We start from the raw sequence: 61,580 nt of genomic DNA, 5'->3' as shown, positions 1-61,580 counted from the left end.
CAAAAAAAAAAAACATTATTTAATATTTTGTCAGGGCTGTATGTTCTTAATTTCACCCCATTACTCAAAGCAATAAATGATGATCTTCAACGCTGGATGAATTTACCACTATCCACTATGGGTAGAATATCAGTAATTAAACTAAACTGTTTATTCTCAATGATCCCAACACAACCCACTGTCACCTGGTTTAAATCTTTAGATTCACTCTACTCTACAGAAACCACAAACACAAGGAGGATTGGAAGCACCACCTTTCTTCCTCTACTCTCTGGCTAATCAGCTTCAACAGATATATAAATGGATTCCCCCAAACCCATCAGAAAACATATGGCTAGATACTGAGCATACAGTTTGTAAGGATTTTTTAATTTTAGATTTACCATTCTATAGTAAGACAAAAAAAAAAAACCCTCCTGTTCTAAAGCACTAACTATAGCAGCAGCTCTGACAGTCTGGTGGAAATTTCACCAAATCACAAACTCCCCTCTTGCACCATCATAACCCAGATTATAGAGTTAATAAAACACCACTTAATTTACACACGTGCAGAAAAGGACATCACACAACTCCAACACAACTCTTTCATAGTAATAATCTGGCCTCATTTTCATACTTGGTCCAATACGGCATCAGGAGTAATGTTTTTATCAAATCATCTATCCATTAATCATCTATTAATCTAATTTAATTTAATTAATTTCTGTTTGGGAGGGGATGCATTTAATTACAGGTCAGGATTGTAGGAAAATAAATAATAGAATTAGTTTGAATGGATTCAGTTCAGATGCAGCTTTATCACAGGATTTTAATCATTTTTATATGAGATTTGATACGCATGATTTTGAATTGGAAATTGAGGATTTGAAAAATAAGTGTAGAATAAACAGAGATAATGGTGGTGTCCCTTTTTGTGTAGGAGATGTGATAACAGTTTTTAAACAAAGTAAAATCAGGAAGGCACCGGGGCCTGATAATATAGGGGGTTGTTTACTTAATTTTAGATTTCCTTGTGCAGAGAACACAGAGAGTCAAAGTAAACGACTGTTATTCTGAATGGTTTGGTGTCATCGACTGGGTCACCTCAAGGGTGTGTTCTCTCTCCCTTATTATTTATTTTGTACACTAATGTGTGTAAGAGTAGTTTTGAAAAATAGGCACATCTTAAAATATGCTGATGACTCTGTAATCGTTAGCTTATTGAGTGAGGAGGATTCTACGCATGGTCCTGTGGTTGAGGATTTTACTGTTTGGTGTCAGAATGCTTTTTTAAAACTTATTGTTCTGAAAACTAAAGAGATGACTGTTGATTATAGATTGAGGGGGAAATCAATTGATGATAAGCAAATAAGTATTAATGGAGCGGGTATATTTGGGTACTGTATTAGATTGTAAACTGACGTTTTCCACAAATACTGATGCTTTGTGTAAGAAGGGGCAGCAAAGATTGTATTGCTTAAGGAAATTGAGGTCATTTAATGTGGATAAAACATTGATGTTGCATGTTTTACAGATCCTATATTGAGTCGTTTTTTATCCTTTTCATTGTTGTGCTGGTTCAACTCTCTGAAAAAAAATAAAAACCGTATTGCGAGGATGGTAAATCAGGGATACAAAATAACAGGGAGGAAGCAGATGACTATGGCTCAGTTATACCATAGACAGGTGTTGGGTAAAGCCGAGAACATTTTGTTAGATGATTCTCGCCCCTTGTATTCCATCTTCTCCCGTCTGGTAGCCGGTATAGAACTCCGCTTAGTAAAACTAATCGGTTTAAAAATTCATTTGTCCCCTCAGCTGTAAAGTTTTTAAATTCTAGGTAATTTTTTTTTTTTGTATGTGGGTGTGACATTGTTTTATGTGTATGCCTGTTTGCTGCAACCAAATTGCCTTCAGGAAATGAATAAAGATGAACTGAACTGAACTGAACTGATCTAAAACTTTCACCTTCAGTCTCAGGTAAATTAAAATATCATCCTCAAACAGCTACTCTTCAAAATATACAGAATAATATTAAAATCAGACAACACATTAAGCTTACCACGTGCTAAATGGGAATCAGACCTATATCTATTGCTCCTGATGCCGATTTCTGGACACAAATCTGCAAAAACATCTACTTTATGACAAAAAAAACTTATACAGTATAAAGTACTTCACAGATTTCATTTAACTGGACAGAAATCGTTTAAAATGGGATTCACTTCAGAAACATGTTCACAATCCACCCAAAATAACCCAGACACATATGTGCATGTCCTTTGGTATTGTACCCCAATTAAAAGGTCATTGAATCACTATCCGTCACTATAGGATGTCACATCCCAATTTCTCCATCACTTTGTTTACTAGGCGATATATCCACAATCAATCTAGACAAAATAAACAGTCAGCTACTCCTAGTGGTGCTAGCATGAACTGGAAATCAAGAAATTCCATACATACTGCATCCTGGAAAAATCTGCTAACTGATTATATCTGATGGAAAGTCTATCCAGTTCATCTCATAGTAACACAGTAGAATTGCACCCCTTCTGGTCGTCTCTCATTACCTTCCGGCAGGCATAAATCTGTTGACATTCTTTGTCTGAGACCAATCACAACAACACATCTCCACCTAAACTACTTTTATATTATAATTTGTACTTAATTTGAATATTAATCTTTGAGAGTTTTGGGGAGGAGTGGAGGAAAACATTGATAAGAAAACACTGTTATGAAAGGGTTTAAGAAAAGGTTAACCTATTTATACTCTTATGTGCCTGTGTGTGTGTGTGTTATGTTTTAAATTAATATATGTGTGTATATATGCATGTCTGTTATGTTTGGATGCTGGGCAGGCAAAGAGCAGGCAAGGGAGCGGATCCAAATGCAGCAGTTTATTCAAAGGGTAATCCAAGAACACAAGCCAAAGCACAGGCAAGGGTCAAAACACAGGTAATCAGTCCAGTCAAAACCAAGCAGGGAAAACAAGGCACAAAGAAACCACAAAGGAAAATGGGGTAACACATCCACTATGACGGAGTGAGAGACACACAGCTTTATACACGGGGACAAACAAGATAACAAGGTGGGCGTGATTGATCATTGTCCATGGCAACTAACAAGATGGCAGCACGGCAGTGAAACATGAGGCACACAACTGAGCTGCATGATGACATCACTGAATTCAATGATGAACTGCCTTTAACTGTCATTTTGCATTATTGACACACTGTTTTCCTAATTGATGTTGTTCAGTTGCTTTGACACAATCTTTTTTGTTTAAATCACTATATAAATAAAGGTGACTTGACTTGACTAGGTAAAAAAAAACAGTTAACACAATAAAACACATATATATATATATTTACAGTATATGTGTGGTTTCTTCTTCTTCTTTTTCCTCTTTTTCTTTGGCCTCTGGTCCCCAGCAGGCTGTGACATCCAGGTATGTATGTGGTGTGGTGGAGGTGTAATACGTGTGGGTGGATGTAAGGAGGGGCTTGTGTCTCCCTGCCGTCTCCCTGAGTTATCTCTTCCAAGACCTCTTGCCCTGACTGGTAATGCTTTCATGCCTCGCTTTTTCAATGCATCACATATTACCTGAAATACATACTCACCTATTATAATTTGTGTGTGTGTGTATACATATATAAAGGAGGCAAAGGAGAGTCAATACACTGATGGAGGAAAACTACGATGAACCCAAGTTCACACCCAAAATCTTCCTCGTGTACCCGCATAAAGCACAAATCACTGAGATAAACACAGCCAATATTATCACATAGAGCCCATTATATGGGCTACACTGGATTTATGTGTCACTATATGAACTATGTACCAAACACATTTTAAAAAGGGTCTGTCTTTCAGGCTGAAGGTAGAAAGCACAGCAGAAGAGACGAGGACTTTTCCAGAGGCTCCTGAAACACAAAACACACACACCTGCTCTCTTTTTTTTCTCCAGTAGGTCCTTTTTGTGGGAATTGTTGTTTGTTAAAGCTCATCGTGACATACCTGAGAGCAGTTTTGTTGGTTAAACTGGAAAACGAGCCTGCCATGATCCGCTCTTCCCCTCTACATCTGAATATGCTTGTCGAACCGATCTTTGATCAGGAGTTCTTCAGGTGCGTCAGACAGTTGACTCGCTGTGAGAACATTCTTCACTGAGCTCCATTCAGACATCTGAGGACAGCTTCTGACAGCTCTGTGGTCACAGAGGATTTTGCTGAGGTCTGTCTTGATGATTGGTTTAAAATCACACGTGTGAATAAAGCAGTTCACTGTATGTTCTTCCTTGTGAGTTCAGCTCTGGTCCGAGTGTCTCAGGACTGGTCCTCAAATCCCTCATCTATTTCCATGCCACCCAGAACAACTGACATAACACGCTGGCCTTTTAAATCTTCCAGTAAAACAAACATATGTTTATGTTAAGCGTGTTGCGCAGTTAAACAGATGTGTTCAGTGAAGCACTCATAGCTGTGTTTAATAGTTAATAAAACACACCTACTGACCAATCAGCATCAAGGACCACAACTGACATAAGCGGGTCTCTCTAGTGAATTAACATTTTGAGCACGCATCTATCTTCTCCAGATATGAAGGGCATTTCTCAGTATCGTGAGGTCCAGTGAACGATGGAATCAGAGTTTGAAACCTGGGCAGAAATGTTTCTCGTACTGCAGGTATTTAGGACGGATGAGGAGCAAGCGTTGCTCATCCTCTGCTCTCTCTCCGTGTCGGTGTTTGTCTACCTCTTCCTCTCTTCTGGATCATGACCACTTCATCTGAATTTGGAGATGATTTGTCTTTGCTTAAAACCGTTTAATCCCAAATTTTTCCCAGATATAAATCAGTAATAATCAATAATTTTATTTATTTTTTTTTTTTTTTTTTTTTGGAAAAGTGTGTGAAAAATTGTGTTTTATGTTCACAATTGTGGGATAATGTGTGTACTGAAATAACATATTTCTGCAGTCATAAAAATTGTTATATATCTTAGCCCAGCTATTTTAAACAGTTTGATCACATTCTAGGGTTACTATTATGCATAAAAAACCTTATGCAACATTGATAGGAACACAGATAAAAAAATATAAAAAAAAATTCAACCATCAACGTATTTCAAAATTGTTACCTTTTTGTAAAATATAACATAACATTTTTATATTAATGCATTATTACAACATCATTATTATAATTTTTTTTGTAACATTTGAATTTTTAATTTAGTGCAATATTTTGTCATTGCAACATTTTATTGTTATTTTCACTAGCAACTGCAACTAGATTTATATTGTAGACCTAAGTTCACTGTTATCCCACCACTCACTATTGTGACCATCAACATTTTTACTCATTCTAAATATATGAGAATGCATATATTAATACCAGACATCCTAAAGATCATGTGTACCAAAAATATCTGTCATATATTTATGTTAAGACACTTTACTAGCCTTTAGTTTTGGAGCTTTGGTGCAGCATCATCTTCTGAAGGTGCAAACAGTAAATAAACAATTTGCACTACTCGTGTGAAACTGCACATGTTTAATTGAGACCCTTTATTTTTATCCATATTTGCAGGAAGTACACTAAAACATCCGTCAGTAAGGTTTTTAGAGCTTTATAAATGAAAGCCTTTTTTACGGTCACTATTGTGACCTGTGGGATTAAACGAGTAGATAATTTGCCAATTTAGAGGTTATTTTCAGGGTTGAGACATTAGAGTTTAATTCGGAGATCAAATTGTGTATTGATTGCTTCATCACGTGTGTCTCTCAGATCAGTTTCTTTCAGGCTGTAGCTGTAGTCAATCAGGAATTGTGTTTGATGGAGCGGTTGAAGAGCGAGTGTGTTTACAGGAGGGGATCTGGAGAGGTTTCCCTGGCCAGAAGTGTTTTATACTGGTCTGAATCTGGATCCAGCCACTGGACCTGCTTTTGTGGACCTCCAAAATGTAAAACATAAAAGCCTATTTGTAGTTTTTCTACACACATTTTTATCCCACTTTTTAAAATGTAATACTGATCCCCAAATTTTACATCCATATATGTTTTATTATTGAATTATATCCTTTTACCTAAGTTTTAAAAGGTAATTTTAAGTGAGCAGATTATGATTTCTCCTTGAGCTTCTGTGTATGAAAGCCTCATTGCTTCAGAAAGCTTTGTTTTGCCGCCACTACAGAGAGCCACACTAACAATCCCTTCAGGTTCATTTGTTACTGATGGACTCATGAAAGGTCCAGAGCACTGCGTTACTCAGATAGCAAGGAAGAAGGCTGAGCTGATATTTTTAAAATAGTATTATTTTATTTGTAGGATTTGAACTCTTTCAGATAATATTCCACTGAAGAAAAAAGATCTAAAAAACAAAGAAAAAAGAAAGACAAGGGGGAAAGGATTGCACAATGTGGCATTCAGAAATAAAGGGCAGGACTTTTCAGGCCAAATCAGATTTATTATAGAAATTCAGTTGCACTAAATCAGGTGATAAAAACGTGAAGTACACTGGGATTCCTGCAGGTTCCAGCACATATAGAGATACAGGGCTGATGAGACGACAAATAAATAAATAAATAAATAAACAGGCCGTACACAAGAATGAAGTGGAACTGAATGTAACGTATGGAAGAGATGAGTGCAAGAATATCATTTTGCCAAAAAAAAAAACAAACAAAAAAACCCCCCTAAATTATTAAAATGAGAAAGGGAAGAGGGGAACGAAGGCAGAGGTTATTTTTCACTACAGCCAGCATTAACCCCCACACATAAGCTGTGCACTGAATTATGGGATGGCACCGGTTGGCAAGCGTCCAGACTGTGAATCATGTTCTGATGGAACGCGTTATTCATCGCACTGCAACAGATCTCTTGTTTCCTGAGCTGATGGAATCTGGAGTTACAGATTCTAAGTTCTAAAGACTATGAAACGACAAAAGCTGTTATTAACGTTTTACAGCAAACCGGTCTTTACGTAAGAACGTTCTTCAAATGGACTGAGGAGGGCAGCAATGCGCCTCTGATGCGTCGAGTCTGCCGCAAAGCTCATAACAACAAGAAGAAGGAGAAACGCGTTGGTGTTCTCCTGCGGTGTTTGTGTCACCGGGGCTTCCGTAGACAGAAGGCGCGCGTTACGCTGATCTGATCAGAAGGCGAGCGCACTGTCACCGGCGTCTTTCCGCGGCTCACGCGTGTTTGTGAAGTCTGTGTGCTGTGCTGTGTGCAGGATGTGTTCTCTCGGTGTGTTCCCGGCGCCGGTAACGGCTGCACAGACGCTATTCGAGCGCAACAACGAGCTTCTGTCCGCGCTTCACCCCGGAGAACACTCACAGGTCTGAGAACGCTTCCTATAACCCTACAAACACGCGTTCACCAGCTCTGCCTGGCCCCGTGAAGAGAAAAACAAGTTTCTAAAGCCTAATATAATCTGTTCTGGACATGAAAATAGCCACAGAAGCCGGCACGGCACTGAACACAGATGTGATGTGATGTGATGTGATGTGATGTGATGTGTTTTCAGGCGTGTGATCTGCCCAGTCCTCAGTTCACCAGAGACACTCTGAAGGGTCACAGTCGCCCGGAGAGCAGCAGCAGGTCAGTGTTCCTGGACCAGAGGGACACGCTGTGGATGAGGAGCGCCGGAGCCTGGTGAGAGCAGCACACCCAGTCCGAGTCAGACACACTGAGGAATGAGCTGTTTCATCAGTTAAACTCACTCAGCAGTTGAGGTGTAATGATTCTGGAGTGAAAATGGTCATTTTTTTGTGATATGTTTTTAATTTATTTATGGTTTGTGTTTATAGTAGGGATATATGTTGTATATGTGATTTGTGTCATGACCTTAAAGGGATACTCTTGCTATACCAAACCCGTATAGCATTGTTCGTCTTCAGAACACAATTTAAGATATTTTGAATGAAAACCGGGAGGCTTGTGACTGTCCCATAGACTGTTCTTGATCAGTAGTTTTCTGTTACGTATTAATGTTGCTCGTTTCCAGTATAACACTTTCTGTTCTTTGGCATCACATGCAAAATGCGTGTCTTATATTCGTGAGTATTTGGAATGGTTTCACTTTATTTTGATGGTCCCTTTAACACATTCTGTTGACTATACTTGCATTCACATGTCTACTGACTCTCATTATGTGTTAGTGGATTTGGAATGGTTTCACTTTAGTTAGATTCACATGACATGTCTTGCCAAATTATGTTCAGAAGTGTTGCATTCACATAAGAGTTGACGGTTATTTTAATGAGAGTTGGAATGGTCGACTTTATTGTATGGGTGCTTTAAACATTGGAATGGTTTCACTTTATTTTGATGGTCCCTTTAACACATTCTGTTGACTATACTTGCATTCACATGTCTACTGACTCTCATTATGTGTTAGTGGAGCACTAGTAGATTTGTTGGGTTTGTGTTGGGACACCATCACAATAAAGAGTCAGCAGACGGTCTCTAATGAGAGTTAGTCGACATGTAGGTGCAAAGTTACTTATTATTGTCAACAGAATGCTTAAAAGCGGCCCTCAGAATAAAGTGTTACGTCTATAATATGATCATCTGAACTGAAACGGTGAGATGTTGGATTGAGAGCAGCTCTGTGTTCCAGGCGTGACGCGGGTCTGTACGGTCTGTTGGATGAGATCACTAACAGCGCAGAGGAAGGTATGTCTCTGACACACTGTAATCACGCAGCGTTCGCTGTCAGACGCTTCAGTCTGCTTGTGTTTCAGTGCCCAGGTTCCTGGCCGTCGGCTCCGCCTGCGTCTTGGCTCTGCTCAGATGGGCTTCTTCATTCCACGGCTCTCTGTTTCCACATCTGACTGTGAGTATGAGCTTGAATCGCGTCTAAGCTTGAGATCTGTGTCAGCGTCACGCTGCCGTTATAATGGACGGCCTTTCTTTCTGTTCGCTAGCTGAGCAGTGACGAGATGGTGGCAGAGTTTTCACAGATGCTGGATTGGTACTTCATTTATCAGCTCTTCTTTTCTACGTTTACACTGTTTTTGGTTCTGGGGCTGAACCTTTCTAAACTGGCTCGTGTCTGATTTCTGTGTTGTTTTCAGGTCTGACAGCGCTCTGAGGAGCTTCGCCTGGCATCCTCACACTGATAAGTTTGCTGTAGCTCTGCTGGACGACTCCATCAAGATTTACAAATCTAACAGGTATCCCAGTGGACATGAACACAAATCTTACATTACATATCAGAAAGTACAGGTTAGATTTTATACTGTAAATCAAAGTTACAATCATGGATCCTCGTACACCAGAAGTGCAGTTTGAGCGACAGCTCTGTGTATTCATTCAGCAGCAGAACCACTTAGACTTTGGTTTTGTGATGTACCTAAACATTTCAGTTAAATTGACTTAAACTGACATGAAATGTTGATAACATTTAAAGGATATTTCATGCATCAAACGGCAAATCTGTGTCTGAGAGCCTGGGTTAATGCATTTTGTTGAAAGGTGCATCAATATGGTGTTCAAACTGAAGAGGTCCAACCTACTTTTAGGATCCAAATTGAGTATAAAGTCTTGGCATTCAGACTGAACTCTTTAGTAGTCTCAATCTTGCATTCCAGTCACACTGGTGCTTTTAGGAAGAATAAAAGATTATTTTATGTAAACATCACAGAAGATAAAGCCATTAGCTTTCATTTTGATGGAAGGCTGCGATTTCAGTGTAATTACACATGCTTCTCAGTAAAATACTGTGATGATCTGTCCACGAAAGTGTTGGAAATTACGCAAATGTGAAAATTGCGATAATTTTTGCCAAATGTGAATCAACTAGGTACTGAGTTACTGAATATTTATGCAACGTTGATACTTTTAAAAAAAATGTGCAATGGTATCACAAATCCATTTTTGTTTGTTTTAGTTTTTTTGCTTGGCATGGAGTGTGTAGATCGATTGAAACAAATTAAAGCATTTTAAGCATAAGGCTGAAACAAAACCAAATGGATTTGAGTAGTTTCTGAATGCACCGCATGAACCGAATGAAATCAACATCACACATGCAGCTGTGCTGATATTCATGAAAACAGCGCTCCTGATCATGTGCTGCTGACAGCTTGGTTGCTGAGGAGTTTCTAGTTTTGTTGCATGACTTGCGATGTTTCTGATTTCCAGAAGTGTGATTAGATGTACTTCTGTTAACTGTAATGATTGATTGCAGTTTCAGTATGCGTTTGTGACTGTGTTGTGCTGCAGCTCTCCGACGCCGACGCTGAAGCACCGCTGCCAGAGGTCTGTGTGCGCTCTGCAGTGGAAGCCTCTGTGTGGCTCTGCTCTGGCCGTGGCCTGTCAGTCCTGTCTGCTCATCTGGCACGTGGACCCCGCCTCTCTCTCCACCAGGTACTGCTCAAACACCGCTTCCCTCCGTCACACTACTGTTTCTAAGCCCTGTAGAGAAGATCATCACGCCGCACAGATGGGGTTCGATGTGGTGTTTTTCCTGCAGCGAGTGAATACATCTGGTGCCGGATGTGTGTACGTTCAGAGCAGGCATATTCCAATGGTGGACCGCAACGCCAGCACCGTCTCACCATTTCTAAATAAAGCCTGCCGCATCAACACAACAGAGCGGTTCACACCACAAGCGCTCAGGGTCCTTTATTGTAATGATCCACTAAAATGTTTTTATTTTATTATTATTATTTTTTATCTAGAGCCAAATGTGCTTCATTCAAGCTTTTAATTAACTTCTTAAAAACGCTAAAGCATCAGTTAGAGCAGCTGATGGCGCGCTTATTTTATAAACAGTGAAAACAAAGCAAAATACAGGGCTTCTCCGGCACCGTGCAGGATCTCCGGCGTGCGCCGTTTGGCTGCAAAAAAAAAATTGTTTTTTTAAGAAAACCATGTACTTGGTTTTAATACTTTATTTGAGGCCAATTATTATTGCCTCATTACTTTATATATAAATATAGTCATATTAAAGCCTGTTTTTCACTTAGTTCTATTTGTATTACTAAAAAAAATATCAGATTACTCACTTGTCAAAATAATCAGATTACTTGATTAGCAAAATAATCATTAGTTTAACCCTAGATTAGATAAACATTTCAAATTACAACTGCGCTGTTTTACCTTTTGTGATTAAGACAAATTTATATAAAGGAATGACCATAAAAAGTTTTTTTTTCTTCTTTCAGATTGTAAAAAATTTGTTTGTTGCTCCCCCTTCCTCGTTTTGTTTGTTTGAATGGATTTTTTTTTTTTTTTTTTTTTTTTGAAGACAATACAAAAGTTGATGATAAAAAATAAGTTGGTATGTTTGACAACTCTACTTCAGATGCAAAATGTGTGCATATATAAGCGTCAGTCAGAAGGGCTCTCTCGCTCTCGCTCTCTCTCTCTCTCTCTCCCTCTCCCTCTCCCTCTCCCTCTCCCTCTCTCTCGCTCGCTCGCTCTCACAGACTGTCTCTCTCTCTCTCGCTCTCGCTCTCTCTCTCTGTCTCTCTCTCTCACACAAACTCTCTCTCTCTCTCTCAGGCCGTCGTCTGGCTGTGCGCAGGTCTTGTCTCATCCGGGTCATTCTCCCATCACCTCCATCGCTTGGTCCCCCACCGGCTCCCTGCTTGTGTCTGCGTCTCCTGTCGACACATCCATGATGGTAAGCGCCAAATCTCAAGCCTTCCTGCTCAGTTTAACAGATCTATGTGAAGCTGGTACTCATCCCCACTGTATATTTGTGTGTGACCCAGAGAAATTATGTAATTCTCTGTAGGAGCAGTGACAGCTGTCAACTTAATACAGTAACAGAGCAAGTGTTTGGGGTCATTTGGATATACGTCAGCCACATGTTAGGTATTTTTGATGGACCAATATTGATTTTTTAGATCTCAGTCTGTGCTGTTTTTTGTTGATGTGTGAACTAGTGTTCAGAGCCTATCCCCACTGTATGTTGTGACCTTTTGTTTGCTTAGAAGCGTCAGTAAGAGGGCTACACAGAACAAATGTTTTGGTCCCTCTCGTCTCTGAACAAATTCATTATGGGTCTCGTCGCTTATCTTGCAGATTATGCTGTTTTTTCAGAAACCCAGTAATCTCTGTCTACTTCTTTTATCAGAAACAAACTCTCTCGCTCTCTCTTTTGGTAAATATTTGTAACCTGCATCAAGCTGTTTATACAGTTGGGTCATTTTAGGAGCACTCCTTGCTTTCATGTTTCCGGCTGCTGTTCTAAGTTTGCGATAAATTTTCCACAGTGGGTGATATGGCGACCAATTTAGATATGTTGCTCAGGGACCATCCAAAAAGCACGAGTGGCTTGTATACAATGCTGTTATTTCCACCAGGGCAAATTGAAAAACATTCTCAGAGAAAAAAACAAATTGAGCAGTATAAGACATGTCCAGTTAGCCCACAAAAATGGGGTATTTTTGATTATTGTATTGTATTGGAATACGGCTGTAATTGCATTTTAGAGCAGTGATTTTGAGGACCAATATGTGCCTTTTTCTGGTGGACCAATATTGATTTTTTTGGACCAATGTGTGAACAAAATTTCACTAAACATTTTTATTTTTATTATTTGTTTTTTTTTAGAGCACCTACCATGCAGTAATTGCAATGCGCTTTGCTACTTTTTTATCAGAAACAAAGTCTTCGCTTTTAAATTTGGTCAATATTATAACTAAATGCAATCAATTTATACAGTTGGGTCGTAAGATTTGAGACCATGTGTGAAAATGCTTGTTTTTTGATGTGCTTGCAGGAAAAAAAAAAAAAAACTCCAAAAAAGCATCCATATTGCAGCTGTACAGGGCTGCTCTCACCAGGATGAATATTCAGTTGCGATAAACATTTCCATTTGAATGAATGGCTGTTATTGCAATCAATGCAGACATTTTTTTTTCCCCACATCACAGACTTCATGCTGAACTTTAGTTGGCGTGAATAGGCCTGAAGTCATTTTGTTTCTTCTGTTTATTTGCAGGATTAAATTAGACTTTGAGACTTCTCAGACTGCTCTACCTCACTGACTATATACAGCATTAGCTATGAAGGAAAACAGGGGTCTTATGGTGGAATTAAAATGTGAATTGTGGTGTATGCCATAACGGTGGTTAAGGAATGAAGCGCTGTATTGTTTGAGACGGTGTTATGTGTTTGAGTGTGTGTGTGTATTGTGCTGTAGGTGTGGGATGTGGCAGCAGAGAGCGCTGTGCCGCTGCAGCGGGTGGGTGGAGGTGGCGTCACCTATCTCTCATGGTCTCCAGACGGCAGTCGACTGCTGGCAGCTACTCCATCAGCTCTTTTTAGGTACAGTCACATGATCCATTTAAAACACGAGTGTGCAGACATGCGGCTCTCCACTTGTTCAGGCCACTAAATATAAAGTGGGACTGAATATTTCATTGTTCAGTGTAGCTTAAAGTTTAATATGCAGATACTGCTCATTAGGTTCTCTGTTTCAGACCTGTGTGTGTGTGTGTGTTGTAGGGTTTGGGAGACACGCATGTGGACGTGTGAGAGATGGCCGTGTCTGAAAGGCAGTTGTCAGGTAAGAAAACTCCTGAAACTGAGTGTAAGGGGCTGTTCACACCAATAACAATAACTGCAAAGTGTTAATAATCAGTCTTACACCATATCTGTAATGATAACGCCCCGGGGGAATGATTTTGTTGAAATCACTCCAGTTGATGAGCGAGAAAATATAACATACATGAAATAACCCCCATATAGCATACATGAATCACCTCGTAGCAGATCTACACAGGTGGAGCTGGGGAAGGCGGAGGGTTTTCTGAAGCAAGCTGCAAACTGCTACAGCAAGCACTAGTCATATATTTGAATGTTGAGCAGCGAGCTCATTGGCTACCAATACAGGAGAGAACTAGCGGTCAACCGATACTGTTTTTTTGACAGCCGATGCCGATATCTTGGAAAGCAGGCGATAGCACATTATATATATATATATATATATATATATATATATATATATATATATATATATATAACATTTAAGAAATTTGAAATCATTTTGACAATGGATTAAAAAAATAAATGTGTAAAATAAACATACTTATTCTTTAGATGACAAAGTATTTTTCACAAATAAATAAATATTTAATAAAAATATAATTAAAAAGGAAGTAACCAATAAGGCAGTCAGTATTCTGGGAAGTTTGTGTGCATTGGGAGTCCTATTTTTCAAAAAAAGCCAGGGTAACACTCATTTTACACACAGCACACAGAGAAAATGACATGAATATGACGGTGGGCAAATGTATAAAGCGCAGCATAATCTGAAATCATGAGTTTAAAGCATTCAATTCACACGCACCGACCGTCACACAGAGAACACGCAATTATGCTGGATAAACAGGCACACACAAGTTTGCAAGGTTTGTGAAATTAAATGTTCATCAGTCATTCAAAGATTTGTTTAAATCATATAAATGCGTATTTGCTTAATGCTGACGGCAAACGAGAAAGTATTATAATGTTTGCCTTTCTATTACTAATAAAAGCAATCGTTATAATACTTTTTGTATGCATTAATTCCTTTAACCGTTCTATTTGATTATTAGAAAGACTAGATAACGAGGGAGAATATGAGCACCGTGTGCTCACTGCCGTTCTCAGCGCCGTCAAAATAAAAGTCTTGCATCGAACACATCGGCCGAGCAGAAAAACTTATCGGCTAATGCCGATATTTAAAAAATGCCAAATATCAGCTAATATATCGGTCAACCACTAGAGAGAACCAATCAGCTGTGACGTGATGTCATTAGGTCAGATTGAGTTAGACCTATCGGACTGTGCCATCTAGAGTTTCATGCCACAGCTTTGGATTTAACACTGTCTTTATATGTTTTTAGTGTAAAATGACCTTCCTGTCCTGTGATTTAGAGCTGGAGCCTCGGTGCTTTCACTATTTGTAGCTTGTACTATTCTAAACAATATCTGAAACTTCATATTACGAGCACTTCCTGTGTTTATGTGCCTCTTTATGATGAATTGCTTGTTGTATTCCTCATTTGTAAGTCTCTTTGTATAAGTGTGAATGAAAGATTATCACACCTGCAAGCAATGGTTTTTAAAACGGTCCTTCATATAGTTGAAGGAAGTGATTCACAATGTGCACACTGCATTGCCCGTGTTTTTCCTGTGTTTGTGTCTGTGATGGTGTCAGTCGGCCTGCTGGAGTCCTGACGGTGGCTGTCTGCTGTTGAGTATGCAGGGAGAGAGGGTCATATATGCGCTCACCTTCTCCGATCTCACAGGTATCAACAACAACAATTCTCCGGTTACCTGTGTTTCCTGAAAACCATGTTTGTCAGTTATTATTGATTCTGAAGGGGTGAACCTTTGGCTAGATGACGATTCACTTTGACTCATAACTCATAGGTTCACTGTTCAGTTTAGAACCATTTGATTCACAATGAAATTTGATTAGAAGTTCTAGAACCAAAGCAAAACATCATGACAGTTAGATCGTATTTAGGAGTCGGACAAACGTGAACGCCATCACAAAGTCATAATAAGGAGCAGTTAACTCTGAATTTTCTTTAAGTTCTCATTAAGCCCTGAGTTTCCAAGTTGAGGGCGTGCAAGTAAACATGCTAAAATAAATGAAAAGATTATTACCTGTAAATATTACCCATAAAATCCATCTACAAATGCAATAGTGTTTTACAAGAATGCTAGAATATAGCAATTCAGTTTACAGCACTTTCGTAAATTATAATATATAACAATAATAATATCAATGACAATAATTCAGGGAATCCTGTTTTTTTAGAGAAAAGAATTATCTTTCCTATTTTTACCCAAAATAGGGTAAAAAAAAAAATCCTCTATTTCATGTCTGCCTTTCGCCATGTGACTCCGCACTGTCTCACACAGAAATGTCAACAACTAGACTTTATCATTATTATCGCAGGAAGACTAATTCTTAATGTGGGGAGAATTTTTACCGGTGTATATATAACCATAAGATATCACCCAACCCTCATTTGGTGGGAACCAGATGGCAGTTTACATTTTTCGACATAATAAAAAAAAAAAAATAATTCTGCATATAAAGAATGTGCATCATTGTGTTTTTGCTTTTTTTTTTAATTCAATTTATGAAGATGTAGTAAACTGAATCATTCAATGGTAATAATACAATAATAAAATATTTTGTATATGGAACTTGTATAGTTTTATTGTACATGACAAAAATATGTATGTAAAATATGTAAAAATAATAATTTCAACAAATTTACCATCAATACAGTCACTGCATATCTATAGTCCTTGGCTGCATCCATTGCATCTGACATGATTTCTCACTGACACGCCCCCAACTCTGAAACTCTGTGCTTAAAGAAAATTGAGTTTCTCATTTGTAATAACGACTTTGTGTTAACGTTCATGTGTGTTCAACTCGTAAATACGATATATTTATTGATTGATTAATGCAGGAGCCTGACTAAGTCCACATGCATTTAGTCACTGCCTTGATTTGCTGATGTAACATACCAATAAAGTAAATGAGGAACAGTATTCAGTTTATGGATGTGTGGCAGGCAGTTTTTCTGTACACAAAATGTATGTGCATGTCAATTCTAGAAATCTCAATTTATCAGTAAGAATAACAATTCTGTTTTTATCAGAATTATCAGTTCAAAATGAAGAATGCCGTGATAATAGTTAAAGGGTTCATTCACCCCAAAATGAAAGTGCTGTCATCTCATGCTGTTTCCAACCTGTTTGACTTTCTTCTGTGGAACATAAATGGAGAAATGTTGAAAATGTTGGTTACAAGATTGTTTTGGTGATGGTGACCATTGATTTCCATCATAATGACACAAAATAAACCCTTTTCTCAAAATGTCTTCTCTTGTGTTCCACAGACGATAGAGAGTCATAGAAGTTTGATGATGAAACAATCGCAAAATAAAGTTTTCCTGAGAAATCACAACAAATCACTGACACATACTCAAGGGTTTTGTTTAAGGAAATTAAATCCAATATCCTCGATAATTAAAAATAAATAAATAGAATCTGAATGATACAATGTGTTTTTGGTAGTGTACACATTTTCTGTTGTTTTGTTTTTTGTATGCTTTCTATATATTGATTGTGGAGCTGACTGATTTTCACTGTTAACCCTAACAAACGAAACAAGGGTTTTTCTGTCAGGTGGCTTTTGAGAATGTTCATCCTGCTTTCTTTTTTTAATACAAAATGAATGGTGAGCAGGCCCTGTTGTTTCATAAGTGTCATTAATAGTCTACATGACTCATGCACTGTGTTCCAAGTCCTCTGAAGTCACACTGTGTGTGAACATCAAGAGTTTTCTGAAAGTGTAAAGGCGTTGAACACATTGTGTCCTCGTACACAAACAGGCTGGTACAGTATGCAGTACAGTGTTGTCTGGTGTTGCAGGTGGACCTAAAGCCGCCAGCGTGGTGGCTGACCTCTCGGAGACCACCTTCCCTGGACCTGATGGAGACCTCACGTAAGACGCCCATTTCTTGTCTCATTAGCCTGTGTACGTAAAGAACACTCTACTCTTTAAGGCTGGAATACACTACAAGACTTAAATTTTAAACGCTAGAGGAAACCAGGCCATCATACACTCCGACTGAGGATCTCACACTATCAGACTTTAGAGCTGAAAACAGAAACCTGCTGAAGATATCAAACATCTCTGAGATCCTCCGACAGTCTGAAGCTAAAAAAAAAAAAAATCTGTGACTGGCTCTGACTTTCAGCGAGTCGGTTTCTCCAGACTGTAAATCTGGGCAGAAGTAGTGTGTGTGTTCCAGGTTTAAGGTGTATTACATGTTTATTCATGAGGAGAGCGTTTACAGAGTAATGTGGTGCGTAGGAAATAATTTACCCAATGAAATGTTTTTTACTGCTTGAGTTTCTCCTCTCTCTCTCTCTGCTCTCCTGAATATCAGTGTCGGGGGAGAGGTGTGCTCTCTTTCATGGGATCCTAGAGGCGAAAGACTCGCCGTGCTTCTGAAAGGTAGAGCAAAGCCCTCATGACCCACAGTAAACCACAAACGCTTACCATCAGCTGCCTGTGGAAGATGAAGCAGGCCGAGATCAGCACTCTTATCTTTAACCTCTTTACAGCTCCATAGTATGTTAAGCTGCAGCAAGGCAAACCTGAATGTTTTTAAAACTACTTTTCTTTCCCCTGGTGAGTGTGTCAAATGAAAATCTGGCAGCAGAACTTGTAGCTACAAAATGAATGAAATGCTCAACTTCTTGGCAAAGCATTTTTGAACAGAATCAATGCTTAAAACAGGAATACAGAAACACGGACATGTTGAAGATGCGCAGTGATATGATTATTATATTATGTACAGCACATTGGTCAACATCTGCTGGACTAAGTAATAGTAAAGAAAAGGTGCTTTAAGCTGACAGTAATCACATTTCCCATTTGAGTATATGGTAAATATAAATTATTTAAATGTACTTTTTACAAATATCATGAATTGAAAAATGCCACACGAAATTTTACAACCAGAGTTCATCTTGCCATGTCATCAAAGTTTTTCAGTCTTTTTATTTTCTGAAAATTTCTGCATGTTAACAGTCGAAGGTTTTTCAAATGTTTATAATATTGTAACAAAACCACTTAAGAGATGATGATAAATGATGCTAAACTGCTGTAAGGTTTTGTCGTGAAGAATCACTTAAAACAGGTCTTTTGTCCTCCTTTCTTCTCTGGCTCATCATTTGTTCTTCGCGCAGGTGATTCACAGGCGGATAACCACCCTTCAGTCATAGCCGTCTTCAAAACACGCTCCAGTCCTGTCTTTGAGTTGCTGCCGTGGTGCGTGTGATTCTGTGTGAACGGAGTAGTGTTACTGTTGTCGGAGCTTTCCAGAATCCATTTTTTTTTTAATGGTCTTCTTCACGTATCTTTCTCTTATGTAGTGGTTTTGTGATGGGAGAGGCTGGAGCAGAGCCTAGATTCATGCAGTTCCATCCGCACTTCCAGCACGGCGCTCTGCTGACTGTGGTGAGTCACATGATACGTGCTAGTCATGTAACGCTCTGCCTAGATGAGCGGCGCAGCTGTGGGTGGAGCAGGGCTTTGAGCACTGCGTGGCACAGCAGGAGCAGCAGACGTAAAGCTGAAGTGGCAGCGTAACTGTAAGATGTGTGCTAATAGTGTAGGTAGATGTGGGGTCAGCTGAGCTTGACCTGACCTGCGCTGGGTGTGATGTGTAGAGAGACAATGATTGCAGTGTGAACCGTGTAAGCTGATTGTTGAGTCTCTGTCTGTTGCAGTGCTGGTCTGACGGGCGCATCTCTCACGTGCCGTTTTACTTCAGCAGCGCTGGGCTTTTAGGAGGAGACTCGCCGCAGCAAGCCCTCGCCAGCAACACCACAAATCCTTCCTCAAACAAACTGTACACGGAACAAATTTCCTAAACACCTTCACTTCCCTCAACCACTGACATTAACTGTACAGAGCTTCACCTGTCAGCTCTCGTTCTGCTGTCATAAACCTTTTTTACAGCATAATGTGTGGCTTGTATACTTGAAGCTAAACAAAGTCTTTGCATTATTTGGATTTTCATATAGAGTGGAGTGATGTTTTGCAGTGATGCTTGCATTTTTCCAAAGCAGCACATGTGATGCTAATTTGAAACATTTAGGACTTTAGCGGTGATATTAAATAATTAATAAAGAGATATGAGGAGACATTTACAAGCAAAATTAATTTGAATACAAAAAGTACATTAGGTTTTTAAATGTTTCTACTTCAGGCAATATATTTTAAAAGCTGAATTAAATGCAAGATACAGTTTGAGTAACTGAAATACCAATAATAAATGTAAAAAATCAATAGTAGAAATGTTTGATATTTTTTTTTCTTTCTTTTTTTTTTTTTGACCAAGCACAGCAGGACTCTTATTTTAAAATTGCAGCTGCTCATTCAAGCAGAAAAGAGAGGAAAAAACTTATACACTCTAAAATGCATCTAACACATATAACAATATAAACACCATAAAGTAAACTGTCATAATTCATCTCAGTAGATCATAAGCAATCATTTAGTATAAATGTGTGGTATTCAATGTATTAACCACGCTTAAAGGAATATTTTTAAACCTAAATGCAGTCATTTTTAAATTTTCTGATATATTTTTGGATCTGAACTGTCGCACATTTGCTGCTGTTTGCAAATAAATAAATGAAATACGTTCACAAAAGTGGATTGTCACTTTGTGTCCCTGAATGACTAAACGTAAGGTTTGCTACATTTTGATTGGATCTTGGTGGACTAGCATAAGCAAACTGTCCAACACCATCAGATAGAGATGCCAGGACAACAGCCGGACACCTCTTAGAGGGCAAGAAGACATCTGGTACCAAGCTCGGGAAGGACAGGATTTCTCATGGGTCAGAATGCAGGTTTTGGCCTGTGACCACCATAAAAAAAAGTTCCATCCAAAATAGAGTTCTGTCCAAATCCACTCATAACTATGTTCTAAAACCTTAAACTGATGCAAACTGTTACACACATACATATACTTATTCAGAGAAAGGAGTATTCTCTGTCACAGCAATGTATAGTGCAACATCTTACACAAACTCAATGAATCCATGCATGTCAGTTCAATCTTCTTCCGTCATGAATGTATTCTGGTTGTGGTTTGGTAAGTGAATAATGCATTGGTAAAACTTATTGACACTTTTCGAAAAGCCTGTTTCCACCGCAGGAACTTTCCCCAGGAACTAGGGACTTTGGACCAGTACACAGCTTGTTTCCACCGCAGGAATCAGGATCTAAATAAAGTTCCGGGTAAAAATGTACCCCTCAGAAACTCCCTGCTCGTGAGGTAGTACTTTTTCAAAGGTCTGGAAGTTTCAGGGCAGGACTTGGGCGCTGAACATGCTGATTGGTTGAGTTTCTTGAGCATTGTATTTCAACCACCATTTATTCGCATAGTTTTTTAAATATTACTGTTATTGTGTCATGAAATTAGTTTTAAAATAAATGAGAATAGATTTAAAAGTATTTCAGGCGAGAATGTAGTTGTTTAAAACTAAAATCTGTGGTTTATTTATAAAGACAGCGCCTACTTGAAAATGTGCTTCGCTGATTTCTGAGATGTGAGCTCCACACGATCAGCGGGAGCTGGGGGTTCGGTTCCTTGCTCAAGTGCACCTCAGTCATGGTTTTGAGGGTGGAAAGAGCGCTGTACATTCACTCCCCCCACCTACAATCCCTGCCGGCCCGAGACTCGAACTCACAACCTTTGAATCACAAGTCTGACACAACTTTCTGGGTAAATCTAACAGGGTAAATCTTTATTCCATTATTCTATTAATCTATTAATAAATAAAAATGAGAAGAGGCAATACTGTTTGATATAATATTTAGTTTCATTGTAATGTATGTACGTTCTTTGAAATAAGTTTTTTGTTATATTAATATGTTTAAATGAAAACAAAAAGAGGTGTTTGATATCATATTTCATCATCAATACAGTGAGGAAAATTGCAGTTGCCAAGGCGAGCTGACTGACGTTATCAAGCACGCTGCTGTTCCATTGGCAGAATTACCGGACTTGCATCGCCCCTCCCTAGGAGTTCACACTCCTGAGTCGAACTCACGAAGTCCAAACTACGAAGGACGCAAGTCCAAAATTTGCGTACATGGTATTGAGAAATGCATGCAGACCTACGTCATCAGACTATTTGCCTATTATTCACGGTATTTTAGACCATGATTGAAATCCAGACAGCAACAGGTCTGGAGAAAAAAAAGTTCCTGGGACAAATTGTTCCAGGTAAGTTTGGTGGGAAAGTGGCTTAAATGTGTGTTTAGACTTTGCAAAAAAGTTCCCCAGAAGGAAAGAAGGGTGGGCCACACCGTGTCGCCCCACTCAGATGGAAACTGCCAATCACAGCCTATAAAAAAGTGATGTGACATACAGCCACACACCCGGAGCAGTGGGCAGCCATTTATCCTGCGGCGCCCGGGGAGCAGTTGGGGGTTCGGTGCCTTGCTCAAGGGCACCTCAGTCATTGTATTGCCGGCCAGAGACTCAAACCCACAACCTTAGGGTTAGGAGTCAAACTCTCTAACTATTAGGCCACGACTTCCCCCTTGATGGAGTGGAGAAGCGTTGAATTGTAATATTCTTCTGATAGGGATGGGGTTAATTTACCAAAAGACACTCCTTGTTCTGAGTCTCCAACCTATGAAAGTGAGACTGCAACAGATCATCAAGTTCTGAGTCTTCGGCCTGTTACAGGGAAGGCAGCAATAGACACATCCGTTCGGAGCCTGCGGCCCACTACAGGGGAGATGGCAACCAATAAACTTGTCCTGAGTCTGAGCCCTGCAAGGGTGAGACAATATAAGATCAACAACGGTCTCCCATCCAGAGAGACAATAGAAGATACACTTGTTCTGAGTCTGCCACCTGCAAGTACACCTACACTCGTTCTCCAATCCTGAGAGATAGAAACATCATCGTTCTGAGCCTCTGGCCCATGCAGTAAGAGGCAATAACAGATACCAAGTTCTAAGCCTCCAGCCTGTGAGGAGAGAGATATTCTACATTTAAAGTCTTCTTCCAGCGAGACAACAACAGATGCAGCATGTCCTGAGTCTCCATCCTAGAGAGACAAAGTGGATTGACCAGGTTCTGAGTCTCTAGTCCAGAGAGACAAAAGACATACTGACATCTGCAACAATGTTAAGCTCTGGCGAGCAAACCTTCACTTCAAGGTACTATAGCGAATCAGCTCAAAGGGGAAATATGAATAATCAATCATAACTAGTTATGATTAATTATAAATATTTAGATCATCTGTAAGTATTTACTTGACATCTCAGTGTCTGTCAATTCTAAGAACGTTAATTTCCTGGTTAAGGAAAATAACTTTCTTACTGCACAATACTACTCAGAGCATATAGCAAAAATCTGCATGATTAGGGACTCCAGTTATGAGCAAACAATGAACAACCTCAAGTGTGATACAAGTAAGACTTTATAAACAGTTAAACTAGTCTAACATACACACACACACACACATACAGTGGACATAGGAAAAAGGGTTCAAGCTTAAGCAGTAAAGAGAAGAGAAATAAAATAAACATGAAGCCTGGGGCGTAGCCATCTTTTCAGAAGTGAGGGGAACAGAAGTTTTTTATATATATATATATATATATATATATATATATATATATATATATATATATATATATATAAAACATTACTATATAACATTTCTGTAATCTATATCCACTACCAGTCAACAGTTTTTGAACTGTAAGATTTTTAATGTTTTTAAAGAAGTCTCTTCTGCTCATCAAGCCTGCATTTATTTGATCCAAAGTACAGCAAAAGCAGTAATATTGTGAAATATTTTTACTATTTAAAATAACTGTTTTCTATTTGAATATATTTTAAAATGTAATTTATTCCTGTGATCAAAGGTGAATTTTCAGCATCATTACACCAGTCTTCATGTCACATCCTTCAGAAATCATTCTAATATGCTGATTTGCTGATTATCAATATTTAAAACAGATGAGTACATTTTTTTTTTCAAGATTCTTTGATGAATAGAAGGATCCAAAGATCAGCATTTATGTGAAATAAAAAGCTTTTGCAACATTATACACTATATCATTCAAAAGCGTCAGTATAATTTGTATTTTTTGGAAAAGAAATTATAGAAATGAATACTTTTATTTAGCAAGGATTTAACTGAATTTAAATAAATGCTGTTCTTCTGAACTTTCTATCCATCAAAGAAACCTGAAAAAATTCTACTCTGCTGTTTTCAACATCATCATTATAAGTGTTTTTTGATCAGCAAATCAGAATATCAGAATTATTTCTGAAGGATCCTGTGACTGGAGTGATGATGATAAAAATTCAGCTTTGAAATCTCAATAAATGACACTTTTTGAAATGTATTCAAATAGAAAACAGTTATTTTAAATAGGCTAGTAAACTAGTTTACTGTTTTGCTGTACTTTGTATTAAATAATTGCAGGCTTGGAGAACAGAATGTTAAAAAACATTAACAATTTTACTGTTCTAAAACTTTTGACTGGTAGTGTATACTATATTCAAGTTTAATTTTTTTTTTTTTTTAATTTCTATCTTTTAATTGGCTTAGAAATCTATAACTGCTGGACAATAACTAATAATAATGATTTGTTTATATACTACAAACACTTTTTTTTATCACATTTTTTGTCAGATTAGTTTTTATGTTGTATTGTTTGTTTTGTGAATTAGATGCTAATTGTTCTTTTTATTTATTTATAAGGTGCTGGAGATGACTTGAAAAACACAAACCATATATTGTCGCAATCGTATGTTTAATGTGTTTGTGTTTCCAAAAGTTTCTGTTTTTCTGTGAAAACAACTGTTTTCATACCGCGATAGCTGGACGCTTTTGTCCATATTAGGAGTTTCCTGGAATGACTTTCTGCGCGAGAGCGGCCTCCAGCTTCAAGTATGAATAAAACATACACTGCATGAGCGTTAAGCGCTCCGTGATGTTAATCTCACCTTATTCTGGGTGACTGGGTCTGAATAAAATATCAGGTTATGCGCAGACTATCCTGTCTCTTTGAGTTTAACTCTAGATTTATTCACACCAGCTCTTGAAAACCTCTATGCGAACACACTTGCCCAAAAAAGTTTGGGTGTGAAGAATTTTGGTGATGTGTGGACGAATTTCCGTGATTTTAAAGGTTGGTCTACGCCCCTGCATGAAGCTATCATACAATTTGATATTCAGCAGATCTACTGAAGGAAACATCAGTTTCTTAGTTCAAACACACCTTTGTAAAATGTGCATATGATACTTAATGTATCAATTAATAAGACTAAGTTTGATACTTGCACGTCTCTGCTGTTTGAAAAAGAGTCCTGATGCACTTTGGGGCTCCAGTTGGTCTCTGCTGAAGTGAGTTGATGAGAAAGACCAGTTCAAATCAGAGGATCTTGATGAATGGAAAGTCAAGTCCAAAGGCCTGGCACAAGCTTAGGGTGGTTTTTAAGACTCTTAGCTCAGCATCTTCTCCTGGAATTCCTGAATCTAAAAGAACCGCCCTGATCTGGTTATCAGTGATCTATATAGGGTGACGTTGTCCCACCCTCAGGATTTGAGTGAGCCAATGAGGAATGGTACCTTTTGGAGGGAAGTTTTACAACTCTTTGTCACTAGTATGGTGTATGAAATTAGATTGGGGGTTCAAGAGAAGAATCTTTAAGATTCTTTTAAAACTAATGTGTGGCATAGGTATCAACATATAATATACACTCTCATTTAGAAAATTTGTGATCATAGATACCAAACATTTTATTGGTTAGGTTATATCAACTAGTGATCCATCATAAGCATGCATAAAACATATACAATACACAAAAGACAATATTCAAGAACAGTAACAGCATACACAATGCCCCAAAGTATATGTGAATTAATTCAAAGAAAGTTTATGCTATGAATTAATTAGAGAAGAGTCCCTGTCTTTATGTCTCTGTTTTTGAGAGACTTGAGTTAAAAGTTGCTCTGCCACATTCCTGGGAGCCATAAACCTAGTGTTATCAGTTAGTGTGCCTTTGGTTGCTATGGAACCAGAGGCCTGTTCTGCCTTTTCTGAGGTTATAGTTGCATTTTGGGGGAAGGGTCCATAGACCCTTTGGTTAGATGAGGGGGCGTTAGATTTTATTTGTTAAATATAACAAATAGTGGTGTGTCTGATTGGTCCAAATGCTACAGTACTTTTGTTTGTGTGTTCCAGGCAAGGACCTTCTGCCCCTACTCCAGGGCCACATCTGCGTGTTCCAGATTTTAGGACCCTTTGGTGCTCCAGGAGATCAGTATCTTCCAGCGCTTTGTGTTCAAAGCTGTTGAAACAGATTCCTGCTCCTTTCACTAAAATTCACTACAAATTCACTACATAGGCAACCACCGAATAAGCTGTCCTGTCAGTCTAATCAAGGATTATAGGGCAAGTGCATTAGTTTTTGGTTTTCTGTCAAGTAAATGGTCAAATTAGCAGAAACTAAAAAGAATGTACAAGCAGAGGGCGCTTCACTTTGATGATGGTGGTTCAAGTTTTAGGATGATTAGGGGACAGTTTGATACCTGCTGTCACTTCTGGGGTCTAGCATCACAAAAATTGCCAAACTACAGGGAGTCCATCGGTCAACTGGTCAGCCGAGGAGAGGATCTTTAATTACCACCTGTCTCGAGCCTAGAGTATGGTGGAGTGTGGCTTCAGTATCCTGACTTCACAGTGGCGACTGTACAGGTCAGTCCTTGGAGTGTCACCTGAAGTTGCTTAAGTCATGGTGAAAGCAAGAAGCATTTTGCATAACTTCATTTGCTGACACTGTGCTGACTAAGAGGACCCACGCTGTGAGAGACAGCCAACATATACAATAATATTAATTCTGAAATGAAAACTGTGCGCTAATTTTCTGCAAGTAACACAGATACCCCACAACAGGGTAAATTCAGAGCTAAGTCAGTTGATGAATGCCATGGGGGGAACATTAACTGTTTTTGACCACCATCCTGATGGGTTTTATGCTACAGTTTTGATTGACAGGTAATTTATTTCTTAATTAAAACAGGGGCTTTAATTATGGTAATACTTGATAATAATCATTCTGGTATTTCCTCTTGATATGCTGAGAAAAATGTCTCAGGTTACGCATGTAACCATGGTTCCCCAGGGGTGTCTGAAGCACGTGTGAAAACACTCCAAGCCCACTGGGCCACGCAGCCCATGACTTTATTAGCATGGCAACTGGAAGTATAAGAGAGTGCCAGTAATGTATTTCATCAACTTCTTTGTCTGAAGTAGATGTGACACGGGCAGGCCACAGGCAAGGAAAGGGGATGCAGTGTCTCATTCCCTCTCAGGCAGGGGCGTAGCAACCGGGGGGGACGGGGGGGACACGTCCCCCGCACTTTTAGAAACAGGTGATTCTGACCCCTGCTATTTTTTTATTTTGGATCCAGCGTGAATATTTCCAGCAGTGTTCTCTGATTTGTTACTTAGATTTGAGTGAACTAACATTCAGCCAATCACAGAGCAAATCATCTCTTGGGCGCGTCTGCTCTGAGCTTCAAATCTCTTGTTGCTGTTGTGAATTTTCGTTCGTTCATTCACTTTGCTATTAGGCCGTCTGGGATAAAATGCACCCCAGAAAAAAGCACAGGACGATTACATCCTTTTTTCAGACACACACTGTAAGTATGTTACAGTATGTCGCGATGACACGAATCACGCGATAAAGTTTTCATGTTATGATTTAACCTACAGTAACGTCAAAAGACAACAGAACCCGTATGGACCTCGTCACGTCGCGCCGGATTCAGTGTGTTAAATGCTCTCCTACGTACAGTATAGCGTCTGCTAAATGAGACGTAACAAATTATTGGTTTCTGCTGTCTTTTGTTGCCTACATGCTGCTCGCGGAGTAGAATTATCCTTCCACAATGAATCAAATTTGTTTTGCACCGAATATCTTAAAATACTTTATCAAATTGTATTCTTTTAATTCATTACTGCTTTTCTTTCTTTGATGAATAGAAAGTTCAGAAGAACAGCATTTATCTAAAATAGAAATCTTTTGTGAAATTATGTCTTTATCATCACTTTTGATCAATTTAAAGCATCCTTGCTAAATAAAAGTATTAATTTCTATAATTTCTTTTCCAAAAAATAAAAATTATACTTACTCTAAGCTTTTGAATGATATAGTGTATACAGTTGCAAAAGCTTTTTATTTCACATAAATGCTGATCTTTGGATCCTTCTATTCATCGAAGAATACTGAAAAAAAAATTACTCATCTGTTTTAAATATTGATAATCAGCAAATCAGCATATTAGAATGATTTCTGAAGGATGTGACATGAAGACTGGTGTAATGATGCTGAAAATTCACCTTTGATCACAGGAATAAATTACAGTTTAAAATATATTCAAATAGAAAACCGTTATTTTAAATAGTAATAATATTTCACAATATTACTGCTTTTGCTGTACTTTGGATCAAATAAATACAGGCTTGGTGAGCAGAAGACACTTCTTTAAAAACATTAAAAATCTTACAGTTCAAAAACTGTTGACTGGTAGGCTATACTTATATATATATATATAAATTTCTGTCCCCCTCACTTCTGAAAAGATGGCTACGCCCCTGGTCTAGGGGAGGGGTTGTTGTGTGTGTTTCCCGAGACATTCCCCTTTAAGGGAACAATGGTTTGATTTGTATAGGGGACACTTTGGGGAAGTCTTTGGGGAAGTCGTGGCCTAGTGGTTTGAGAGTTTGACTTTTAACCCTAAGGTTGTGGGTTCAAGTCTCGGGCCGGCAACACCATGACTGAGGTGCCCTTGAGCAAGGCACCGAACCCCCAACTGCTTCCCAGGCGCCGCAGCATAAATGGCTGCCCACTGCTCCGGGTGTGTGTGTTCATGGTGTGTGTGTGTTCACTGCTGTGTGTGTGCACATTGGATGGGCTAAATGCAGAGCATGAATTCTGAATATGGGTCACCATACAGTACTTGGCTGTATGTCACGTCACGTCACTTAAATTCTCCTGTAAGGTCTGTTTTGGGTTTTTTGTCATGTTCATGTTTTCATGTCTTTTATTTTGTTATTGTTTGATTGCTGTTTGTGTCATGCTTCCCTTGCCCTCTTGTCTTCATGCTATTGTTCATTGTGTCATGTTCTGATTGGTTCTCTTAGTCATGTGTCTTGTTCCCCATTGGTTTGTTCTTGTCATGTGACCTGTATTGTTTGTTATAAGTAGTCATGTTTTTGCCATTGTGCCTTGTTCGTGTATTAATGTTGTAAACTGCTGTCGGTGAGTCTAGTCCGTTCATGCCACGTCAAGTTTGTTCACGCCTTATCAAGTCTGTTCAAGTCAAGTCTAGTCAAGTCTTTGTTTATTGTTTGGATTGTGTTTGGATTTCTGGATCACTTGTAAATAAACTGCACTTGGGTTCTCACTACGCTCGCCTTCAGTGGACTCTTTACAGAATACACGAACCAGCAAAATGAATCCAGCAGATCGCCTAGTGAGCCTCCGTCAAGGTAATCGCTCTGTTGAGGAATTTGTGGAAGATTTTTGCGAACTGTGCTACCTAGTAGATTTAAATTATACTTTCCTCAAGGACATATTCCGTTTTGGTTTAAACAAAAACACTTCTCAGTTAATGCCACGCAATACTCCACACTGGTCACTTACAACAACAAGACATTGACTTTGCATTACAGAGTGGGCCTGCTCATCTCATGTCTGCTATGGCAAAGCCTACTCTCATCATGTCTGCCAAGCCACATCCTGCTCACTTCATGTTTACTACGCTAAAGCCTGCTAACGTCAAGCCTGCTACTCCAGGACCTGCTCACCATATGCCAGTTAAATCAAGTCAAGTCAAGTCACCTTTATTTATATAGTGCTTTAAACAAAAAAGATTGCATCAATGCAACTGTACAACATTAATTAGGAAAACAGTGTGTCAGTAATGCAAAATGACAGTTAAAGGCAGTTCATCATTGAATACAGTGATGTCATCATTTCAGTTCAGTTTAAATAGTATCTGTGCAATAATTTGCAATCAAGTCAACGATATCGCTGTAAATGAAGTGTCCCCAACTAAGCAAGCCAGAGGCGACAACGGCAAGGAACCAAAACTCCATCGTGACAGAATGGAGAAAAAACCTTGTGAGAAACCAGGCTCAGTCGGGGGGCCAGTTCTCCTCTGACCATACGAAATCAGCAGTTCAATTCCAGGCTGCAGCAAAGTCAGATTGTGCAGAAGAATCATCTGTTTCCTGTGGTCTTGTCCCGGTGGTCATCTGAGACAAGGTCTTTACAGGGGATCTGTCTCTGGGGCTCTAGTTGTCCTGGTCTCCGCTGTCTTTCTGGGCTGTAGAGGTCCTTTCTAGGTGCTGATCCACCATCTGGGCTGGATACATACTGGATCCGTGTGACTGCAGTGAGCCTCTGACTTGGATACAGACTGGATCTTGTGGCTAAGGTGATCTCGGAATAAGAGAGAAACAGACTAATATTAGCGTAGATTCCATTCTTCTAATGTTGTAGCAAGTACAGCAGTTGATTTTGATATTCTAGGTATTATCAAATTGCCTGCAGATGTGGAGGATTATAATGTAACAAGATCTCATTCAAATACTGAGGTGCTAAACCATTCAGGGCTTTATAAGTAATAAGCAAGATTTTAAAATCTATACGATGTTTGATAGGGAGCCAGTGCAGTGTTGACAGGACCGGGCTAATATGATAATACTTCCTGGTTCTAGTAAGAACTGTAGCTGCTGCGTTTTGGACTAACTGGAGTTTGTTTACTAAGCGTGCAGAACAACCACCCAATAAAGCATTACAATAATCTAACCTTGAGGTCATAAACGCATGGATTAACATTTCTGCATTTGACATTGAGAGCATAGGCTGTAATTTAGATATATTTTTGAGATGGAAAAAATGCAGTTTTACAAATGCTAGAAACGTGGCTTTCTAAGGAAAGATTGCTATCAAATAACAACCTAGGTTCCTAACTGATTACGAAGAATTGACAGAACAGCCATCAAGTCTTAGACAGCGTTCTAGGTTATTACATGCAGCGCTTTTAGGTCCTATAATTAACACCTGTTTTTTCAGAATTTAGCAGAATTTTCGTCATCCAGTTTTTTATATCGACTATGCATTCCGTTAGTTTTTCACATTGGTATGTTTCGCCAGGTAGCGAAGAAATATAGAGCTGAGTATCATCAGCGTAATGTTTAGAGTTGAAGCGATGTTTTGTGGTGATGTGTATCATGGGTAACATGTAATGTGCGTAAAATAGAAGGCCTAGTACTGAGCCTTGAGGTACTCCATACTGCACTTGTGATCGATATATGATACCTCTTCATTCACTTCTACGAACTGATGGAGGTCATATAAGTACAATTTAAACCATGCTAATGCACTTCCATTAATGCCAACAAAGTGTTCTAGTCTATGCAAAAGAATGGTGTGGTCAATAGTGTCGAACGCAGCACTAATAGAGAGATACAACCATGATCAGATGATAAGAGCAGGTCATTTGTATTTTTAAGGAGAGCAGTTTTAGTACTATGATACGGTCTAAATCCTGACTGGAAATCCTCACAGATACCATTTTTCTCTAAGAAGGAATATAACTGTGAGGATACTACATTTTCTAGTATATTGGACAGAAAAGGGAGATTCGAGATCGGTCTATAATTAACTAGTTCTTTGGGGTCAAGTTGTGGTTTTTTGATGAGAGGCTTAATAAACTGGCTTAATAACAGCCAGTTTGAAGGTTTTGGGGACATATCCTAATGACAATGAGAAATTAATAATAGTCAGAAGAGGATCTATGACTTCTGGAAGCACCTCTTTTAGGAGCTTAGATGGAATAGGGTCTAACATACATGTTGTTGGTTTAGATGATTTAACAAGTTTATACAATTCTTCCTCTCCTATAGTACAGAATGAGTGGATCTGTTCCTCAGGGATCTATAGTGCACTGTCTGATGCGATACTGTAGCTGATGGGTGCATGGTTACAATTTTATCTCTAATAGTATCGATTTTAGAAGTAAAGTAGTTCATAAAGTCATTGCTGCTGTGATGTTGGGAAATGTCAACACTTGTTGATGCTTTATTTTTCGTTAATTTAGCCACTGTATTGAATAAATACCTGGGGGTATGTTTGTTTGCTTCTAAAAGAGACGAAAAGTAATCAGATCTAGCAGTTTTTAATGCTTTTCTGTAGGACAGGTTACTTTCCCGCCAAGCAATACGAAATACCTCTAGTTTTGTTTTTCTCCAGCTGCGCTCCATTTTCCGGGCTGCTCTCTGTAGGGTGCGAGTATGCTCATTATACCACGGTGTCAGACTGTTTTACTTAACCTTCCTTAAGCGTAAAGGAGCAACTGTATTTAAAATGCTAGAAAAGAGAGAGTCCATAGTTTCTGTTACATCATCAAGTTGTTCTGAGGTTTTGGATATGCTAAGGAATTGGGATACATCAGGAAGACTACTTACAAAGCAGTCTTTTGTGGTAGAAGTGATGGTTCTACCATACTTGTAACAAGAAGTAGAATTTACAGTTTTAACTATATGAAGTTTGCACAAAACTAAATAATGATCTGAGATATCATCGCTTGGCTGCATAATTTCAACACCATCAACATCAATTCCATGTGACAGTATTAAATCTAGAGTAAAAGTCATTAAATATTAGTAAAACAAAAATGATATATTGATAATGTAAATATAGAAAGAGTATATGAAATTAAGTTTCTCTGTATAATGTTAAACCACAAGATATGTTGGAAACCACAAATAAAGTATATTAAAATAAAACTGGCAAAGACTATAGCAATTCTTAATAAATTAAGACATATTTTGGATAAGAAATCAATGCATATTCTTTACAATACATTTATATTACCGTATTTAAGTTATGGTGTGGAAAGCTGGGGAAATACCTACAAAACCAATTTAAAATCGATAAGTATATTACAAAAGAGAGCAATTAGAATTATTGATAACGTAGGATATCTGGAACAGACAAATGGATTATTTTTACAGTCTAATATACTGAAGTTCTTTTAGTTGGTTAAATTTAAAACTGCACAAATTATGTTTAAAGCAGGAAATAGGTTACTTCCGGGGAATTTGCAAAAAATATTCTTGGAAAGGCAGAGTGGGTAAAACTTGAGGGAAGAGTTAAATTTCAAAAAGATTAATATAAGGACATCTCTAAAAAGTATGTGTATTTCTGTTTGTGGGGTGCGGTTGTGGAATGGTTTGGAGCAGGGGTTAAAGCATTGTATAAATATGAAGCAATTTATACCAATGTATAAAAACACTTTATTAAAAGAATATGTGTATGGATAGGGTGATTGTTGTGAGGGTTAAAATGTTGACTGTGTTAGGTGATTATAAAAAGACTGGTGTGTTGGAGTAAATATTTTGGTTGGTGTTTGGTAATTATGAATTAGTAAATGGGTGGAAATATAGAAAGAAAAGGGATGGATGTGATATATTATAGCAAAAAAACGGGAATGTTTTAAAGTGCATAGGGGGTGGGAAAAAGAATAAGCTGTTGCTTCATCCCACTCCTTTTCGGACAATTTTGTATTGTATAACATCTTGGAAAGAGGTTTCATTGTGGATTAGCAACAATTTGTTGTTATATATTTTGTTATAAGTTGTGTTTTGTTCGAAATAAAAGAAAAAAAGAAAAAAATCTAGAGTATGATTTCGACAATAAGTAGGTTCTGAGACATGTTGTCTAACCCCAATAGAGTTCAGAATGTCTATAAATGCTGATCCCAATACATCTTTTTCATTATCAACATGGATATTAAAATCACCAACAATTAAAACTTTATCTGCAGCCAGCACTAACTTGGATGTAAAATCAGCAAACTGTATACAGTAGCCAGTACAAACATCACATGGGATTTATCATTAACATTTGTTTCTCTGGATAATGTTATATGAAGCACCATTACTTCAAACGAGTTATACTTGAAGCCTGCCCTCTGAGAAATCCTGAAATCATTGTTATAAACTGAAGCAACACCTCCCCCTTTACCTTTTGGACGTGGCTCATGTTTATAACAATAATCTTGGGGTGTAGACTCATTTAAAATAATATAATCATCAGGTTTTAGCCAGGTTTCTGTCAAACAGAGTGCATCTAGATTATGATCAGTGATCATATTATTTACAAAAAGTGCTTTCGTAGAAAGGGACCTGATATTCAATAAGCCAAGATTTATCATTTGTTTATCCGTATTGCATCTTTTTTTTTAATCACAGTTTACTCATATCATGTCTACCAAGTCAATGCCTGATCACATCAAGCCGGTCACTCAAGAGATTCTTTTTAACATGGCTGCCATTGAAGAGCTCCGTTGTAAGATGGCTGCCATACAAACGTCTCTCTATAAAATGGCCACCCTTCTGGAGTCTCGTCATGTCTCAACTGATCATCCAGAGTCTCACCATGTCGCAGCTGATCATCCAGAGCCTCGTCACGACATGGCCGCCATTCCAGAGTCTCGTCAGGACATGGCCACAATTCCGGAGCTTCGTCACGACATGGCTGCCATTTCTGAGTCTGATTACGTCATGCCTGTCAAGCCAGTGCCTTCACACAAGATGTCCACCATGCCTGAGTCCCCGAACCAAGATGTCCGCCATGCCTGAGTCCCCGGCCAAGATGGCCGCCATGCCTAAGTCCCCGGCCAAGCCTGAGTCTCGCCATGTCATGGCTGTGACAAAGACTGTTTCTGTGACCTCAGTGCTTCCAGTAATGGCAGTCGCCATTTTGAGCATGTGGGCTGCACACTGTGTTCCAGAGATCTCTCATGTCCACGAGTCTGCTCCTGAGGCTGCTCCTGACCGTGAATACACTCCAGTGCCCCCACAGGCAGCGGTGTCCACTGCAGAACCTCCAGAGGAGGAGGCTTCCGCTGCAGAACCTCCCGAGGTTGTGGCGCCCACCTTTGAACTCTCTGCCTGCCCTGTCACAGCCAAGGAGGTCGTCCACAAACTCTTTGCCTGTCCTGTCTCGGCCAAGGAGGACATCCAAGAGCTCTCTGCCTATCCTGTGATGGCCAAGGAGGCCGTTCACAAACTCACTGTCTATCCTGAGAGTTCACAAACTCAATGTCTGTCCTGTCATGGCCACAGAGGCCGTTCATGAACTAACTGTCTGTCCTGTCATGACCAAGTGGTCTGTCCATGTCTCTGCTCCACCATGGCTTCCTGCTCTGCGGGCCCCTGCCTAGCCACCCTGCTCTGCTTGCTCTGCCATGGCTCCATACTGCTCTGGATCTGCTCCACGGCCCAGGTCCCCCTCTGTTCCATTGTCTGTCACTGCTACACGGCCCATGTCCCCCTCTGCTCCATTGTCTGTCATTGCCTCATGATTCTGATCGACTACTGCTCCTAGCTCCAGGCCCGCCTTTGCTCCAAACTCCAGGTCCTGCTCCTCTTCACGGGCCTGGCCCTCCATCCCATCCACTGGACTACTTCTGCTCCACCACCCTCCTGGACTTTTGTTGTTTTGGGTGGTTTAGGTGTCTGGAGCCGCCTTTTTTTTGGGGGGGGGGGGGGGGTGGCGGGGGTATATGTAAGGTCTGTTTTGGGTTTTGTCATTTTCATGTTTTCATGTCTTTTATTTTGTTATTGTTTGATTGCTGTTTCTGTCATGCTTCCCTTGCCCTCTTGTCTTCATGCTACTGGTTCCTCTTGTTCATTGTGTCATGTTGTTCCTTTTGTTCCCCATTGGTTTGTTCTTGTCATGTGACCTGTATTGTTTGTTATAAGTAGTCATGTTTTTGCCATTGTGCCTTGTTTGTGTATTAATGTTGTAAAATGCTGTCGGTGAGTCTAGTCTGTTCATGCCACGTCAAGTTTGTTCACGCCAAGTCTGTTCATGCCTCATCAAGTCTGTTCAAGTCAAGTCTAGTCAAGACTTTGTTTATTGTTTGGATTATGTTTGGATTTCTGGATCACTTGTAAATAAACTGCACTTGGGTTCTCACTATGCTCGTCTTCGGTGGACTCTTTACAACTCCCTAAACCATGCCCTGGTGCATGCCAGACCACCTAGTGAGAGTGCACCAAGAATATAAGATACACCAATTGATGGAGCATGGCCAGTGACACCCAGGCAATGGGCCACCTACTTGAATCCCTAACAGGTGAGAAAGCCCACTGTGCTAGGCCAAAAAGTGAACCTCAGGGGGGCCGTCTACTTAAACTCCTAAAAAGAGGGGAGTGTAAGAATCCACCCGATGGCCCAAAAAGCAGAGTCCAGCGACCTGATCGAAGGTTTAATGTGTATTCGGTCTTTTACTTATCTGGATTGAGTTTAAATTTTAGTCTAGCTCCATGTTCAATCTGACTCAAATTTTAAGTGATCATTAAATTTAGGCAGTGTTTCTAGTAAAAAAAAAAAAAAAACCTGATCGCAATTGTTGATTACGTATTACTTTACATTTACATTTACATTTAAACATTTAGCAGACGCTTTTATCCAAACAACTTACAAATGAGAACAATAGAAGCAATCAGATTAACAAGAGAACAACAACAGTATACAAGTGCCATGACAAGTCTCAGTTAGTCTAGTACAGAACACGTAGCCAGGTTTTTTTTTTTTTTTGTTTTTTTTTTAAGAATATGCTAGACAAGAAAAGAAAAGGTAAGTACTAGTATTAGTTGGTTAAGTGCTAGCAAAAAAGATGAGTCTTTAGATGTTTTTTGAAAATGAGTAAAAACTCAGCTGTTCAAATTGAGATCGGGAGGTCATTCCACCAGCTGGGCGCAGTCCAGGAAAAGGTCCGTGAGAGTGATTTTGAAACTCTTTGGAATGGCACCACAAGGCGTCGTTCACTTGCAGAGCACAAACTTCTGGAGGGCGCATAAGACTGAACTAATGAGTTTAGGTATGCTGGTGCCGTGCCAGTGGTCGTCTTGTAGGCAAGCATCAGTACCTTGAATTTGATGCGTAGTTTACAAACTCGGCAGCTCTGATTTTACTCCGATGATACATGGTGATTATAATACCTTTAAATAGGCTGCACCCTGCTTGCACATAACAAAAAGTGTATTTTTTTTCTATAATCACAAAAACTGTAACTTTTTAAGTCAGTGACAGACAGAAATCAGAAGATCCCTAATGATGAGCCCTCGCTTCACTCATTGGTACTTTAGTATGCTCTATCCTGGATGCAGATTTGTGGAAACACATGAGCTGTGTCCCAAACTTAAGTGCACGGACTCCGGAGTGCGCATTTGAAGTGCGAATGCGTCACAGTGGCGCGACGAAAGGTGTCCCAAACTGAAGTGTGTAGACTCCGAAGTGCGGATGTGAAGTGCGATTGCGTCACAGCGTCACGACATAAGCTGTCCCAAAGTCAGAATGCGCACTTCGAAGACCGCATTTGAAGTGCGAATGCGTCACCGCGGCGCGACGAAGGCTGACGAGTTTCGAAAGCGACTTCAAATGCGCCCTTCATTTCCCAGGAAAATGAAGTGTACATCTTATGGACACTTTGCACTCTTCCATATCCCAGAATCACTTGCGTGCATATGACGAAGGTTTTTATATTCAGAGGCAGGTGAGAGTTCTGTGGAGGACTTCACATTGAAATGTAAGTATTGTGTTTTCATTTACTCAAATGCCTAGCAAAAGTCTTTAAAGCCTTTTTTTTTTTTTTTTTTTTTTTTTAACATAAAGCCCACAAACAATAAGACAGCCACTATATAAGGCAATGGTCTTTCCCTTTGTTGTGTTTCTGTAGTGCAGTCATGCAAGAGATGTCTACAAATGTTTTTAACCAAACTTAAGCACTTCAGTATTTTGTATAATGTCCTGCTGTGTCATATTTTCTAATGTTAAGATTGGCAAACCTGTCTTTTTTTCATAAGTGTTTCCATTTTCCCTTTTGTTTTATACTATTCTGGAGAAAGTGAGCCTGTGTTTTTGTTGTTAACGCAGGCATGGTTTATTTGTGAAGTGTCCTGAGACAGGCGAGGGAGTGAGTGGACAGGGAGGACATCAAACTCAAACAAATACATTCTTCATTAGCCAAGAGAAAACAGTGGGGGAAAAAATGAGTACATTACAGTTTTTTTCCAATACATTTTTTTTAAATGTCATATTGTCAATGAAACAACCTAATTTCTGTAGTTTATTTTTGTGACGCAAGTTAAAAATGAAATGCATGAAATTGTATACATTATTCATTTTTTGTAATTTATTTGTAAATAAGCCTGAGTACTTTCTGTACATTTTGTATTTGTTTTGCATATTCACATGTGTAAATAAAAGAAAAGTGCTTATGTACATTCATTTTTTTTTTTAATGTAGCTTATAATTTTTTTCACAAAAAATTATTTTATTTGTTTGTCCTGTAAATACTTTTTTACACATTAAAACAAATTGTTCTATACATAATAGAAAGTACTTTTTACAACCATTTGCAAACATAGCTTAGGTTTAAACATCAGAAAAACAGCATCAGTTTGAGCCTGGCCCTGCCTCCATGTGTTCTGGGGTCTTCAGGAGGTCAATCTCTTGGTGAATGGACAGCACCTCCTCAGAGACTCGGAGGACAGTGTGGTGACAGTGGAACGAGGCACATGTCAAACACTCTGGAGACCATCTGTATGATGTACCGCTGGCAGACAGAAGAGAAACACCAGGGTCTGGATCGTGGCACCCCATCACTGTTGCCGTTCACTTCCCAGTAGATCCAGGAGCACAGTAAGGGTCTCCCTGCTCAGAACAAAACTATAAAACACCTGTTCAGTGCTGGCACATTCAGCTTTATCCTGCAGTACAGGGGTCTGGTCTGATTTAGGGAAAGAAGGAAAAGAGAAATTGTTTAGAGCTATGACAACGTAATTAGTACAAGAAATATTGACATACTTTAGTAAACTACTTTTAGTAACTACCAATACCATATTGGGGAAAAACCACTACTCATATTTAAAACCTTTTAAACCCAAAAATATAAATTACAAACCTGGAGCAACTGAAGGGTGAGTAAATGATTACAGGATTTTCATTTTTGGCTGAACTATCCTTTAAGTAAAAGTATTATCTTACATACTCTAATATACTTAAGGTATTGAGAGAAAGTAAAGGTATGTGAGGTATTGTCTTGAATAAAAGAATTTGTCAGGATGGTTTTGCATTAATAATATTGCTGCACTTCTGTGTATGTTGCAGTTTACTTCTAAATATGTTCAAGGTTATTAAATTTAAAGTTGCGGGACATTAAGCTGTACTATGCTCTATTTTTTTTTTAAATACAGTTTTATTTTTATGGTTAACTGCCTAAAAAAATATGGATTTCAAACCTGTCTACATATTATGGTCAAGACAATAAACTACATAAAATTGCACCTTTGTAAGATATCAGTCAGCATTTGAACTGCTATGTGTGTATTTTGTAGTTTTTCATATGTATCATTACATTATTCAAGTAAGCTCCAAGCCAAGTACCTGCATTTAAAGTTGTAATCCGACAAAGATCGCTGCAAACCAGTGCAGTTTACCTGGCCTCGGTCTTGGCTAAGCCTGAGGTTCATCACTGAATTTGGGATTTTCCTTAGTTGTCAGTTATAAACATCAAAATTAAAAGAAATAAACATTTGAAATATATCAGTCTGTGTGTAATGAATGAATATAATATACAAGTTTCCCTTTTTGAATGGAATTAGTGAAATAAATCAACTTTTTTATGATATTCTAATTATATGACCAGCACCTGTAAATCGGGCCACCTCATACCATACTGCTAGTCTCGTTCTCTCGAACCCACCCTTCCCTCCCTTTCTCATGCATTTAGCCAACCTTATCCCACATTATCTTTCTATCAGGTTGTATCAGGGGGTCCTAACTGTCTGGCCTAAATATATGCTAGAGACGGTACCCCCACCCTGAGTCTCGCTGAGCCATCAATTCTAGATGCCCTGATCAACCTGACCATCATCCCATTCCCTCAACCCCTTCATCCTCTTTCTGCTCTTCCCCAACTCCCTGTTCAACTTACAGTTTCATAGCTTGTTTGTGGCATGGTCCTAGCTAGTGAACAGACTACGATTTTAATCTACTAGAAATAATCATGATTTCAGAAGAGATCAGGATAAATTTAATATAGCCATTTGTTATTAGTTGGGTAAAATTGTATCATGCCAGTTACATAATGAAACAATTAGAAGCCAATTTAGAAAGTATAATGCAAGTGTGAATCACATTGTAGCCGCGTGGCAACCCTGCTCCTGTACATAGATACTGTATATGGGCTAAATACATACCTGACAGCAAAGAGACACACAGCAGTATGTGAGATCTAGTACAGATCTCCAGAGTCTCACATGTGCAGTGCAACTTTCCCTTAAATACTACCAGAACAAAAGGGCCATAAACATTTATTCTCGGCCCAAAACAGATTACGCCACCATGGCTATTCTGTTTTTCTATAGTTAATGTGGAAATAAAAGACATTTTAAAATCTGTCATATATCAAAATATTCAACAGTAAGTAGAAACCAGGTATGAAGATACAATACAGATATACACAGATGCATCCAAAGATGCAATAACTGGCAAAACAGGTTCAGCTGTATTCATCCCAAAATACAATATTAACATCCAAAAAAGAATTTCAGATCACCTATCAGTCTTCTCAGCTGAAATAATGGCTATTATTCTAGCACTACAATGGGTAGAGGAAGTTAAGACACATAAGATAGTCATCTGCTCAGATTCCATGTCCTCTGTAAATATTCAGAGTGGAAGATCTGTGTGTAGGCAAGATCTTTTAGATGAAATAAATCAAAAAAATTTAGACTAACTAAAAAAAAAAAATGTAAAAAAAAACAAATTATACCAATTTTACGTGGGTTCCAGCACATGTGGGTATCGAGGGAAATGAAAAGGTGGATAAATTGGCAAAAGAAGCCCTAAAGACAGAAAATATATAAAAATACCACTTAGTAAATCAGAAATTAAAGTTAGCGTTAAATATAATATTAATAAGAAGTGGCAGGATACATGGGATCAGGAGGAGAAAGGTAGACATTTATTCAGCATTCAGAAAGAAGGGATTGTTAAAAGTGCAGTAATCTGAGGCGGCAGGAGGAAGGCTGAGAATAGAGCACACAAGGTTAAATAGTTTCTTAAGATTAATAGGAAAACACCGGACCGGATTATGAATACATTGTGGAGAAGTGGAAAGTGTAAAACTAACATGCACTCTTAATATGTAGGAAATACACTGAAAAAAGGAAAGAACTGCAGACACACACACACACACACAATTTTAAAATTTGATATCCTAATGAGTTCACACTTCAGTCCTGCAGATGGCGGTAATGTACTTCGTTTGCAAACCGCCAAATAAAAACCACAGAAGAAGAAGAAGAAGAAGAAGCAGCAGCAGCAGCAGTAGTTTCTTCTCACTGTTATCTAAGTTAGTGTCTGTGATGCAGCAAAGGTCTGTCAGCCGCAGGTAAACATCAGAAGACAATGAAGACATCTGTTTCTAGAGGTTCAGTGGCGTTTTGTCGCTTGTTTTTCTTCATTTGTGCTGTAAACGTGTCGCGGGCTCAAATCTACTCTGCGCTCTACGATGAGAAAACATCCCGTCTGTTCCTGAGAGAGGGGCTTCAGCCGGGCTCTGTCGCTGTCGCCAACTTCACAGACCACATCAGTAACACGGGGTAAGAGAGAGAGAGAGAGAGTGTGTGTGTGTGTGTGTGTGTGTGTGTGTGGTGTGTGTGTGTGTGTGTGTGTGTGTGTGTGTGTGTGTGTGTGTGTGTGTGTGTGTGTGTGTGTGTGTGTGTGTGTGTGAGAGAGAGAGAGAGAGAGAGAGAGAGAGAGAGAGAGAGAGAGGGTCTTCAGCCGGACTCTGTCGCTGTCGCCAACTTTACAGACCACATCAGTAACACGGGGTAAGTGTGTGTGTGTGTGTGTGTGTGTGTGTGTGTGTGTGTGTGTGTGTGTGTGTGTGTGTGTGAGAGAGAGATGCTGAGGTCGGTCTGGTTGTTTGAGGCTGCTTTACTCTGTCTGAGTGATTCTAGGTCACTGCAGTGTAGAGTTGTTGATATTGGAGATGGAAACTCAATACATAAATATCATATCGTGGAGTCGCTGTGTGTTTCATTGTGAAAGCGAAGCTACTTTGTTCTTCAAAAAGAGGACACAACTAGAAATCAGTGGTTAAGCTGTATTTCAACACTGTTCTAAAACAGTCCAACCCAAATATACAGACGTGTGCAATGCATTTTATGGAGGACGAGGACCGTTTCCTGTGAGAGTATCCTACAATGCGTCTGTGGCACAAAGGCTGTTTCTATAAAGTGAGGCAGTTCAAACTTTGCAAGGACAGTCTGGCGCTTCTGACACACAGCCTGTCGGTGCGTTTCAATATTTAAATAATTTGCCACTGATGATTCAAATGTGAGTTTTGAGCATTTGTTGTTTCTCAGATCACAAATGCAGACATGGTTTTATGTTTACACAGCGCGATACGCAACGTGTAAAAAGACGGTATAAGTCATTATAATCAGTAATTATGTCCCCACTGAATGCTTACTCCTAACAGCACATTGACTGAACTGCTAAAAGAGAACCGATGATGCTCTGCACAGAGCAGCTGGACTGAGTCTCGTCGTGCCGGGAGACAGCAGCACAGTATGTTAAGAGGCGTAACATTTCTGTCACACGCTTGAGGCATTTAGCCAATCACAACGCACTGGATAGCTGGCCAATCAGAGAACACCTCGCTTTTCACACCGATGAGCTTTGTAAAAATCAACACGTTTCAGAAGGCGGGGCATAGAGGAGAAACAATAATGTACAGTATGTGGAAAATGTTTTTTTAACCTTAAACCACATAAACACAATTCATTACACCAAATACACAAAATAATGTTCTTTTTAGCAACATCATATCAGACAATGATAATTCTAAAAGAAAACGTCACAAGCATAGATCAGTGGCTGAGAGCGCATCTGATTGAAAGATAAACCACAAGCTCTATCAGTTATTAATGTTCTGGTTATTTTGTTTCAGTGTACAGTTTGTTAATATTGTGCAGCATACAGCCAAAGTAAACTTCATCATTCAGCTGAACTGTGCACGTTTATTTTAGACACTTCATGTCTTTAATTCATGTGATAAACGCATGTCCCTGAGCTGTGGGCTATGACTAATTTCACCGAAAATAAATAAAGCTTCATATTATGAAAAGGATACATTCTACAACCTATCCTGCAGTCATCATGGTGAGATTAGGGTCCTTCAATCTAAAAAAAAAACAAGAATCGTAAAGAGTCTTAAACAACAGTGAACCAGGAATCGGACTCGATTCCAAAATCTTTGTAATCGAACAGCCCTAGCTCCAGCAAGTTAAAGGTTTGATGTCATTCATGTCCCTCCTGTAGGCTCTTTTCTCTTTAAGAGAAAATAGAGGATATATTTCAGTTATCAATTGTTTCAGATCTCTCACACATTTAAATGGTTAGGCTGCATCTAATATTAATAATAATAATAATCTGGAAAGGAAATGTGAAAGTACACTGAGAAAAAGAAAGAAAATACAACGTATGTGTTCATACTTTAACAAAGTTTGCTATCAAAGCTCTCCTCTTTCTTACACTGACGGTGCATTGGCTAAACTGCTCCGTACAGAAGGTCAGTGAGACTCTTGACAGGATCGTGTGTAGCTGAAGTTGCATTTTAGATCATAAAAAGGAAATAACTCGTAACCGAAGACTTGGTGCATGACACTTCCCTAAAATACAACCATGGTTTCTTTTCTTATTTTTTTCTCTTGGTAGTTGAGAATGAGACATTAACATGCTTTTTTAAGTACTAATAAATAGCCAATATATTAGTAAAATGCATGCTAGTTAATAGTAAGAATTTTCCTTAAAAATTCTGTGCAGGCCCAGTTAACTTTTGCAGCCCTAAAATACTAAAACTGTAAACTGTAATGAAAAAATGTGAACAAAACTGAACCTAGAAAATAAGGCCGTGTAGGGTGTGTTCTTTTTTTCTCTGTTATGGAAATAGCCACAGAAGCTGGCATGGTGTTAAACACAGACAAGCAAACTGAGTTCTGGAGTGATCCATGACAAGGAATGATCTGAGGGGACAGTTCTAGTCTTTAATGGGGCAAGTTCCTCCAAGGCATTGGATATATACGTAGTGTTGTTATATAGCGAATGAATCTCTGGAGAGACTGGGGGAGAATGGCAGTAAAGAAATTATCAATGTTTATAGATTTCAAATTTACATTTACATTTAGTCATTTAGCAGACACTTTTATCTAAAGCAACTTACAAACTGGCTGGAAGACCTGCCAAGAGAGCATTACAATAGTCCAGCCTGGACAGAACAAGAGCTTGAACAAGGAGTTGTGCAGCATGTTATGGTAGGGTATAGTAGTTCTGATTTTAGGTTCGGGTCAGAAATGTACCTTTGCCAGTCAAGGAACGTGTGATCAAAGGGTTAGTCAGTGGCCTACCACCAGTGTTAAAACAGAGGTGAGCTCACATAGACCTAGTCCTCATAGAAAGCAGCACCTGCACACAAGACCTGAAGACATGTCAACATTCACTCACGGTGGACTTTATGTGATGTAAGGACAAGACGTAGGATCAGAAAGAGCTTCTGAAATGTATGAAACATTACCAAAAATCCTCAGCAGCTTCTACAGATGCACCAGTGAGAGCATCGTGTGGATTACGCAGTGCTGCTGTCTCTGTGTAAAGAGTGCATCATAATCTGATGTGTGTGTGTGTGACAGGTGGGCGTATCTGGAGGTCAGCACCAGCGGTGGTTATAATGACACGCTGCAGGCGTACGCTGCTGGAGTCGTGGAGGCTGCCGTCACCTCACAGGTATCACAGCAGTCCCAGTCAGAGCAACATCTTTACACTCATCTGTTCTGTTTTATCTCAGTTTTGATTCAAACAGGCTGCCACAAAATGTTTTTGAAATAATGCTCATCAAGCTAGTTCCATAAATAAAATAATTAAAAATTCAGATTGAATTTGAAAGCCATTCTTTTAAATACTGTACTGCATGAAATAAAATTTATAATAGAATTAATAATAATAATAATAAAAAGTGCTTCTTTATGTAAAGTGGACCGGCAGCTGCGTGTATGTAATGTAATGTGGTTGTGGTGTATGTCACGTGGTGCTCTTTGATACACAGCTCATCTACAAGCACTGGATGAACACACTGATGGGTTACTGCGGCCCGTTCTCTCACGATGTCAGCTACTGCCAGCGGCTCAAAGACTACATCACCAGCAACCTGCAGTGGCTCACGCAGCAGATGGACGCGCACGCAGACGCCCCGTACTGGCATCAGGTAGAGGAGAGAAAAACATTTATTCAGACTGAACAGCTTCATCTACAGGCCTTTGTCTATCATTGTTTCTTGTTTTGACCTTTAGGTGTGTATATCTGTGTAAATAATACACACTTTATGAAGTCTATCGACCTTGTTCACCTAGTGACAGCAGTGCCATCATCTTAAAGGGGTCACTGCATGCGACATGAACTTACATGTTGTTTAAACTGAAATATGTGTTGGCAGTTTTGTAAGCAAAATCCACTCATTCCAGTAGAAGTCTGCACGATTGGCAGTTTCTTGTGAGGGTGAAACACTTCCCCATATGAGTTTCTCTCTTTTTTTTAAGCTGGTCACATGAATTTGCCGAATTGACCAACAGAAAGCTGCTTGGTTTTGACTTCTCTATAAGCGGCGCTTCGTATGGCTGTTTTTGCTTCTGACATTTTGCTTCAGTTTCACTATGTGAGCACTCCTTAATGCAGAACCAAAGTCTGCCCTGCAAGCTCTACTTAAATATTATCAAAATCAAATTGTATTTGAATTTAAAGTGCTTAATTTCAGTAAGGGTGTAGAAAAGCTTTTGGCTTCTCTCCTGCGGCCACAAGTTGGCGCATCAAGCAAAATATTACTAATGCACGTTTATTCAAATCATAAGATAACATGAATATCTGTGGAAAAAAGAGCATAATGTAAAAAGGGTTGAAAACCAATCACACAGAGTACTTTTTTCATTTAAAAACATGATTTGAGGTGGTATGGGGGTACTTTTTTTATTTTCTTGAGAGAATTCATAATTTTGTTTTTTTTTTTTTTTTTTTTTCAAAGTTAAACTTGCACTTAATTTTGCATGACTTTCTAAACATGTGGCTCTTTTGTGCGAGACGCGAGTTCAACAGTGATAGATGTCCTTCTAGAAAATGCACAAAATATGCATTCTGTATGAATGGCTTGGCATCAGTTTTGATGTAAACACGATCTTCTCCGCATTGATCGCTTTTTTTTTTTTCCGCAATATTTTTAATGAACAACACAGCACCGCATCTAGTGGCTTCAGCTGGACAGGATAACAAATTATAATGCAACAACACTTTCATCGTCATCACATTTTGTGCACCACTGATAAGGCTGCCTCCTTAACGCACACCTAAAATTTGAATGCAAAGCTTTTGCATTCGAATGTGGATTTTTATTTGAAATTCGACGAATATTCAAAATTCTTATTTTCTTTTTTTGGACAGCCCTAGTGTTCATAGAGCTCTGTGCGATGTTCCTCTGCAGGTGCGTTTGTCTTTGCTGCAGCTGCGAGGTCTGGAGGACGGCTACAATGGCCAGATTGAGTTTCCGACTGGAAGCCTTTCCATCAACCCCTTTGGCTTCCTGTGAGTACAGACACATTTTTCTTTTCTTATTCCATGTGCAGTATTATTGCATGTGCATTCTTCCTCTCTGTGCAGCCTTTTCCAGATGGGTGGAGACCTGGAGGACCTGGAGGCGGCGCTGAACAAGTCCAGCCAGTCTCGCACCGTAGGCTCCGGCTCCTGCTCGGCTCTGATCAAGTTCCTCCCGGGCCTCAAGGACCTGCTGGTGTCACATGACACCTGGAACAACTACCAGTCAATGCTGAGGATACTGAAGAGATACAGCTTTACTTACCGCACGTCTCCCACAGGTATAAATATCACCACACTGCGTCTGTTTGAGATTAAAAGTGTGCTCACTTCTTTTCAGATATACTCATTAGAATCTGGTTATTGGGGAATTCAGATTTCTGAAAACTGAAATTTTGTTGTGGGCTGCCAGTGCAAACAAACTGTGATTTTTGCCAAGAAAGATATGTTCCTGGATCAACATTGTCAAAAAATATAGTCAGTTCAAGTCACCTTTATTTATATAGCGCTTTAAACAAAACCGATTGTCTCAAAGCAACTGAACAACATTAATTAGGAAAACAGTGTGTCAATAATGCAAAATGACAGTTAAAGGCAGTTCATCATTGAATTCAGTTGATGTCATCATGCAGCTCAGTTCAGTTTAAATAGTATCTGTGCAATAATTTGCAATCAAGTCAACGATATCGCTGTAAATGAAGTGTCCCCAGCTCAGCAAGCCAGAGGCGACAGCGGCAAGGAACCAAAACTCCAATTTGACATTGAGAGCATAGGTCGTAATTTAGATATATTTTTTGAGATGAAAAAATGCAGTTTTACAAATGCTAGAAACGTGGCTATCTAAAAAGGTTGCTATCAAATAGCATCCCGCGCCATTTCCCGCGTGATTGAGAATTGGTTGATAAATGATGAAGTATTATTGAGAGAGCTAGGTCATTACATGCAGAGTTTTTAGGCCCTATAATTAACACCTCTGTTTTTTTCAGAATTTAGCAGTAAGAAATTACTCGTCATCCAGTTTTTTATATCGACTATGCATTCCGTTAGTTTTACAAATTGGTATGTTTCGCTGGCCGCGAAGAGAAATAAAGATCTGAGTATCATCAGCATAACAGTGAAAGCTAACACAGTGTTTCCTGATGATATCTCCCAAGGGTAACATGTAAAGTGTGAAAAGTAACGGCCCTAGTACTGAGCCTTGATGTAATCCATACTGCAATTGTGATCTATAAGATACCTCTTCATTCACTGTTATGAATTGATGGCGGTCAGATAAGTATGATTTAAACCATGGTAATGCACTTCCATTAATGCCAACAAAGTGTTCTAGTTTATGCAAAAGAATGTTGTGGTCAATAGTGTCGAACACCGCGCTAATAGAGAGATACAACTACGATCAGATGATAAGAGCAGGTCATTTGTAACTCTAAGGAGAGCAGTCTCAGTACTATGATACGGTCTTAATCCTGACTGGAAAATCCTCACAGATACCATTTTTCTCTAAGAAGGAATATAATTGTGAGGATAGCACCTTTTCTAGTATCTTGGACAGAAAAGGGAGATTCGAGATCGGTCTGTAATTAACTAGTTCTTTGGGGTCAAGTTGTGATTTTTTGATGAGAGGCTTAATAACATGCAGTTTGAAGGTTTTGGGGACATATCCTAATAACAATGAGGAATTAATAATAGTCAGAATAGGATCTATGACTTCTGGAAGCGCCTCTTTTAGGAGCTTAGATGGTAGGCCCCACCCTATCCCTAAACCTAACCCTACCCATAATATATCCCTGAAATCAACATGTTGCACTTGGTGAAATAACATTTACCAACAAAGACATAACCCAGAAATGGGTTATGAGTAGATGGATGAGATACTGAGAGACGGCTATAACATGTGCATTTTAATGACTTCAGATGCTTAAGAGCTATACTGTTATAGTTGTACTCTTGTATGACTTCTTTGCTAGATTGTACTGTATAACATTTAATCACTGTTTCTGCAGAAAAGGAGATTATTCCTGGCAGAATCCAGGTGTTTTCCTCCTATCCGGGCAGTATTTTCTCAGGAGACGACTTTTATTTGCTCAGCACTGGTCTGGTAAGACTCTTCCTGTGGTTGCAACCCTTTTAATCGAGAGATTCTCTCGGTGGATCTCTCCTGGCATTTCTGGCATATGTGTTTGTTTTCATGGATTTATCTTCAGGTAACTTTGGAAACCACCATAGGCAACAGTAACGCTGAGCTGTGGAGATTCGTTCGGCCCCGTGGTGCTGTCATGGAGTGGCTGAGGAACATCGTAGCCAATCGACTTGCTCAAAGCGGTCAAGCATGGACTGACATCTTCAGCAAGTACAACAGCGGAACGTAAATAACTTCTAATCTAGCGTACATGCAAACTTTATAACACAAACACTGTGATAAAAGCAGATGATTTTGATCGCTTGCTTGGCTAGGTACAACAATCAGTGGATGGTGATCGACTACAAGGCCTTCGTCCCGGGCCAGGGATACACAAAACAAGGGCTTTTCACAGTTTTGGAGCAAATACCGTAAGTGTCTCATTAAGGCAAGATGTGTCAAATTGACTTTTTTTATTATCCATTATATGATTAAGACAGAACATCTCAAGATGCTTGTCCCAATGCCAGGCTACATAATTAAGACAGAACATCTCAAGATGCTTGTCCCAATGCCAGGCATTCAGAAATTTTTAAATATCATATGTAATTTTCTTCTCAAGTAAAAAATATCTTGATTTAAGAATGTTTAGTTATCTGTACTAGAAAACAAGACAACATACTAAGAAAATAATGTTTTACAATGAAGACTGTAGAAAGGTTGATTCATCTGTGCTGTATTACAGTACAGTATTAACAGTGCAAAAACAACAAAAGAGCTGTCTTCTGTCTGTGTTTCCTGCAGTGGAATGATCGTGACAGCAGACAAAACTGAAGAGCTGTTTCAGACTGGCTACTGGGCCAGCTACAATATCCCGTGAGTCTAGACCATCAGATCAGACTAGCCTTTCTACCCATGTGTGTTTGGTGCTGTGCTGGAATATTAGCTGTTGTCAGTACTAGCATCATGTCCAGCTGGATGTGCGTTAGGTGGACAGATTTGATCAAAGGATTTGTTTATATAGTGGCAGTAATATAGTGTATGGTGCTAAATATTATCTAGTTATATAGCATGTGTAATTACTGCTGCGGGACACTAAACACCGCCGAGCCGCTCTTGTCAGTCGCGACAGCACGGTCTCGTGTTGTTTCCACCAGCTCAGTTAGTGATGAAAAAATTAATCACTAACTGATGGATGTCTAAAATATAAAAATGAGAAACCTAAAACAGGCCCGAGGCCCGGCCGCGTCTGAACTATGACATTAAAATTGGCCCTAGGGGCGTAAAAAAAAGTCGGGGCCCGTTGGGCCTGGGCTGAAATGCAGGGTCTAATATTCAGCCAAATATGAAAATTTGCTGTTAATTTTCTCATCCTCAGGCCATCTACGATGCAGGCGACTGTTTTTCTTCAGTAGAAAAGTAAAGAAGATTTTTAGCTGAAACTGTACTCCTTGGTGATTCATAAAATGCAAGATTGATAAAATGCAAGTGACTGCCCTTTTTCTTTTTCTTTTTTTTTAAAAAAAAAAAGCATATCAAGGAACACAAAATTAATAACTGTGGCTCCTGACAAAATATTGAGGATTTATGAAGTGAAATGATCGGTCTGTGTGAGAACACTTTATCACTTTGTCATAAGTCGTCTGCTAAATGCATCAAAGTAGAATGTAGGTACAGAGCAAGCTAAACACTGTCTGCAGACGATCATTCGAGGAGAAGCTGATGTAGCACGAGTTTGTGTTCTGCTGCTGTAGGTACTTTGAGAAGGTGTTCAATGCGAGCGGAGGGCAGGAGCTGGTTCAGAAATACGGGTCCTGGTTCTCCTTCAGTGACAATCCGAGAGCGCAGATTTTCCGCAGAAACCAGTCTCTCGTTACGGACATCGAGTCCATGGTGCGTCTGATGAGGTATTACCCATACTCCTAATCCATGTGAAGAGAGCATCTCCCTTTGCTGAAGTTGTCTTGTTGATTTAGTCTCTGCCTGTGTGTGTGCTCTGCAGGTATAATAACTACGAGGAGGACCCTCTGTCGCGCTGTGACGGCTGTGACCCCGCTCAGAACGGGGAGAACTCCATCTCGGCCCGCTCGGACCTGAATCCTGGGAACGGCTCGTATCCGTTCGGGGCTCTGAAGCAGCGGCCTCATGGTGGCACAGACATGAAGGTGAGCAGCGGGTGAGTGCAGCTGCTGTCTGAGCTCGGCTGTCTCTGACGCTCCTCTTGTCCTGCAGGTGACCAGCGCTGACATGTTCAGCCGGCTGGAGCTGGTGGCGGTCAGCGGCCCCACGTGGGATCAGGTGCCCGTCTTCCAGTGGAGCAGCTCGCCCTACAGCACACTCCTGCACATGGGCCATCCGGACCGCTGGGCCTTCCAGCCCGTCCACGTCAGATGGTCCACCTGAACACCTCCATCACCTGTCCAGTCCCTGATCATCCACGTGATGACCACAGTCTCAAGAAGAGAAGAGCCTAGGAAACCAATGTTTTGATTAAGAGAAGCGTTATGTGACTGCTGTGTTCTGGAAGAGTGTAATGTTCCTCTGAAATGTTCTGTGTCTGTGGAATGAGAATCAGTCGAGACGTCGTGATTGTTCTGCTGCTGCTTTGAATTTCTCAACTAAGCCTTGCACATGAAAAATATGGAAATTGTGTAATAATTGTGTATTCAGACTATGGCCATTATTCTGTTTTCTAAAATGTAAAATTGAGAATAAAAATAAAATAAAATGTATCATAAGTATGAAAGCATATCAAACATAATTCTGTATTTTCAGCTGAACACAAATCTGTTTATAATCAGGTGTCACCGTTGTCCTGTGCTTAAGTAATCAATAATAATTAATTTATTGTAACAATTAATTGTGCTCATGTTGAATTGCTGAGCACTTTTGCTGCTGTTGAGGTGGGTTATGGGTTAAGTTCAAGCAGGTCTGGTGGACTAAAAGGACAGTATTTTAAATATGAGTACAATGTAAAAACGTGCACTGTACCAAATTATTAATTTAAATGCAAGTGCACGGTAGTTAAGGACACTTAAAGTGGGTCCCTAATATGTACGTCGCATTATTAATTAAAACAAACACTCAAACTGATCTTCATTCAGGCTTGTTCATTTATTACCAAGGCAGTGCAGAATGTTAAATAACTAATAATAGCATTCATTCTTCAGCTGTGTGTATTTGTGTGAGTGCTCTGTGAGGATGTGTCTTCAGAGCGTTGAGCATTGTAGCCAATCACAGACACAGACATGATTGTGGAGCATGTGAACACAGTGGCCAGTCAGAGTAGGTGTTTTTCATTCAGTGCTTTAGAGTTGAGTACGGTTGCAAATCCTATCATTATAATCAACAAAATGAAAACGAGTGAATAAGAGCGTCATTGTGCAGTGTGGACATCTTTAAGTCAAGTCAAGTCAAGTCATCTTTATTTATATAGCTTTAAACAAAACAGATTGCAACATTAATTAGGAAAACAGTGTGTCAGTAATGCAAAATGACAGTTAAAGGCAGTTCATCATTGAATTCAGTGATGTCATCATGCAGCTCAGTTCAGTTTAAATAGTATCTGTGCAATAATTTGCAATCAAGTCAACAATATCGCTGTAAAATTTATTGATTATAACAGGAGTTTTCCCAAGAGTGCGAGATCTTTAAATGCAGTACTGAATCCAAAATTGTGATGATCGTCACAGTAATAACCATAGCAACGGATGGGACAAAAAAATCTGATATGTCAAAGTTGATCTTGGAGTGTAAATGAAGAATAAATAGACCTTGGCACTTGTTCTATATACTGACTTAATTTATTCTTCATTTTATTACTTTTATAACTTTTTACTTGACTTTTTTAAAGCAATATTTACTTAATTGGAAAATATTTGAAGGCTACATTTTAAAGTATTATTGTTGTTATTATTATTATTATAAGCATTAATAAACTATTTAGTTTTTTTTATTATTATTAAATATTTCAAGTCGTTTTTACTATGGTACAGAGAACCATGAAGGTTTACTGGTATTGGTAGACGTACTGACATTCTGGTACTGTGACAACACTGTTTGTAGTATTGTGAGTATCACATGATGAATTTAATATTGTACATTTGAACAAGTAATCGTTAGCTACACACTAAATCATTTACTTTTTACTATGAAATATGGTCTGAAAAATCCAGAGAAGTCTGGAAAAGTCTGGATTTTGTAATGGACGTGTGTAGGAGCCCAGAGCATCACCATTGATCAGGATTGACTAGAATCTTTATTAGCACAGATCCAGTTCAGTTTGATCAAACCATTCTTTCAGTTTTTGACTGAAACACCAGTGTTTCAATCACTGTGGTCATGGTGTTACAAAAGACTTTCCTCAAACTACCACTAAGGACATTTTCCAAATGAACTCTGAAAGCTGTAAAGCACTCAGATTATATGAAGGGAACCCATCAGACGTAAGCGTCCACGGCGTGAGACCCTTTGGGAGGTTTGCTGGTCTTCTGGTTTGCTCTGTCAGGGATGGGCGACAGCGGAGGACTGGATGTCTTCTGGTTCGCTTCAGAGAGATTGGAGGAAGGAGTGTGGTAAGACATCTCTTGGGTCTTGGAGCTGAAATCAGAAACATCTAATCGTGATTACATTCAGTGGCAGGACATCTCACCAACACAATTCCTGTTCCTCAATTCAGTGTGAAAATGTGCATTTGTGCTCAATTTATCTTTGCACAACACATTAAATACTAATTATATATCTAGCATTCCCAGTGGAACACAAGATGCCAAGTTTGATCCGATTAAGCACACTTTTTTTGATTCTCTGTCAACAGGCTGAATCTCAAGGAACATGCTTGTTCATTCTTTTCTTTTAATGCTAAAGATTTTGTGGTTGAAATGAGATTTCTTTGTGGTTTAGTCCAGCGATGACGTGCACTGATACCTGGATTGGAGGCCCTCCTTCCCTGCAGTGACGCTGTACACAAATCCTCCCACCACGAGGAGAGCCGAGCCGCCCCATCCCACAAACAGAGCTGATCCCAGCTCAAACCTGCTCACCACACAGAGCCAATTTCAAACCTCCAGCAGATAACGAGTACATATTTCAACTGATTTCAGATACTCACTTTTTTGCTTTGTAATTCGGATCCATGAACTCAGAAATAACCTTGTGGGCATACCAGCTGTAAGCAAACATACCGCAGAGACCTAAAACAGAGACACAAATCAAGCTTACATGCACATACTGGAACATACCGGACTAGTGCAAGTGTTTACCTGATAGAAGGTAATTCATCCCTGCAGCAAAGGTAACTCTCGCGTTCATGATTTCAGAGCCTCCGAGTTTTGTGCACTTCATCCCCACCAAAGCAAGAATGGACCCGAAGAATCCCAGAATTATGGAGATGATGACGAGAGATCGGCACAGATGAATGTATGCTGGTGAATGATGGACACAACAATAGACACACTTAGTTGTAAATACAATACAAAATGTTTCAAAGCAGCTTCACGTGAAGTCATGTGGTTATCGGTAACACTTCGTAATAATGATCCATCATTTATAGATAAGTATGCACAAAGTAACACAGGACCAATGATTACAGTACTACAGTAACACTTTAACTACTTTTACAGTAAGTAATAGCAAATATAGGAATAAGATAGTTCCTCAGTAGCTAATCAGTAGATAATTTGTCTCATTAAGAGCTGTTAAATAACTATAGAAACTCTAATGAATTACTAATTACACATTAATGTGTCTGAGACTTGAGCAATTGTTGGTTTTTCTGTGAACATGATCGTAAAATGCGTCACTAGTCGCTCCAGTGTTTCTCAGCAGGAGCGAGGTGTTCTGTCTGTAATGAAGTATGCACTCGCTTGAGCAGCCGAACGCACAACATCAGCCAGTTTCTAAGTCAAATAGAAGCCGTTCTCAAGAATTCATGTCAAATAGGGTAATAAAGTTCAGTGAATTTATCCTGTGCAGCGCACATAATCAGACATTACAGCAAACCCTGAATCAGGTGTGTTTTCAATTAGGTCCTGTCCTGAGGTACAGCATAGGGCTAAACATAGTCAGTGTGGTTTCTTATGTTTCCAGAATGTAATAATGAATATTACTCATTTATACATTTATTGTGGTTTTTTATTTTATTAGAATGTAACAGTGGTTTGATATTTTTGTTTTATAATTACTTGTTATTGGTACAAAATTTCAACATATGTTTCATGTCCTCCCTGCAGGCACTAATAATGCAGACGTCCAGTAGCTTTTGTACTTTGTAGCAAAGCATTAAGGTTTGTTTATACAGAACTTTCCTTTCAAAAATGAATCCACTCTGAGACATTACTGACCGGACTAAGGTGACTTTCTAATACTCACTCTGCAGAGCCAGCAGGGTGGGAAACTCTTTGCAGTCAGAAACGCCCGTGGAGTCAGTCAGACAGTCTTTCCAGAGGTTGGAGAAGTAGTGGCCAGATGTCAGAACTAAACTCTCCACTTCAGAATAAGTCCAATAATTTGTCGGCATTGTGGAACAAACCAAGATCCACCCGCAAACGCACGCTACGAAGCACCCTATTTCAGTGTACATCATGAGCGTTCGGTAATGCATGCTGGGATGAGCCTGGTGCAGTTCTTCAGGTGTGCTGGACACATCTAGTGCTTTCACTGGCTCTTTGGGAGGAGGACACTGTTTGTGGTGTCATCAGTGACATACTGTGTTTATTATATACATAAAGCTCAGAACAACCCGTATTACATGCTTTTATATTTACAAATGTCACCTTGTACACAAAACTGGTAACAGAAGAAGAAAAAAAAACTTTATTTTTTCATGAGCTGGACAAGTAGCCTTATTTGTTTGTACAGTGCTTTTCACAACACGCATGGTTTCAGAGCAGCTTTAGAGAAGCTTCACTGTTGTGTCTGTCATGCCTTAGTGCTTTTAGTGTGAGTTTTGGTGCTTCTCTGGATTTAGATCTAGTCATATTGTATTTAGAGTGTTGTCTAGCAGAAATATCAGTCCCACAGTCACTTAAACACATGCATTCAAAGTAAATAAGAGATTTAAATATCAGTCGGCTTTGTTCTAAATGAGTAAGAGATTTTACATTTGACAGTATTAATGAAAACATGATCATTGTCACAGGTGGAAAGCTTGATGTCCAAATGTGTAAAGTGAGTAAGGGATTTAGATTTCAGGCAGAAGCACTATGCTGTGAGGTCTTTTCTTACTGTGGTAGAAAATGACTAAATGGTGAGTCGGAGCAATGACTGAAATCACTGAAACCAATGAATTTACTTTTTTATTACACTACTACATTTGAAAAATTGACATGTCGCAGAACAGATTTTATTGTAGCATGTTTTTTTAATGGTCGCAATGTTACAGAGTCTTTCTAAAGTTTCTAAAAGTGTTTCTAAAGTTCACACAAATGTGTCTCTGGGAGATATTTTCTCCCCGCTGGCCTGTGACATCCTGGAGATGCGAGAGCCGCTCGATTGGCTGAGAAGTACAGACTGTCTCGAGGGAGCGTAGTATGCAGACGTGTACAGTGCTTTACTCGCTGTCCGCCGGGCGTATGATGGAGGGGTGTCTGCTGTTCTGCCAAATACCAACTTTCTACAAGAGAAAGAAGAGAACTGTAGATGCATTTATCTTCCTCATTGCTACACATTTTTTGTAAGTTTTACTGTAACAGTGAAGATTATTTACCTGGTCGGGATGATTGTCACAGCATATAATACAGATCCAAGAATTATGAAGAAACTTCCAATCAATCCAAAGAATATTGGAGTTCCTAACCCATACCTGCTCAAAAATAATTATAAAAATTTAATTATTTTGTTAATTTCTTTTGTATGTTTATGGGATCTGATTATGAATTTTTGATTATTTTTCTATTATACTGTATTTTGCATTCTAATGTGGTACTAGATTCATATATGGTGCCCCCCACAAACACTGGAACCCTGTCAGGCCCCAGCTCTCCACCTCATTCCTCGACTTGTTCAGTCTCCCCAGACTTTTAATCATCTACACCTGCACCCACTCGGCTCACTCATCAAGCACTCCACTTCATCTTGATCTTTGACTGAGATCACGCTTCTGCTCATTCACGTATGAAACACACCTGACCGGAGTCCCTCTGGAGTATAATGCAACACTTGATGGCTGTTCTGCTAAGTCTTCATCATTAGTTAAGAACCTAGACATTTATATTTGAAAACTTTTTACAGTTTTCACTTTTATATGACCCCCTGTTCTTGATCAGTTGTACAATAAAGGCAGTTAGTTGGGATTGTTGATGTGCATGCCTGTTTTATAAATTTTTTCCCTCCGTGATTTGTATATAAAAATGTAAAAGCCAGAGTGAAGCTGGAGTATATGATTACAGAGCACTTTTGAGCATGAAAGAGTGGAAATGTTTTGCTCTTTTTTTTCAAAGATTTTTTTTTTTTGTATCTAACATACTCAATTCTTTTGGTGTGCTTAATGCTGACAAAACTTTTTTTTTTTTTTATATGTTATATTATATTTTTTTGGTTTTTTTGGTGTTGTTAATGCTTTTTTTTTTTGTATCTAATATAATATGTTCTGAATAGAATGTATGCATACATAAGAATATATCAACATATGAAGTGATTTTGAGCTTTTTTGCCCACTTAAGTACGTCTTTATATGTAATGTTATAATTACTTCTATTGAACTGTAGAATATACTGACAAACATTTATGATAAAGTAAAATATATTTTAATGTCATTTCCACTGAAACTTGTATGTCATGTATTTAAATATATTTGTAATTGCACAGCTGTAGTGTGAAGTTGCAGTTTAGTACTTTAAATATATTATTGAATATCACACTACAGTCAAAATAATAATCAAATATTTTACATGTGCTTTAGCATGTTATTCAACACATCAACATGTTTTTTTTTTTTTTTTCCATTTTAAAAATTTTGTAATCTTTTGTTGTACTTTAAAATAAATCTTTTAATGTTAAATTTGTATTAATTTGAAGGCCATCAAATGCAATTAAATGCACTTCTTTTCCCACAGTGGTTATCTTACTTAATTATCATTATTATTATTATTATTTCTTGTGTCCTGGTGGCTATGGGCTGAGCACAGCTGTGTTCACGTTCAGCATCACCGGCGTGAGTGTGATACTGCTTCACTCCAAACAGAGATGTTCTGGGCATGTACCTCATAATACTTCTGTCAACAGTGGGTGAAAGGGCAGTGCTGACAACCCTGTTTGTGTATAAACAATACGCCGCAAGCGCCGACACACCTGTGAGGACAAAAAACAGAAGATTTGAATATATGTGGGGGTGAACACTGGTAACATGTTCTGATACTTTGTGTTTAAACGAGTTGTGTCATTCCACACTAACATAGGAGGAGCGATGCTGATGTTTAATCATCCGTGTAATGAAGAATTTAAAGCTCAAGTGCCTACTTTTCTTGTATTTAACCTGTATGTATATATAGGTCAGATATGTGTGGTTATATAAATGTACAAATATTGGATGAATGGTTTTGCTCACCACCAACAAAATGAGAAGCTGCTCCGAAAACTAATATTCTGTCTTTGTTTTTCTCACTTCCGCCAATGTAGGTGCAGTCCATCCCAATAAAGCAGAGCACAGCAGCGACAAGCCCCAGACTCATGCCGATCAGGAGCAGGCCTCGGACTCCCTGAACATACGCTATTCAAGAGGAACACGAGCTCACATAACTCAATCTGTCCCTCACTGAACCAGCTCTGTGAAAATGTGATGAAGGCTGGAGATGCCAGAGCACTTACGCGTGACGGCCCACAGCGCATCGTAGTCTCTGCAGTTAGTGACGGACGAGGTGTCCACCACACAGTCCTTCCACAGGTTTGACCAGTACCACGTCCCCTTGATCATCCAGCTGCCGCCTTTGCCGCCTACATAGAAGACTCGCCAGTAGTCCATGGCTAGCGTGCAGCTCACAAACAGCCAGCCAAAAGTAGAAATCAAGAATCCAAACACCTGAATTAGACTTTTCCTCATGTTCCTGTGAGCATACGGTCAATCTCACTCAAACATGGTTCATTCTTCAGCAGAGGATGCAGTCTGACAAACACCTGTTTGAGTTTAGGAAACAGAGGGAGGGCTGTGTTGTGTTTGTACACGCATCCTGACGCTGGTTTACTATAAATATTAGAGGTGTGTGTCTGGTGGAGAAAATAGATGCAGTGCTATTCGATTTCAGCAGATATTACGCACTCTGTTGCATGTACCAAAAATATACTGCAGCAATTATAGCAACATTATATGGAATATTTATTAAACATCAACAAAAATATATTTTTCTTAATCACAATGATGACTGAGACTTGGCAATACAGGCTACACAATCTTCAATGTTAGAAATTCAGACAATATTGAAACTCAAATCTGTATTGAAGTGTTATTTCATTTGACAGTTTCCAGAAACATAATTCAATCTGGCCTGCTTTGATCAACCACCATGAGTCACCCAAAACTGGTCGAGTACAGCACAACTATCAACAGATGACATAATCTCATGCAGCGCTGCGTAAACATAAATGTAGTGCTGAAATCACATTACAAATGCCAGAGTCTTCAATATAGCAAATTATAATCCTGACCAAAACTTCAATTACAGCATCTGTACAAGTCATCTGAGCTGGCCTCCAAAGACACTTAATAAGCTAACAAAAGATACCAGTGAGATATTAGACATCAGAAGGAGGAGGTGTGAATGAGGCGTGGATGGCTGAAGTCAGCCGTGTGTGTTATACGTAGGCGTTTTTGTCGAAGTGTTTGGAAGTGCCGCTGTATTCTGGCGGAGGTCTCCTGGTGTGAGACGACTGACTCTGTGGCATCGCACGAGACATTAAAGATGCTCCGCTGTTGACGAAAGCTCTTCTGTCCGATGGATACGGTGAGTTGCTGAAAGGGGGAGATAATATCATCGTCTGTTAAGGTTTGGTGACCATAAATGACCTATAGTTTGAGTCAAAAACACCAAACACTCAATTGGATTCTTTGGAGGTTACTCTATATCTTAGGGGTCATTTACATGACACTGTTTTCAACTAAAAACAGAAAACTTGTCATGGGCTTTGGCCTTGCAATTACATGACAACAGCATTTTGGGGGCCTGAAAACAATCTTTTGAAAATAGGTTTCAAAGTGCAAGAAAATGATCCCATCATCATACAAAAATGTGAATTTGTGAAAACGGTGTCATCGTGTGCATATGTGTTACATGTTCAGTCTACAGGTATGTGCACACAGTGGGCCTCCTTCGTGAAACTTGTGTAAATATATGAGTAAATTCGAAGTAATTTGCCCATAAAACAGAGATTCCAGGATTCACAAACGCTTCATAAACATCAGATTTTTGATCATTGAATGTCTATTCCGATGGTTCATAAACAGGCCGCTCGTGAACAATCATTCACAATAAAAATGATCCCTGCCTATGAATTACAGCTACATAAGTTAAGTGTCCAGGAACACAGTGTAATATTCTGCACTTCCTTCTCAGGTTTGGCTCAAGTGATTGGACGCTGGGAAAAAGTGACAGTGATGAGTGCTGCGTTTTACCCAAAGCTGAACAGTTTTCAACTCTCAACTCTAAATAAAAGAGACAGGACTTGTGAAATATTCTTAATGTTTACGCACCATTTAAATGTGATAGGGAGCAGGTGAACATTTCTGTTGTACCAACTAACATCAACTTTTAAACTGAATTTGAAAGTTTACATCAGAACAGTTTTATGAACGATTTACACAAACATTTGTTCTGCTTGTTTTTCATGATGAGGCCCTGTGTTTCTTTATGAACTTTACGTGTTTTTAGTTGTTTTCAAAGATCCGTGTGAACAGGGTTATTTTTTTGACAAAATGTTCTCATCTGTATTTTCAAAAACACGAAAGAAATACATTTACATTATTAGTACTTCATTGTTTTGTAATCATACTCATATTTACTTGCTGCTCATGCCATCAGACAGCGACAGGCAGAAGAGCGCCCCTCCGAGGATGCACAGAGTCGATCCGGCCCAGCCGATGAACAAGGCAGCGCCCAGTTCATACCTGAGGAGAAGCACAGCATTTCATCAGCAACATCGCTCCACTCACCTTCAGCCGGCCAAAAGTTGGTAGGAAAAAAACAGTAGATATATACTTTTGCGCAACAAACATGGGGTCGAAAAACTCAGACGTGATCCTGTGAGCGTACAGAGAGCAGGCGCTGAGAGAACACAGACCTGCCGAGGAGCAACATGCACAAGTTACTGCGTCGTTATATATGAGTTCAGAACTAGGCATTTGCAGCTGTGGATAATAGAGCTGTTCACAGGAGTTCAGAGAAACAGATGTGAAACGCACCAGTACACATGAAGGTGATCCCAGACAAGCAGACGATTCTGGCTTTGGTTTGGTCAGGACCACCGATCTTAGTGCACTTCATGCCGATCAGAGCAAAGATCGATGCAAAGAAACCCAGACAGACTGCAGCGATCATCAGTCCCCGACACACCTGGATATAACCTGCACAAAACATGTGATGTCACCTTTCTTTGAGATTCATTTTAAACGTGTTCATCCAAAGAATGCTCAATTGATATATTTTACAATACATCATTACAACAATATATTTCTGTCATGACAGCTCTCGGAGGGATTGGGATGGTAATGCACATGACAGTGTTAATGTATTTGGTCTTGGTGGAAAAGATCTGCTGCCAGTACATCCACAACATGCTGCTGTGAGCATGTAAGAACTACTGCTGCTGCAAATATAACATACATGAAATAACCCCCATATACTGTAGCATACATGAATCACCTCGTAGCAGATCTACACAGGTGGAGCTGGGGAAGGCGGAGGGTTTTCTGCTACGGCAAACTGCTACAGCAAACACTAGCCAAGTATTTGAATGCTGAGCAGCGAGCTCATTGGCTACCGATACAGGAGAGAACCAATCTGCTGTGCCAATTGATGATGTCATTAGGTCAGATTGAGTTAGACCTATAGGACTGCGCCATCTAGAGTTTCATGCCAGAACTCTGTATTTATAATGTAATAAAAATAATAACAGGATATTAATGTAATGAGGCCATAATTTGGACAGAAAGCCTCCTCCTGTCTTCTTAAA

General features: G+C 39.2%; 5 protein-coding genes across 6 annotated transcripts in view; 2 read left to right on the top strand and 3 right to left on the bottom strand.

Annotated features, from left to right (window-relative positions):
- The first annotated feature begins 7,016 nt into the window (after window positions 1–7,016).
- aaas (achalasia, adrenocortical insufficiency, alacrimia) lies at window positions 7,017–20,179 on the top strand. The gene is made up of 16 exons (XM_019110512.2): window positions 7,017–7,318; window positions 7,507–7,634; window positions 8,602–8,657; window positions 8,726–8,817; window positions 8,909–8,955; window positions 9,059–9,157; window positions 10,206–10,349; window positions 11,490–11,610; window positions 13,138–13,262; window positions 13,443–13,503; window positions 15,139–15,229; window positions 17,382–17,454; window positions 17,903–17,970; window positions 18,708–18,789; window positions 18,894–18,978; window positions 19,251–20,179. Exons 1-16 carry the CDS (start codon window positions 7,214–7,216, stop codon window positions 19,392–19,394), a joined length of 1,521 nt encoding a protein of 506 aa, XP_018966057.2. The 5' UTR covers window positions 7,017–7,213; the 3' UTR covers window positions 19,395–20,179.
- Window positions 20,180–40,942: 20,763 nt separating this feature from the next.
- plbd2 (phospholipase B domain containing 2) lies at window positions 40,943–51,171 on the top strand. Its single transcript, XM_019110104.2, has 12 exons — window positions 40,943–41,265; window positions 44,359–44,452; window positions 44,772–44,930; window positions 46,194–46,294; window positions 46,370–46,584; window positions 48,307–48,401; window positions 48,508–48,668; window positions 48,758–48,853; window positions 49,227–49,298; window positions 50,177–50,329; window positions 50,425–50,587; window positions 50,655–51,171. The coding sequence occupies exons 1-12, from the start codon at window positions 41,072–41,074 to the stop codon at window positions 50,823–50,825; spliced, it is 1,674 nt and encodes a 557-aa protein (XP_018965649.1). The 5' UTR covers window positions 40,943–41,071; the 3' UTR covers window positions 50,826–51,171.
- A 1,490-nt stretch (window positions 51,172–52,661) lies between these two features.
- LOC109096504 (claudin-10) lies at window positions 52,662–55,084 on the bottom strand. The gene is made up of 5 exons (XM_019110105.2): window positions 54,792–55,084; window positions 53,684–53,845; window positions 53,533–53,614; window positions 53,349–53,456; window positions 52,662–53,021 (listed from the first exon to the last, which is right to left on the bottom strand). The coding sequence occupies exons 1-5, from the start codon at window positions 55,021–55,023 to the stop codon at window positions 52,862–52,864; spliced, it is 744 nt and encodes a 247-aa protein (XP_018965650.1). The 5' UTR covers window positions 55,024–55,084; the 3' UTR covers window positions 52,662–52,861.
- Window positions 55,085–55,704: 620 nt separating this feature from the next.
- On the bottom strand, window positions 55,705–58,595 carry LOC109096197 (claudin-10). Of its 2 annotated transcripts, none has more exons than XM_042730567.1 (5): window positions 58,227–58,595; window positions 57,967–58,128; window positions 57,623–57,710; window positions 56,128–56,223; window positions 55,705–56,054 (listed from the first exon to the last, which is right to left on the bottom strand). In XM_042730567.1, the coding sequence occupies exons 1-5, from the start codon at window positions 58,456–58,458 to the stop codon at window positions 55,832–55,834; spliced, it is 801 nt and encodes a 266-aa protein (XP_042586501.1). In that variant the 5' UTR covers window positions 58,459–58,595; the 3' UTR covers window positions 55,705–55,831. The 2 variants fall into 2 exon arrangements, with proteins under 2 accessions (XP_042586501.1, XP_018965390.2); XM_019109845.2 differs by having other exon boundaries at window positions 55,705–56,034.
- A 181-nt stretch (window positions 58,596–58,776) lies between these two features.
- Window positions 58,777–61,580, bottom strand: part of cldn10b (claudin 10b) — a 4,370-nt gene continuing 1,566 nt past the window's right edge. Inside the window, exons 2-5 of the mRNA XM_042730569.1 lie at window positions 60,811–60,972; window positions 60,608–60,689; window positions 60,412–60,516; window positions 58,777–59,364 (exon numbers count right to left, since the gene is read on the bottom strand). Coding sequence (XP_042586503.1) covers window positions 59,208–59,364; window positions 60,412–60,516; window positions 60,608–60,689; window positions 60,811–60,972 — 506 coding nt within the window. The 3' untranslated portion in view covers window positions 58,777–59,207. The remainder of the gene's footprint in view (window positions 59,365–60,411; window positions 60,517–60,607; window positions 60,690–60,810; window positions 60,973–61,580) is intronic.

This window comes from Cyprinus carpio, chromosome B9, assembly GCF_018340385.1.
Source record: "Cyprinus carpio isolate SPL01 chromosome B9, ASM1834038v1, whole genome shotgun sequence".
Lineage (NCBI taxonomy): Eukaryota > Metazoa > Chordata > Actinopteri > Cypriniformes > Cyprinidae > Cyprinus > Cyprinus carpio.
This window is presented reverse-complemented; position numbering and strand designations above follow the sequence as displayed.

Bases quoted from the DNA above. Each gene is read 5' to 3' on its own strand.
- aaas (XM_019110512.2), top strand. From the start codon at position 7,214: ATGTGTTCTCTCGGTGTGTTCCCGGCGCCGGTAACGGCTGCACAGACG. The intron at 10,350-11,489 runs GTACTGCTCAAA...TCTCTCTCTCAG, and splicing joins CCCGCCTCTCTCTCCACCAG to GCCGTCGTCTGGCTGTGCGC. The intron at 18,790-18,893 runs GTGCGTGTGATT...TCTCTTATGTAG, and splicing joins GTCTTTGAGTTGCTGCCGTG to TGGTTTTGTGATGGGAGAGG.
- LOC109096197 (XM_042730567.1), bottom strand. From the start codon at position 58,458: ATGAGGAAAAGTCTAATTCAGGTGTTTGGATTCTTGATTTCTACTTTT. The intron at 57,711-57,966 runs GTGAGCAAAACC...TTGTCCTCACAG, and splicing joins AGCTTCTCATTTTGTTGGTG to GTGTGTCGGCGCTTGCGGCG. The intron at 56,055-56,127 runs GTAAATAATCTT...ATGCATCTACAG, and splicing joins GTGACAATCATCCCGACCAG to TTCTCTTCTTTCTCTTGTAG.
- plbd2 (XM_019110104.2), top strand. From the start codon at position 41,072: ATGAAGACATCTGTTTCTAGAGGTTCAGTGGCGTTTTGTCGCTTGTTT. The intron at 44,931-46,193 runs GTAGAGGAGAGA...GTTCCTCTGCAG, and splicing joins ACGCCCCGTACTGGCATCAG to GTGCGTTTGTCTTTGCTGCA. The intron at 46,585-48,306 runs GTATAAATATCA...CTGTTTCTGCAG, and splicing joins TTACCGCACGTCTCCCACAG to AAAAGGAGATTATTCCTGGC.
- LOC109096504 (XM_019110105.2), bottom strand. From the start codon at position 55,023: ATGCATTACCGAACGCTCATGATGTACACTGAAATAGGGTGCTTCGTA. The intron at 53,846-54,791 runs GTGAGTATTAGA...ATCATTCACCAG, and splicing joins CACCCTGCTGGCTCTGCAGA to CATACATTCATCTGTGCCGA. The intron at 53,022-53,348 runs GTATCAGTGCAC...TTCTGATTTCAG, and splicing joins AAGGAGGGCCTCCAATCCAG to CTCCAAGACCCAAGAGATGT.